Raw genomic sequence first — 71,727 nt, forward strand, 5'->3', positions numbered from 1 at the left:
ATGAAATGTTATTTGGAGAAATATTTTAAAAATGAACAACACAGGAAGCTGCCATATACAATCTGACCATTAGGTCCATCAAGCTCAATGCTGTCTACCCTGACCAGCAACAGTCCTCCAGGGTCTCAGGCAGGGGCATTCCCAATCTTATCTTGAGATATCAGGGTTAGAACCTGAGGCCTTGTAGGTGAAAGTCAGATGCTCTACCACAGAGCCACCCCTTATAAAGAGCAAAGGGAAGGGGAAGCCCAGATGCTCAAAAACAGTTCAGCATCCCTGTTAAGAATGCCATATTAGGTATTTCCTGGCATTACCACCCATGCCAGAACACTGACATTGTTGCTTCCTGATTTGTCAGGAAAGGAGCCCCCATGATCTCAGAAACATTGATGAATGTTTCATGGAGTGTAGCAGTGGTGTCTTTGGCAGGGGGAAGAGAAATGGATAACCTTGAAGATGGCTTGGCTACTCACTTTGCTTCTCATGCTGTCACTTTCCACATCAGCTAATTTTTTATTATTTGAAATTTGAACTGCACAAATGTTTTGGGAACTGCACATTCCCCACCCCCAAAGCTTTCACTTGCACATTATTTTTTACAAAAGGCCTGCTACCCACAGCCCAGTTAATGCCTTCCACAGTTGAAATGTTGACTGGTAGAAACAGTGCCCAGTGCATTTTGTTCTTTACACAGTTCCTGGGTGGGGCTTTCAGTAATGTAGACAAGTAGGAAACAGGAGCCAACTCATTCCTCTTCCCACACAGAGCATGGATAAGTGTTGGTAACACAGGTAAAGGAGACCCACACAATTCTATTTCATGGGCATCACTTCTGTTGGCAGTCGATAACCCATGACTAGTTCAGAAAGGATGAGGAATGTATTTTGACTGGAGCAGGAAGATAATCCATGTAAGAAGTGCTGTGCTAGGAAAGCAGTGGTCACAAATATGAGATTGGGCTGTTCTGGCATGCACTACTGCATATATACTACCGTATTTTTCGCTCTATAAGACGCACCAGACCACGAGACGCACCTAGTTTTTGGAGGAGGAAAACAAGAAAAAAAATATTCTGAATCTCAGAAGCCAGAACAGCAAGAGGGATTGCTGCGCAGTGAAAGTAGCAATCCCTCTTGCTGTTCTGGCTTCTGGGATAGCTGCGCAGCCTGCATTCGCTCCATAAGACGCACACACACTTCCCCTTACTTTTTGGGAGGGAAAAAGTGAGTCTTATGGAGCAAAAAATACGGTATATTAAACCATACTTACCTTAAATATGCAGCCAAGGAACCAGTGGGGGGAAAAAGAGGCAAAGGAAAGGTTGAAACTCTTTAGATTATCAATAGGAATTATTTCCCCTAGAGACAATGGGTTCTGCAGCATTTTTACAGGTGAGGGGTTACAGATAGCACTGCAGTGAAAGAGCTTTGCTGGAGACCTTGGAGAGCTGCTGCTTTTCAGGGTAGACAACACTGGACTAAATGGCCACTGGTCTGATCCTGTACAAGACAGCTTCTTGTGTTATGTTAAATGAGGTGCTCTTGCCCTCAACTGCTTTTATTGTACAGTGGTACCTCGGGACGCGGGTGGCGCTGTGGTCTAAACCACAGAGCCTAGGACTTGCCGATTAGAAGGTCGGCGGTTCGAATCCCCACTATGGGGTGACCTCCCGTTGCTCGGTCCCTGCTCGTGCCAACCTAGCAGTTTGAAAGCACGTCAAAGTGCAAGTAGATAAATAGGTACTGCTCCAGCGGGAAGGTAAACAGCGTTTCTGTGTGCTGCTCTGGTTCACCAGAAGTGGCTTAGTCATGCTGGCCACATGACCCGGAAGCTGTACACCGGCTCCCTTGGCCAATAAAGTGAGATGAGTGCTGCAACCCCAGAGTCGTCCGCGACTGGACCTAATGGTCCCTTTACCCTTTACCTTGGGTTACAGACACTTTAGGCTACAGATGCTTCAGGTTACAGACTCTGCTAACCCAGAAATAGTACCTCGGGTTAAGAACTTTAGTTCAGGATGAAAACAGAAATCATGAGGTGGCGGCGCGGCGGCAGTGGGAGGCCCCATTAGCTAAAGTGGTACCTCAGGTTAAGAACAGTTTCAGGTTAAGAACAGACCTCCAGAACGAATTAAGTTCTTAACCTGATGTACCACTGTATAGGCCAAGTGTATATTTTCTTAGCATCAACTGACAAAAGCACAAGCAAAATCATATGCAGATTTATGAAAAATAATTTTATTATGTAACACCTTGTTTTTAACAATGTTGATTTCTTTTAAAATTCAGAATACCTGCGTCATTCATGTAAAATAGTTTGATACAGTACATTGTATGGTATAATTTTTCCTCAAATTCTAAGGTTCTCCTAACACCTTAATCCTTTGCTTTAATAAGGGAGACCCTAAAGCAACGTGCGAACATATTTAAAAATAATTAAAATTTAAAATCCACTACATCAAGCCAGCTCTCAAAAAATCATGACAAAAATATCTGAATGAATGCTGCACTGCTTGTTTGTTTGCAGGGAACGTCACTCATGCTTTTTTTTTAATTCCAAGCATGCTCACAAATCAGTTAACACCAACAGGAAAAATAAAACACTGTCTATGACAATCATTTTAGTTGGTTGCTGAACCAAACAGGTTTATCTCAGTAACACACTCATTTACTATCAAATAGCAGCTTTAATACCAGTCAAGTCATAGATTTGAGAACAAAATAAACATATGCTGAAAATTAATCTTTGGGAGGCTTGTAAATCTGCTGGAAAAATGCTCATTTTTTGTGTCTTTAAAAAAATCTCTCTCTAGCAAATTTGTTGGTCATAAAACATTGATCAATGTGGAAAATGAATCAACCCACAAAAAAGTCACTAAAAGTCAATGTATATAAAAAAAATTCTCAATTGGAGCCACGGTTAGTTTGCTTTCATCTCATTAACACATACTGTATGCTTCAAATACCAGTTAAAGAGATTTTGCGTACTATTGGTCAGATAACGTTGTTAACATCAATAGAATTCACAACAACAAAAATGCTTGCCCCTAGCACATTTCACAGCTTCAACTGCTACAGACTGTCACTGAAAACAATGCATTGGTCAGTCTGAACCATGTCAAGTAAACTATGGAAGTAGCATATCCACAACACAAACTGTGCTAGTACTTTCTTTTCAAGTCTAATTCCATAATGGGTACAATCTGAGGGAGCCACTACTCCCAGCCTGTGAAAAGTAGTGGAACTTGGCTATCAGACATTTTGAAAATGTGATAGTTTACAGTACATTCTTGCAGCCCAACGCCAGGTTCCAGGCAGACAGCAGCACGGCCAGTCCTGCAGCCTTAGCAACAGTGCATTGACTTTATTTAGGTGCAGCTCAGTACCGGTGCGTCTGGTGAGAGTACTGTGGAGGCTGCTGGGAGGTAGTTGAATATCCCATGCTGCTCTGTGGCTGTGATGTGCTTGGTCCAGGGTTTGGATAGGCAGCATGGGGATTGGAACGCTGAGCAACGCATTGGAGGGGGGGGGGAGACAGAGAGAGAATATTACATATGTGGCTGGTCAAATGCTGCCATGTTTAACACGACGGAAATGACAACTATGGCAGCTATTTCTATGGCTCTAGAGATTGTTGCACTATAGATTCAACTGATGAAGCTAATTGTTAAGAGGGTAGGAAATGAAACCAGACCAACACCATTTAAACCATGGGTTGTCCATTATCTGTTTTGAAACTCAAACCACAGTTCAAGTTCTTCATATCACAGTGTGGCATGATGTATGAACTGAACTAGTTAGCAATGACACACTGTGCAGGTCTCCACTGGTGCCTTTTGACCTGAATCAGTTGCGTTTAACAAAACATATATTCAAATAGATTTTAAAAATACAACTTTTAATAGGTATGGACATAACAGCTAATATAAATGATCCACAGTGTCATAACAAAACTGAAAGCTGAAAACAGAAATACCTGATAATCTGAGGTCATGATAAGTCCACCTGAGGTAGTGGTAGGAGGAACAACTCTCACTTTTTTCAAGGGAGGCCCTTGCGTATGACTGTTGTCTTGGTTCCCTGGATGACCAGTTCCATTTGTGTGGTTATTGCCCTGCTGCTGGTTCTTCTCAATTTGTTAAAGAAAAAAATGTAAGATACAGCTCAGAGGGAGTTCATGGGTAGGAAGCATCCAGTCTTGTGTAAGGCTAAGTCAGGCACAAAGCCACTAATTACTTAATAATAATTACCGTATTTTTCGCTCTATAAGACACGCACCAGACCACAAGACGCACCTCGTTTTTGGAGGAGGAAAACAAGAAAAAAAATATTCTGAATCTCAGAAGCTAGAACAACAAGAGGGATCTCTGCGCAGCGAAAGCAGCGATCCCTCTTGCTGTTCTGGCTTCTGGGATAGCTGCGCAGCCTGCATTCGCTCCATAAGACGCACACACATTCCCCCTTACTTTTTAGGAGGGAAAAAGTGAGTCGTATAGAACAAAAAATATGGTACCTTACTATTTCCACCTAATTATGCAAACAAATTAAAATCAAATATAAACATACCATACAGCCCTATCATAACTATTTATTCAGAGGTAAGCCCAATTTATTTGCCATGTTTTCAACTATGCATTTTAGGATTATAGCCTTATTCAAAATAAGTTAACATGAAAGGAACTTGGAATCATCACTTTCTAGAGTTGCAGATAATAAAAAGACTTCAAATTAGGTACCATGAAAATGCTCAAAACCTTTTTATTCTACAAGCCATGGATCAGATCTGATTACTGATTTTTTTCTATATTATTTATGTAAACTGAAATGTGCAGAAGTTCTCAACTTCTTGCCATGTCTGATGTAGAGTTGGAATGACCCATAATTAATGTTAACTTCTAACCATATTAATTAATCTTCATCTCATCATATTATTAATTTATTTTATGCTATCATTCTTATCTTAGCAGGAAATGGTTCAAAAAAAGTAGTAGCAACAATCGGGGACATATGTGTAAAAGTATGGAATAATAAATCATGTACTCTCAGTAACTTAAATGCTTGAAATCAGATCCATTAACCCTATCAAAAATATGATTGCCTTAACAACTTGGTAATTATAAAATTGTCCAACCTGATTAACAAAATACACCTCCTAAATGTATTTCTCTCATCTTAACCTTCAAATAAATACCTACTTTGTCTCCTTTATCATCAGGCTCTTCTTCAGTTAAAAATTCTCGTTTTGGGTATGGGATTTGACAACCTGCAAACACACTGCAAACACAAAAACAAAAAGAAGCAAGCATTTCGTGTGTGTAAGCAAAGAGCATAAATCTCTACTAGAAAAAAGTGTGTCCCATAATTAATAATGGTAATAAAATAGTTTTCATCCTGGTTCAAGCTGCTTTATGTGTCACTTGCCATTTGTGATTTTAGTCTTTTAGGAAGTGACTTTAGTCTCTGAAGTGTTCTAAGTATGACAGTTTGTTCTGAAAGGCTATCAGTTTCTTCAGTAAGAGAGAATATCTCCAGCTATCAACTAAATACACTGCTTATAATGCAGAGTTTAATAATGGACTATATTACAGCCCAAGCACAAGTTTGCCTGTGCATAGACTTGTAAGCCTCCATTTTACTAAGAAGCCAAGTGACACAGTTTCCTAGCTGTTTATATCATATACCAGCAAGTCATCCCAAACACGTTTTTCTGGCTAAGACAAGCTGAAAAATGCTATGCCCCATTTCTATACAAGACTGGAAATACTAAATTCTATGATGATTCATCTCTTCTTGCTCATATGCCTTGCCCCCTAACCTATTACTTGCATAATTTTGTACCATAGTTTTATTTCCAAGTAATATTTTCCATAAAAATAAAGCTAAAGTTACTGCAAGCTGTCTTCAGTTCCATGTTTCCCAATTACATGTTGAACTTTTTGCTAAGGTATCAGTGAAGAGATTGGATATCTAACGTAAGGACAACTGCTATGGATCACCTACCTGTGACCATGTAAGCCATTATCATTTGATTTATACTCTATCTGTAGGTCTATTTAAAATCAACAGTAGCAACATGTGCAACATTAAAAAAGAACAGCAAATAAAAGCCAATCAGCAACCAGTAGCCCAGTTCACCCCCCACACATTTGCATATAATCTTTGTAGATGGGCTGTGCCAATCTTCTTTGAATGTTCAAGTTTAAATTTTCACGCTTTTCTTTTTTTACTGTATCAGCCTGCTGTTGTGACCAATGGACTACTTTAAAAGTCCTGGCAGGAAATAATGATTAATTTCATTTTGTGAACTGCCCCTGAGATCTGTTGATGAAGGATGGTATAAATCTTATTGGTATCACATTCCAAAAGCATATTCCAATCGAAAAGCTATTGGAGCACATATTAACTTAAATTCCCCAGTGGGCTATCAAGGAAGACCTATAGGAGAAACAGAAGAAATGCATAAGTGAAAAAGTGGGCTCATTAACAGAAGAGAAAAACAAAATCCAAAAAATGTCTAAGTGAAATACTGGGCTCCTAGTGAATGTCTAAGTGAATACTGGTGCCCGGGGGGGGGGGGGGGGAAGGAGGGATGTACCCCAAAAGTCTAAGAGCCATTTTTTAAAAATGAGTATTATAAATAAGAGAGTCAGGATTGTATGTTTGCCCTATCAATGTTAACTCAGGCATTTGATAGTTTCACTTTCTTATTCATTTCACCAGGGCAAATCAGACTCCTGATAGCTTAGAAAGTTAAATGCAAGTTAAAGGTTCATTTAAAAAAACAACCCAGAAAATGTAGGGGAAAGATGAAACACCACATGACAATGGATCCCATAATTGTTGAGGAATAAAGGGAGTATAAAGGGGCTCAGGTTTGCTAAAAAACAACAACCAAAAAAACACCTTAAACAAATATTTCAAATAGCTACTAAGGTCCCCATTAATTTGGGTGGGACAACCCTTTTGGGGACTTGTATGGTGATGATAAGAGATAGAAAGATGGCAGAATAAGAATCCAGAAAGATATGTATCAGAAGTAATTGATATTGCAGCGTTCTACAGTGGGTGATAGAAGAAGCAATAGTTTATACCAGTATGTGTTAGGGTGGATTTACTCGCAGCAGTGAAACTGAATTCACTAAACACCCATTCAAATCCAGTTTACTAGTAATCTCTCCCATGGAGTGTTGAGGTAAAGAGAGATAAAACATTCCTCAGAAAGGCCCAGGGACACCACGCTATTATGTTGCACATTTATGTTATTACACTAATACTCCACTCTTCCTCTGAGGAGCTCAAAACAGCTTAGAAATGGTCCTAGGCGATCTCCTATGAAGTTTACAAGGCCAGCAATAAGCTCCTTAGCTTCTGATGCAGAATACATCATACAGCTTCAGACCACTGTGCTTGTTTACTTGGTATTGTATAGAGAGTTTATTGGGTATACTGACTTACACACAATAAGTTCTGCAGCCTATTTATACCTTTCAAGTAGGTCAAGTACTTCTGATAGCCTCTTTAAAGCTCTTCAGTTAAGTATTCATATTCTGCTATGGGACTGGAATGTAAAACCCCTCTGGCTGTGTTTTGCCTTGCCTAACAAGTTGGGGCAATGAGACCCAAATATGTAATCAGTACACACTTTGAACTGGAACAAATAGAGAAATTAGTCATGAAAGATTTTATTAAAATCTGTGCATTAAAAAAAAAATCAGGTCATTAGTGATGTAGAGGTCCACCAAGAAGATCGCAGAAGACACTGAAATTGCAGTTATTTGCAGTTTTTGCAAATTTTATTCTGCTTCTACACACACACACACACACAAAAAAAAAAAAAAAAAAAAAAAAAAAACAAAAAAAACACTGGCTACCTTTAGTCTTCACAACCAAAGATTGAATGCTGTGCATATTTATCCTGTTGTTTTAAAAATGTGAGATCAAGGGTCATGGATGTGTCTTCCATACTCTACCTCCTTTCCTATCCATAATTGGTAGGGACAGAATAATTTTTGCAAAATGCTATGTTTTTGGCAGTGCTTGCACAGTTTAACTGATGGGCAATTATACCTATTGTTTTGCATACAGATCTCTACAGCTATTAGTATCTAAAGATTTTTCTAATAAGTTGAGATAGCAATTTATGATTTAAAGAAGAAAGGGATATTTCCCAAGGGCAGTTTAGGCTACACCAAACAAATCATATGATGGAAGAAAACCAAGTTTGTTCCAAAGTCAGTATGTGCCTGTGAATTTCATTTTCAGAAAGGCTGCACCCATTGCACATACATATGTGTAAAACATCAGAGAGCAAATTGGGTGCATAAATCATCAAATTAAGGTTGAAATAGTTTTACCGACTTGCCAGTGAAATATTCTTTGACACAAAAGAAATAGTCATGTCTTTCAAATACGAACTTAAAAGTCTTGCCTACATATTGAGAATACGGATGTTTAAAAAGCAAATCGTTATATTTAAAAAGAAAGAAAGTGCATAAATATGCCCTACATGCAGACTTTGGTTGTGAAGTTGGAAGGCTGTCCCCATCCTCACCATAGTCCACCCATCAAGTTTTCAAATAAATATAAACTAATTATAGAATGTCATCTATAATTTCAAGTGGACCTGCAGGCAGTTAGCAGTTGACTATGAAGATCTATAGCATGCATAATCAACCTGTCAGTGAATAACAGGATTATTGCTATGACTAATGGGATCAAAGGCTCAGGACAAGATTAATAGGAATATTACTTCAAAATGGCAAATGGCACAGTAAAGCCATTTCTTATAACTTATCAAGAAGGAGCATCTCACTTGTTATTTTCAGAACATTCCTCCATTCCACACCCACCAAGTCATGCTGTGACACTGAAAGCAATAAAGCATTTAAAGAGCTGCACAGATAGTATCTAGTAAACTGACCACTTACTCAGATGTAGGAAGTGGATCTTCTAAGAAATAAGGATCCTGCATAGCCTGTTCTGAGGTAATTCTCTTTATTGGGTCCATAGTAAGCAATTTCTGTAGCTATGCATAGTTAAAAACACAAGACATTCAGTGCTGTCAAATCAATCAAGAAAATATTTCACCACAATGTGAATATACAAAGCTTCCTTATGTGCTTATAAAGTCTAGTTAGCTCAGTGGCAGAGCTTATACTCTGCGTACAGAAGGTACTAGGTTCAATCTCCAGAATCTCCAGGCACGGCCGGGAGAGACCCCCATCTGAAAACTGGAAGAGCTGCTGACAGAATATTGAGCTAGATGGACCAATGATATGATTCAGTATAACCTGGTTCCTAATAATCTAGGCTTCCATAATCTGAGATTTAGGCTTATATTATCTATAAAATGCTACCCATGGAAAAGCTGCAGTTACAAGACTTACTTGCTCACATAAATGGGCCACAGAGCATATCACACCTATAATGCAGTAGGTTTAATTTCTACTGTGCTGTACAAACAATTCAAGGTTGTTAATGTTAGAGGCCCATCACACTATATAAGTACAACCTCTCACAGTGCTTTCCAATATACTTAACATTCTTCCCAAGTATTCTGGTAGTGAACCTAGCCCATGTGATAAAAGCACATGGTGAAATGGTTTTGGATTGCTGGGTTTAAGGCTGTGAGGGGTAAAAGAAGAAGAGGAGTTTGGATTTGATATCCCGCCTTTCACTCCCTTTAAGGAGTCTCAAAGCGGCTAACATTCTCCTTCCCCTTCCTCCCCCACAACAAACACTCTGTGAGGTGAGTGAGGCTGAGAGACTTCAAAGAAGTGTGACTGGCCCAAGGTCACCCAGCAGCTGCATGTGGAGGAGCGGAGACGCGAACCTGGTTCCCCAGATTACGAGACTATCGCTTTTAACCACTACACCACACTGGCTCTCAACCACACTGGTAGAGGATATCCTTGCTTTGTATTTTAGCAAATTTACCCCTTCCAAATTTATGCATAGTCATAAAAAATAATACCTTGCAAGTGATCAGGCTGGGTTAGAGATTTGTTCTTAGTTTTCTTTAAAAAAAATCTGGCCAGATTAAAGAAAAACACTGGCTTTAGGGCCAGCAGCTAAAAGGCAAAAAATAATTTTCTTCATCAAAATATTAACTGAATCTGGTCATCTAATACTCCAGTCGATTTATATACCTATTCACAGCCAACAGTTGTCACGTCATGCTTAACAAAAGAGGAGGAGTTGGTTTTTCAAAAATAATAACAGTAAAAACAGGGCTCCTTGTGCTCCCTGGGAAAATACTAGCATCTTTAGATCATTTCAGTCATTAGATTTGTTCTTTCATGCCCACTTTCAGAAGTCCTTATTCTTAAGGGTACTTGAGTATTCTCTAAAATAAGGCTTGCAGCTGTTTTACAATAGAAGGTGTTAAGATAGCATGTTGGATGTAACAGGATTCTGAAGCATATACAATGATAAATGGCCTTCTGGGATGAGGAAAAGCCATATCCTTAAGCTACCCTATTACATGACAAATTTGCTACTACACCCAGTCTTCAAACAACTCAACATAAGGAACAGACTGAGTATACAAACAAGAAGAACAACCTTCTCAGTGGTAGCCCCAGTCCCACATTTCCCTTCCATAGTAGGGAGGTACACAATAAATGAGCAAGATAATGGAAGGAATATTGGGTCAGAGTCAATTAAACTATTCCACTAGCAGGAACCAATACAAGGCTTTCCCATCTCCTCATGCCACATCATGCCTCCCCCTAATCTGCTCTGGAGGGTCAGGAAAACCCCCAGAACAGTGTGCACGGGAGAGAGGGGAGATTGTTTCACTGGGAAAGCAAAGCAATCTCCTTAGCACCACGTTGAATTCTACCATTAGCTATCACTTGACCACAGCTGTCTGTTGATACAACTAATAGCTAGACAAATTACCAGGTTGTCAGGACATGTTAAAAAAGGAAGAAAATCTACTGCCAGCATACGTGCTGTAGAAATGTTAAAAACTGACTTGATGCCTAGCACTTGGGAGTAGTAAACTATTACAGTAATTAGATCATAGGGTTTTACTCTGGACATGAATTGCTATGAAATATGAAATGGCACAGAAATTCAACTTTATAACCAATGCTTTTGTGAAGAGATGCAATGAAAAGCAATTTAAACAATTCAAATTAATGCTTCCAGAAACTGAAAAATTCACAAGCGAACAATTTGATACTATCCAAGTCTTACCAAGTGGAATGCTTTGCTATCTGGCTTAACTTTATGTTTTTCCATATATTTGATAAGGCTGCAGTTGGTATACCTGAAAGAAAACAGTAAGTCACAACAATGCATCAAATTGAATAGAAAAGTACAAATCTGGAGGACAGGATAAAACCAATAGGGCTTGCTAATGAACTCGGTTGTGCTGAATTGTCTGGTCCATCTGTGATTCAAAAGGGTGCCAGCACTGTAAAAGTAGCCTGAGGCCACACACTGTTTTTAATAGCAGCCACATGGAAATGACTTCCCATTATTACAGATTTGGTTAGCAACCAGTATCCCTCTTGTACAATATTAGATGCACATACTTCTAGTAGCTATGCATTTGATAATGCTTAAAACATAATATTACGAAACATAAAAAGTCAATCCTTTAAAGAATAATAGATTTTAATGCAACAAACTGTCTCTTTAGCCAAGACACTAATTTTATATGTGCTATGTTGCTTCAAATGTATCTATACAACGAGAAAATTAGCAGTTATTGCTTGTTTCAAACAGCTTCAGAAAACCAAGCAGAACACACAAGGATCCACTAAACCAAGAAGGGCCAGTACAGATCCCTTCAAACTTACTGGCCTCCACTGGGCTTTTTCACAAACAACATGGTTATCAATACAAACCTGTAGTGTGACATGAAATACCTGTTCCCAGCCAAGTTCCCTGCTGTTCTCAGAAAACTCAGAGGTGCAACTATCTTTGTGGGGAAGGGGTGGTCACCAGAGAGAGGAAAGAGGCAATTGCCAAGGAAGCCTGGTTCCTGAATGTATGAACCCCTGATGCAGTAGAAATCATCACAATTACTTAGATCTTTGCAAAACTTACGTGTTTCTTCGAAAATCTTTCATTAACGTTGAATGTTCAGGCATCTTTTTAATATCTTCCCAATCTTTATCTATGAATTGAATATTAATAGCACTCTTTCATCTTTCTCTACATAGGGAATAGGACATCATCACTTGCACATTCAAAACCATAATTCACTCTCCTCTTTATATGCCAAACTTTGCCTTCTGATCACCATTGATGAAGATGAATATGAGTGGACAAAATATCCTCTCTCAGTCGCCTCAGCAACACTAGATCAGAGTCACCAAAGAGACACCTATTTTTAATATAGACCAAATTTTGCTATGGAAGTAGGCAAAGCGGTGCACAATGAAATTAACACACTAGGTCTGAATCCCCAACATGATGCACATGGGTATCCCAGAGCCTACCTACCAAGGCCCTTTGCCCCTCCCCTCTCAATTGTTTAATTTTTAAAAAGTGAACTTTCACCTATTTGTTTTTTGGGGAGGGGCAGCTGCCTGCTTTGTGTTTTTGTCAGTTTGGGGTGGGAGTGGGGGCTCTGAGCATCACCAGCTTGTCTTCTGTGAAAAATGTATTTTGTGAGCCCACAAAATATTTAAAAATATGCCTAGTCCAAAATGTCTGAGGACTCCTGCAGTAAATACTACTATCAGGCCTCAAGATTTTGTTTCTTTTTATCAAGACAATAAGAATTTTCAAGAAATTAACAAATGGGGGGGATCAATTTCACAGTGTTCTTTGTAGGCCGTGCATAGACCTATGCACATCCACAAAAAGATCAGGCATATTGACATTTTCAAATGATTACTGTAGCTTCTTTCAAGCCTATTAGCTTTTCAGTAAATATTATGGCACAAAGAGTATGTCAGTCCTATTAAAATGGTACTGGAGATATGTATAGGCTGGAGTACATCAGTAATGAATGTATAGAATATGTACCTGCAGGAAATCCCATTACATTGAATATTCTGTCCAGCTGGTCATGATGATATGGATTACTAGTTTTTATGTCCTCTTGTCGGCAGTGGAATATTGGCTCAGATGTTAGCAGCTCTGCAAATATACACCCTATAGCCCAAATATCTTTACAAAAAAGGAGGAAGGAAAAATCAAATAGACTTTTCTGAAAGAAGAAAGCATAGTCTGAAGAACAGCAGCAGAGGTTACACATGGCCTCTCAAAGCAAGCAACTCTGTTTAAGTTATATGTACATTTTCTACAGACAATTCCATTTCCCCTATATTCCTTAAGATTTTACACATGACCCCATGCATTTAAAAATTGAACATTTTGCTGAGGTTAAAGGAATGTAGGCCAAACTAATGTTATGCTAAATGTGCAGCTTCCACAATAGCTGAATATTTAGCTCTACCTCTCGTTACACACTTGTGTCTCTGTCTCATATACCATTCAATTTTTGCCTACTTCCTCTTCTCATTACCATCAGCCAATAACCTGGAGCATGAAAGACACACATAGAACACAGGCAGCTAGATAGGCTGCTACTGTATTTAGCAAAATCAATGCATCATTAATTTTAACACTGATACTAGAGAAAAATGAGCAAAAGAAGACTATGCAAACTGCATTGTTTTCATTTTAAACCATAATTTCATATATAGCAAAGCAGGTGTCTGCATTGGTGGTAACTAGCCAGGAAGACATAAGAAGCTGCCTTGTCCTGTTGGTCCATCTTGCTCAGTATTGTCAACACCCCACTGACAGCAGGACCCCAGGATTTCAGCCAGTAGTTTCCCCAGACCTACACAAAAGTATCATGAACTGGAACTGGGGACATTTGTAATGCTAAGCAGGTGCTCTATGATTGAGCTATAGTCCCTTCCTTACAGATCTTCAGCTCATGTTGGATGGCCACTGTTAGGGATTGATTAGAAAAGGATTGAAAATAAGACGGTCAGAACTGTAATGCTTTTATTTAAATCTAAGGTCTCTTTGCATTTGGAAATTTGATGTGCACCTCTGCTTGCTCCATCTCAAAAAGGATATAACAGACTTGGAAAGGGTGTATATCACAGCAATCATGGCACCTTCCCCACAAGGAGAGGCTGAAGGTGGTGGGAGTTTAAATGGGACATACGAAAGATCATCACTGGGGAGGAATTTCTTTCTTTCATAATACTAGCACTTAAGACTCAATGAAACTGATTGTCCTCTACTGTCAGACAAAATAAAGTGCTTCACCAATATTTTGAATTCAGTCAATGAGGGCTTTTGCACAGTTACTTCTAGTATCAAGGACTTGGATAAAAGAAAGTGCTCAAAAGCACACTGAAAAAATAGGTATTTTCAATAATATTTCAACCAAACCAAACAGGTTGTTTCAAGCTCTGGGTAGAAGTCTACTAAAATCAAAGGCTTGCAGGCAGACTTGTGAAAGCTGAATGATCCCTCCAGAATTGTATAGGATATGGAGGGGTGCTGCTATCTGAGAAAAAATTGTGGAGGCACCTTGTGAGAGCATCATGCTGCTTGTGCATGCCTGGATCAAAGCCAAAACATTCCTGACACTATTCAATAATGCAAATCAGTCTTCAGAATTAAACGTTGCTGGCATTTCTTATCTAATTAGTGAAACCATCTGTAAATTCAATGTGGTCTTTGCCAGTTAAGTGCCTTGAAGTACTTAAGACTTAAGAGTGATGCACATGTTTAGGCAACCAAACATGATAGAAGACTCAGCCTTAAAAAGTAAGGTTCAGTGAATCACTTTTCTTCCACACTAGAATCACAATGCTTTCCTATATTTCCCAAATGCCAAAATGCATTGCAGGTGGTTGGGCTAGGCGACCCTTGTGATTCCGTCCAATTCTAAGATTTCAAGAGTAAACATCTTTGTAAACAAGGAAGGAAGGAAACCACACCAGGGAAAATTAGAATTTAAAATATGGAAAATCAGGTATACAGTGCATTACTTACCAATAGCTTTGGTATAATGCCTTGCTCCAAGCAGTAATTCTGGAGCTCGATACCAGAATGTTACAACTACTGGATCCAAATCAGCTAAAGGCTTCAAAGGTGAATTAAATAGTCGGGCAAAGCCCATGTCAGCTGTAAAAAGAGGGGGAAGATGCTTTAAATTTTAGCGCACAGACTGCTTACTCAGAAATGAGTGAGCTCAAATGTGACACACACTGCAAACATCCTCAGTCTAACTTTTAAAAGTTCCTTTTAAGCTTGTTTCTGAAGCATGGTACAGAAAATGAAGCATTATTAAATCATAGCTAACACACTTTTGATCATGCAGGTTCTGAATCAAGCTGATCATTCCTCAGAAAGTTGGGAAATTTGGTGTCCAGCCCAACGGAAAAACAACACGAGGATTTATATATGGGAAAACAAGGCAGGTGTATACTAGGCTGGAAAGATTTCCCGTTTTTAGAAGCCAGTCCTTTATTAACCTGACAAAAACAGTTCAGCTCTTAGGAACTAAGGCAGCTGGTACATTTCCATCTCTATTATCACAGAAAACTGATATTTGAGGCTGTTACCGATTGCAGCTGAATTGCATTTAAGCTTAGATGGGAAGAATTCCCAATTCCTGCTATATTCTATTGCCTCAATACTTTTCACCTATTAGGAAGAATTTACAAATGAAACCTGGATTGTTTGCACCCACACTCAAATAGCAGAGAAGTATTTCACTTCTGTAAGAAAAACTATTTCATACAGTTTGAGTGTAGGTGCGAACATACAGCTTGTTATTTTACAAATTTCAACAGACCTTAGGATCCGAGGTTGCAGTTGTAGACCATACAAAGAACTGAGCCAGCTTTAAGTCTGTGAAGCCTGTGTGTTTTTAAGGAGCAAGGTTCCAGATCTCATATTCACCAGAGATAAATTCATCTCCCTTTGTCCTATTAACAAGCGTGTGTGCCTATTCATAGCCCTATTTAAAACTGTATTATGCTTCATTTTAGGCATTGAAAACAATTTAACTTTTTCTGTCTTAGAAGGCAAGAAACATTTAGCTGCTGGAGGAAAAAACGCAATAGCTCCAGAAGAGAGGGGTGAGTGGGAAGTACAGTGTTTATATTCAAATACGTTTGTTGTGTGTGTGTTTTAATGCTTAAACAGTGGAAGTCCAAACATAATTTTGTTGTTGCTTCTGTTGTCAAAATAAGGCAGTGCGTCTTCAGCTTTATTATACTTTTACGAGTCCATCTTGCCATCTTGGCACTGGATAGGTTAAGTGAACTGGAGAAGTCTCTTTCACATCCATCCATGCAGTGTAACCATTTTGGAGAGCAATCAATTAGTTTGAAATGTTGTACACAGCTGTTGCATGCAAAAGTAGCAGGTAGTCCATTTCCAGTAAGGGAAAAGCTGTCTGCAGCACAAGAAGCACCACTTCAATTAACGTCAAATATGTTGGGAGGCTGACCTACATTATAGCCATGGTTTGCTTACAAAAGGACCTCAGTCTGCTAGTGTTAGTACTCTTGTATGTTCACAAACCTTTTAAAGAGTCATGTGCTCAACACTGGTCTAATTCTATTCCTTTTGAATTTCATATATAGGGCCACCAATGAGGAAAACCCCCTGCTTTTGGCAGCTGATCAATAGTCTCGAACAATCAAAAGAATGTATGGAATTCTGTGTCAATTACAAAACAATTCATCTCAGATCACAGCAGCCAAATTCTTGGGGCTGAGGTCCCTTTGCCTCCCCTAAAATATTTGAGGGAGCTGCCCCTCAAAGTTGATGGGCATTGTCATTCAAATGGTGTGTGCGCGCCACGTCATGTGATTATGTGGGGCTGGGCTTCCCTGCCCCTCCCCAATATTTTGTTCAAGTTGGCACCCCGTCTCAGATAATTAGTCAGAGGACAGGAAAATATACACCTTTAACATCTGCTGGTACAAACACTTACGTCCTTAGGATACCAACCTACTTCCGCAACATGCTGGATCATACCATTATGCAAATTTTACTGCTACATTAGAGTTTCATTTAATTATTTTTTAAAGAGCATTTTTATAGAATATGGAATCTGTGTCACAAGAAGCTCCCCCTACAAAGATTTGTCCAATGTTACCTTATCCATTAAAAATGCTGTTTTAATTTCCATCAAGCTACCCTCTCAATAGCACTTTATACAACTGTTACTAATGTTCATTTTATTATTGATATTTATATAATTCAGTACTATTGTAAAGTAACATTTTTGGAGGCAAAAGAGTCCTTCACTTTTCTCCATCCAACATTAACAAATTTTACCTCTTCATTTTATGGGGTTTTATGTGTGATCCAGAAAGTATTAACCTGGTTAGCTGCACCTTTAGAACATTCTATCTTAAATGCTACACTGGGACTTATCAAAGATATAAACATACCAATTTTTACTCTTCCTCGCTCAGGACCTTCACCCATAACTAAAATATTAGCAGGTTTCTGTGGAAAAAAAAAATACAATACATATACCAAGATAAACCTAAACATTTGTGCCTAAAATTAGCAGTTTTATTTTTCCAATTTTAAACCAAAATGCAGTGGAATGTCATTAATAGTGCCTGTGGACTATTAGTTTGCTGTAAGGTCATATGGCTGACCAAATCAATTTTCTTCCCCGTCTTACATTTTCTTCCTCTTAGAAGAGCTTCCTTTCAATAACTTTCCACACCATGCTCTTCTTTCAGATGAGCAGTGTCATTACAGAATTCACCTGGGAAAAATGTTGGCTCACTTATTTCCAGTATTAGCCAATTACAAAAAGCATTCAATGAAATATTTTGCATATCTTCCTAGATGTTACTATATGAACATTTAGATTCTACACAAAACTTTTACATTTTGCTCTTAGTGTATCAATTCAGCCACTATAAGAGTGGCTTATAAGAGTTTATTCTGAAACTACCACATCTGCGAAGGCAATGTTTATAAGAATTGCCTTTGCAGATATGGTAGTTTCAGAATCATTACATGAGAAGCAAACATTGGTACAATTGCTTCTGAAGCTATATAGAGCTACACCAAAACTATTTTTGCTGTTTTCTTATAAGGTTTATAAACCTATATAAAATAACCATTAATCATCAAAATTAGCCAAGGATGATGTGTAGAGTAGTATATATGCGGTTCAAGCCAATTTCAAGAAAAAACTACTTCTTTTGAAAAAAGGCTTGCATCAACAGCTCAAAGCACACCACTTTGGGCTATTGTTTAAGTGGGCTATTATTTAAGTATGTAGAAAAGGATTTGCTCCATCTGATCAATATTGTCATGTGAAGCAATTATGTGAACACCTATCTGTGATTTTAAGCAAGCATAAAATGTATGCCAGATAAAAGTACTTCAAGGAAGCTTTGATAGATGAATGAAAACATCTTTGATAGGAACAGATGTAATCTAGTACAATCACAGACACATAAATGTGTAAAGAACAAATTCGAAAAAGGGTATGACTCTGGACAGGTTTAAAGATGGCGACAAGGCAGTAAGTTACACTAAGATGTGTGCTCTGAGCCAGGAAAAATATATAAACTACTTGTGGCACTATCAGGCCATCAGTCACTTGTAGGGACTGGTGGAAGATACTTATGAACAAACAGAGCAGAATATGCAGAATTCTCTTTGATCTAAATGGAAAGAGATCTTATATGCTAACACACTGCGTTTTTGGCAAAGGCATTATCGAAAAAAGTGTCATCTCCGACTTTATTTATGGCTGGATGCTAGTGCGCTGCCATTATTGAATATATTAAGGGGGCTGATTTGGGGATTCTGGAAGGCTGTCATGTCTCACATAATTTCAGTATGCATTTTACCAACTCTGAGCCTTAAGAATGTAGGATTTCCTAACTGCCAGGTTTTCTAGGTAATTATTTCAGGAAGGTCAGCCTGTGCTGCAGCTCTCAATGCCACCTCTCTCCTCTGCATTGCTGCTAATGACACTTAGCATGGCTCAGGGAATGTGCTACGCAGAGAAGCAACTGTAGGCTAGATTAATCTTATTTTTCTCCCCTTTTGAGTATCACTAAATCCATGGGATCATATAGAAGTGGATTTCTCAGAATTATGGATCTGTACATATTCCAGGTTTTCAAATATTAGGGAAGAAGGGTCAAGAGCAAGTTTGCATCAAAATCTTAGCTTTTACACTATGGCAAAGCTGTATGCTTAATTCCTTGTAACAATCTAACCACCTTTTACTAAAAATATGGAATAATTACTTGGGTGGAACACAGCTTGCTTCCGTTAGAGTGCATTTACACTAGCTTACAAAATGTAATATAAGAGTCCAGAATCCAGAATCACTTGCTGTTCAATAACAGTAATCTGCCAGTGTCATCAACCTACCATGATATAAAATACAATTACAGTGGGATCTATTCTACTGCTATATTAATCAATCAGTTACTTCATATGTAAACAAAGAAACCAAAGTGCAGTCATACCTCAGGTTAAAGTTGCTTCGGGTTGAGCGTTTTCGGGTTGCGCTCTGTGGTGACCCGGAAGTAATGGAACGCGCTACTTCTGGGTTTTGCTGCTCGCGCATGCACAGACGCTCAAAATGACGTCACGCGCATGCGCAGAAGCAGTGAATCAAGACCCGCACACGTGCAGGCGCAGGTTGCGTTCTCTTCAGGATGCGAACGGGGCTCTGGAACAGATCCCGTTTGCATCCAGAGGTACCACTGTAATCAAAATCCAGCATTTCTATATACTTCTGGCTTGGAACCTCTAGTCAAGGATCCTCAGACACCCAGGGCCTCTACCCACACTAAGCTGTTTCCAGCTTCAAGCATTCAACAAGCTCTGGCTAGTAACAATTCAATCTGTCACACTGTGGCAACTTCTAGAAAAATTAAGCCTACCCAGATGCTTAGAAAGTTGATGCCATTTTAATCTGTTTTAGTAATTTTTGGATGTTTTACAGTAGGGTTGTGATTTTTCCTTGACCTTGTCGTTGTTTCTTTTGTAAAACGTTTTGAAGTGGGGAGGGGGTTACAGTCAAGAGGTATCTAAATTTTATGAAATAAACACACACGCACAACTTCAAAAAGGAAAAAGCAGTGTAAACCCAAAATGACAGTATCAGCAAAGTACTGTCTCAGAATAGAATGGTGTTTTCTTCTCAATGCAGAAACCAATAGCAGTTCATCTTTCTACTCTCTTGCTTACTACCTTCAGTACTCCTTTAGGAATTGAAGTGTGGCACTTGCAGTCTACTCCTGTTCACTGATCTAGCAAGCCGGACATGCCTTCTATGTGGATAATCCATTTCATTCTTCCGCTGCCCCAGTTCTCCATTTCTCTACCTTCCCCACCCATCAGCACTTTGTATTCTGTGACACTGTGACACTGAACGTAGTTCGCTTTCACTAGGCGGTTTGGTGGTAATTCCCCCCCCCCCATTTTGTTTTTATGCTGTAAACCTTGGAGTATATCAAGAGCCCCCCGCGCCCCGTTGTTCTGCTTTGGCTAAACAGCATGTGAGTTTGCTACACAATGACAACAGGTGTGGGATCACTTATCCCAACTTTACAAATTTGGAAAATTAGGGTGAGAGAAAATTTGACATCATAGTTTAAATTAATCCAGCACTTTAAGCAACGTAAGAACTTAGTTCACAGAAAGGAGGAGGAAGACCAACATGGCACACAGAAAGAGTAGCTATGAGGGAAATAAGCTTAATGATGGAGCAGCATGGACTAGGAACACCATAAAATAGTAAAGAGAAACTGGTGAGAACCAAGATAAAAGCTTAACTATAAAGAATGAAGATGTTAAAAGTCATTAAGTAAAAGATATATGCTACAGATAGCACCAGGCTTTCCACCAACATACAGTGTTATCAACTAATTAGAAAACACAAGTAAGTAGAATTTCTGAAGCACATTAATTGGTTTTTTTAGTTGAACATTTTAAAATATGCCTACGGAAAAAATAAAATAAAAAGGTACATGGTACAGAAATGCCGCACCTACACAAATATAAAATACACTATGTTTTGTAACCAGCTGCTTTAGCTTGGTGAGAAGTCTAACTTCTTATACTCTGAAAGCAATCACAGAGGTTGAGTTGCCAGTTTACTTACACAACTTGAAGCAACACAGAATATTAAAATCAGCATATAGTGTAACATGAAAGGCTGTCACTTTGATATGGGATTACAGATCACAGGAAATAGGTCACATGAATCTTCTAGACAATTACATTTCTAAGGACTAAAAAAATGCTATGGAAAAATAATTCCCCCCAAGTTAAACCAATGCTTCATTTTTAATAAGTATAAATAAACCAAAGAACTAACCTTTGGTTAGTTATATGGAAAACATGGGGCTAAGCCTTGAGCCAAAAGCAGCTTGGATGTATCTGATCTATTAAATGAATTTTTGTAGACGTACATTTGAGGAAAATTAATTTTTTACTCTGAGTTTAACTAGAGCTTCAGCATTTACTACAAAACCCCAAATAGTCTAAATCTAATATGATTAAAGTATAATTTAATTTTCTAGTACTTGAAAAAGTCTGAATAGCTTAGACAAATACTGTCTGACTTTCCTAGTTAAAAAATTAAGATGTGATTTCTTGTATCAAAGCCTGAGTCCCTCAATGAGCTTTGATTTGTCTGTGATACTAATGATCCTGGACCATTAAGAGAAAAACAAATTTCTAATATTATGAGCACACCCTGGATTGTTTCAGTCAAAGACCAATTATGCACTGCCCATCACACTTTAGTGCAGTTACTTTCTTGTTTGATCACAACATATTTGCCATTCGATCCAAGCCAAACAATTGTTTGCCTTGCCCTTCAAAGCAGGATTGTTTCCAGCTCTGTAGTCCAGAAAAAGCAAAGTCTGCCTAAGTTTTTTATTGAACTGGGTGGAATTCAACTTTACTGTCTTCCAATGCAAACTGTATTAAATCCCACCCAAAGTGAGCATACAACTAAGGCATCCAGATCCTAATGATTTCGACAGAACCCAGCTAATTAGAATGCTACTTAGGTGGCATGGCTGCTGAATCAGTTGAAACAACATATTCCCAGGAATGAAAACTTGTGGTATTTACATATGCTGTGGACCATCATTTCCAGTCAAGTAAATTAAGGACTATGTCTTACCCTCAGTCTTCAGAATATTTTACTGGAGATGTGGAAGTTGAAGAAGCAAAGTTAGTTTGTACCTACATACCAACTATCTATTAACTTCTGATACAGTACAATGTATATTGCAGGGCCTCTCTGCCTTTCCTACCCTGCTGGGAAGCACAGTTTCCACGTCATTTTTGATAAGCAGTCACAAAGCTCTCTGAATGAAGAAGCAGTCTCTGGCAGATTACACACACAAAGACAGCCTGATTTCTAAGAACTGCCTAATGAATTGTAGCCATAAATCTTATAGCTTGTGGAGAACATTATGTCTTGGAAAATCTAGTTCCAATACTTGGTGACTGCATAGGTTAACACAGACAGAAAGGAAAAACTTTAGATGCAATTTATGAACACCAGCAAAAATGAATATAACTAGACGGGTTCAACTACAATCTTAGGGTGGGTTCTGAAATCCAAGATTTGCTCCAAATGTGCAAAAATGTCACAGACTGCTAAGAGTCGTAAGTAGGTTTTTGCACCAATTTAAGCCTTGTTTATATGGGATTGTATGTGGGTTAAACCACAGAGCCTAGGACTTGCCGATCAGAAGGTCGGTGGTTTGAATCCCCGCGACGGGGTGAGCTCCCGTTGCTCGGTCCCTGCTCCTGCCAACCTTGCAGTTCGAAAGCACCTCAAAGTGCAAGTAGATAAATAGGTACCACTCCGGCGGGAAGGTAAACGGCGTTTCCGTGCGCTGCTCTGGTTTGCCAGAAGCGGCTTAATCATGCTGGCCACATGACCCGGAAGCTGTACACTGGCTCCCTCGGCCAATAAAGCGAGATGAGTACCACAACCCCAGAGTCGGTCACGACTGGATCTAATGGCCAGGGGTCCCTTTACCTTTACCTAAGCCTTGTTTACTATTCAAAGTTTAGAGACTGCCAATCCATGCTTGGTGTGTTACTGTGCTCTATTCTAATTTTAGAGTCTCATCTGATGATTATTTTGCAATAGGCAATGCAGCCCATTTCTTGTATCTAATTTCATCACATGGATGACATTGGTCATACAAAATGGCCAGGTATATATAAAATGAGCAAGAAGTTCCAAGCTCCAAATGCTGTTTTATGGATTTGGGACTCAGCAACAATTCTCTAAATCCCTTCTTTCAGTAACCTTTTCTTGCTCCTATGGTTGCTTTGCAGCACTTCTAAACTTCAAATGAGCAGAGGCCACCAGTACATTTCATAACAGTCCAATAGAGGTAGCTGCTAGTCTAGACCATACTCAAAACAACTGACCTACTAGGCTCTAATAAATTTACCCATCTCTTGAGACATCCACTTCTGTTTTCCACATACCGGCAAATATTTACAATGGGAAACTTTGGTTTCTGATTAATAATTTCATGCATATTAACTTCAATAGAAACAATTATCCACTTTTGGTACTGTTTGAGCAATGGCTGTGCATATACAAATAAAAGCAGCCTTGAATTTGAAACAAATAAGAAATCCTTCCTCACAAGCTGATAGGGCGTTGAACACAAAGAGGTTAATCCAGTCAACGGTAGGCTCAGAAATCAGACGGAGGAATGAAACAAGTTCTTATGTTCTCCAGGGATTCACACATAGGCACCATGGCCACAGTGGGCTGGATCAAACATACACCATCCAACTGTTTACTCCAACACCCAAGTTTGCTTGAATATTTTAGTCCACCAAGGATTAATATTATGTAGGGACAACACTGTAACCTGTTTATACTGGCACTGCCTGAAACATCTATTGGGCAAAGGAATGAAAGAATGCGGTAACAATGAAGTACCTTTCTATCCAATGAAAGGGCCTGGCGTCGAGAAAAACAAAGAAGCCCTCACCCCCACCCCAAAATATGATCTTATTAGGCTTCCGCAAGGTAAGATGATGCTCATTAGCTTAGGCAAATATACAAATTTGTGGGGGAGGGTCTTCTGTGGCGCTTAGGCAAAACAGTACCATCATGTTCAGAGGCACTCAATTTCAGACTGCCAGATGCTAAGGGCAAACATCATAGATGGCTATCTCTACCATTCTGGTTGTGAATCTTTAAGAGCTATCTGGCTAGCAATTACCATATATAGCAACAGTGATAAACTGTATCAGGAATGGGAAGCTGTGGTCCTCCAGGTGTTCTGAACTACAACACCTATTATCCTTTATCACTGACCATGTTGGCTAGGGCTGATAAGAATTAAGAGTTTAATAACATCTGGAGGGCCACAGGTTCTCAATCCCTGAACTAGACATCTCTCTGGTCTGACCCACTAAGGCAATTCTTAGATTCTTAAAAAGCTTGCACAGAAAATTAGACTTGTTAAATATTTCCCCCATAAAATCCGAGAGTTTCAAATATGCAGTCATGCTTAATTTTGCTCTTAATGTGCCCTGTTTGCTAAAGAGGCAATGTAAAAGCACCTATGGGAAGAGGCCATTTTCTTTTCCAGAAATACACATTATTCATTAGACATTTATAGTGCCAAATTACAAATTAAAACAAATCGTTAGTGCCTCGGTACCTGATATCCTCTATGAAACACTAGCACTACATATAAGTCTTATACCCATTTCTAATCCCCACTGTAGATATACTTACCAAATCCCTGTGTAACACCCAGTTAGCATGTAGGTAATGAATACCATCTAGGATTTGATATAATAGAGATTTCACCATTCCCCGAGGTAACTGAACTGGCTTCTTGTTTGCTTTAGAAGCTCTGTGAAACTTTATTATGTGCTGAAAAATAGAAAACAAGCATAGTTAATAATGACTGGTACAAATATTTTGATGCAATGCTTCAGCAAATAAAATCCTCCTGGGTTCATTAACCAGTATGGCATTTCTTGGGATTTGAACAAAATCATGTATAATTCTCCACAGAATTAACCATCCCCCATTTAGTTAAGCACTGTGTTCATGTTTAGTGCTTTAGCTTCATATTACTATTATCTTCTCATCTTAATTTTATCTATCTTGTATACCACATTGTGTTAGTATTATACTCTCCTCACGCTCACAAACCCCTTTTGCCATCTTTTGATTATTTAATAGGGTGTTTTATTATTTTTAATAAGATTTGAATAATGCTTTTTCATAATGCAATAAGCAAAGAAACTAAACAAAAACAAAGAGACCATATCTTGAAGACTTCATTCTAAAATTGTATTTCTCTATTCACACTATAAAGATGTGACTACTGTATAACCATGTTAAAGAATGAAAAACTATTCATACGGTAAAGGTCAAATATATACCTGAAACATGATTTGTTCAGGAGCTTCACAAGCAGACCTGCACACATTTATAATGCTATGAATCTATGCATTTCCACCTTATCGACTGTACAGCCATTTTTTACTCATAAACTAAAGCTTCCAGCACAATTTAAGTCTAAAAGGAAAACACTTTTAAACAATTTTTTAGTCCATCTCTTTAAAATTTCATCCATCTTGACAATCTGACCCAAGCTTACTGATAGCAATAACAATAATAAAGTCTTTAAAGTTCATTCGTCAGGGATCAAAGTTCCTTTAACTTCTTTGGATACTGCATACATATTGTTTAAGGGTCCAACATTTCTCATCTGATCCTTGAAACTAAGGTTCAAGTTAAAATCTAAGAATTATATTTTATAAGACCGACTACTGTAAAAATAGAGAAAGAGAAGTAAGACTTTATAAAGAACCACTATGAAAGAGATTAACATTTTTGTCAGGGCCTTTGTGAGGAAGAACACATACAAACCATGCAGGAGATAAAAAATAAGTGTTCTTCTCATGTTTGCATCCATACATTATGCTGGAATTGCCAAGTACCTTGCAAATATGAACAGACAGGTGTCTAAATTGTGGGATATACAACCAACATGCTCAAATCTAATTAATGCATGAAGGCCTGCCAGGCTTAGCTAGGTCATACTCCCTCAACCTTGGAAGAAAGGGCTACCAAACTCTGTTCTCTTTTTCCTTTCCACCATGCGAACCCAACCATTAAGAATGCTTAAGCTGGATGCTCCAGGCTTGGACTGTGTGGCTTTAGCAAGCCATCTTTGTGTATCAATAAAAATAATTTAGAAACCCATAGCATTTTGGAAAGTAAGTTGTGCTGCCTGTTTTTTATTGCTGCTGCATGGAAAAGAACATGAATCTGACCTTTAAGGAGTTTGTAAGTAAACCATTTTTAACTTACTATATGTGTGGTTTATTTCTATGCTAAGGGAAGTGGAGAACTTTGGAAGAAGCTTAAAAGGGGTTATTTTAAAGGTCTAACAGCCTATATTTCCACAGTTTACTTTGCTGCATGTTTTGTGATTTTAAACATCTGCTGGGGCTCTCTCACCAAAGAGTACCGTATTTTTCCATGTATAAGACGCCCCCATGTTTAAGACCAGGGGTCAGCAAACTTTTTCAGCAGAGGGCCGGCCCACTATCCCTCAGACCTTGTGGGGGTCAGACTATATTTTGGAGGGGGGGAAATGAACGAATTTCTATGCCCCACAAATAACCCAGAGATGCATTTTAAATAAAAGGACACATTCTACCCATGTAAAAATGGCAGGCAAGCCCCACAAATAACGCAGAGATACATTTGTACACGGAAAAATCCAGGGAATTCTCCTTTTATTCTTTAACAAATCACTACTAAAAACCCAACATAAATGAGGCTCCTCAAAATAAGGTCCAGCAACTGGGTCAATTAATTCCTTTGAAGGATGGTATTAGAGCTGCTCAGGACTTGCTTAAGAACCACTTTCAGGGACTAGAAGGCAGAATATTGGCCCAACCACATACATTCCCTTCTCCAAATCATCCCTCTGGCCAAACTAGTTGCTGACCCAGGCTCAAAGAACAACATCATGTAATTTTTGTGCTCATTAATGCTTGGTACCAACTTCTTTTCTTTTAGGCACAAGCAAAAACTTCACCAGGCACTGAAAAGTATTTATTGGGTCCTATTATTTTTTAAAAAGCAACAACAACAATGCCAACGGTTAATTGTGCTGTTATATGCTGATTGTTTTGTTTGCATTTATTGATGTTTATCTAAAAGATTTTAATGCAGTGTGATTCTTCATGTTCATAGTCCGTGACATTTAACTGATGCAGAATGCTTAAATATACAGTGGAAAAGAGTAGAGCTTCCCACACAGAAAACTGCCATGTTTGAAGCAATGTGTGAAGTTGCCCCAAATCAAGGACAAATGTGTATTTCAAAGAATGAAAATGAAAGGAACACTGTGTACTATGGAGTGGTTTACACATCACTTGGGTCTTTTCTTTCCTTGTAGCATGCTTCAGAGATGAGCAATCTGCTGCAGGACCAATTTATTGGTTTCCAAACAATAGTAACCATAGCCCATTACCTGCTAACAAACAGACTTCCTTACCCAAAGGTCATGTTCCGCATAGTCAAAGAGAAGCCACACTTTTCTATCGGCATGAGACAGAAACACTTTTTGCAGAGAAATTACATTTGGATGTTTCAGCTCCCGAAGCAGCTGTAAAACAAATGCTATCCATTAGGAAGGTGTTCACACACAAGCCAGAAAATAGAATCGACAATTCTTTTTATAATTTTAAGTTCTTTAAATATGCTGGTTTTTCAGAATTAATCTTTGATGCTCTTAATCCACAACAAAGAATGAATGAACAAAAGAAAAGAAAAAAGAATATGGGCTTCATTTTAATTAAAGAGGTATAAAGAGTTTATGTCTATAAAGACATAAACCAGACTACAACTAGGTCAAATGTACCTCCCTCGGGATGCAATGATGCTACTGAAATTATGCTTATACAAATCATGGCATTATGCACTAATCAACTGCAGTTTCCATATAGCATCACACAAAGCTCCTGTATAACAAATCAGACAATTGTACACACTCACTGGACTGGCAGAAACTCTCCGGGGTTTCAGACAGGGGTCTTTCCCAATCCTACCTGGAGATGCAGCGAATTGAATTGTATTTTAATATAAAGCTTTTAGATGCAATATGTACTGTATCTTCCATATATGAAAATGTATTTCAAGTGGCCATAACTGAAATTATATTCACTAATGAAAAAGGCTTAATTTACCATTAAAATTACTTACTGCTATTTCTCTGCATGCAGACATAGAAATTCCAGTACCTTCTATTTGCTTTAGAGCATAATCTTTATCATCTTTCCTGTGAAAGAGAGAACAATCTTCAAAAAGTGCACTGTAAACTCAAAAGTAGCCTTATGAGCACTATTTAGAATCAAACACACAATTAAGTGTTTCGAATGGGAACAGAAGCCAAGCAAGTATAGAAAAATATTTAGAGTTGAATTTTAAACTGAATACATGAGAGTCCAATCTGACCACAAAACCTCCCACCCCAGAAAGAAATATTTGTCCTGAAAACACTTATGCCGAATCATTCATAATTTTCTAACAAATAAAAGCGGAAAAAAGCAGTGCATAGACATGACTTTTGTGGTTGTCTATGCTTTCATCAGCAATGCAGTCTCTCATTTTCTAAGTGCTTTGACTTCATAGTTCTCTGGAGTAGCATTTAAATTGGGTTTCATAACAGAACACTCACCACACAGGTCATTCCAGGAATTTGGCTTTTGCAATGTTAAGATATTTTACAGCTTTCACAAAGTCAAAGTTTGATAAGGGAACTAACCCAGGTAAGAATGGGATAAATTTGTCTAACTGGGGTCCAGGGAACAGATCCTGCTGCATTGCTGAGACAGGGTGGGTGTGGGATCAAATGCTGAATTTATTCCCAGTCACTCAGATATAAACACATACCGTATTTTTCGCCCTATAGGACACACTTTTCCCCCTCCAAAAATTAAGGGGAAATGTGTGTGCATCCTATAGGGCGAATGCAGGCTTCAGGAAGCTATCCCCCCAGCCCGGCAAGCTCCGAGAGCGATGGCGAAGCTGCGACTTCCCCCCGTCCCCAGCCCCGCAAGCTCCCAGAGCGATGGCGAGGTTGCGCAACCTCGCCTTCGCTCCCGGACCCCCCGACCCCAGGCTAAAAACGAAGCCAGGACAGCGAACGGGATCCATCCCGCTTGCTGTCGTGGCTTCTTTGCTCTTTGGGGCTGGGGGGGGGGAATAAATTTTTCCCCCTTTATTTCCCTCCCAAAAAATAAGTGCGTCCTATGGGCCGGTGCGCCCTATAGGGCGAAAAATACAATACTTGAAATTGCCTCAGAAGTAAACAAACTGGTTCTGCAAAATTTAGTTGCATCTTTTAGAAGACATCTGAAGGCAGCCCTGTTTAGGGAAGCTTTTAATGTTTGATGTATCATTGTATTTTAATATTCTTTTGGAAGCCGCCCAGAGTGGCTGGGGAAACCCAGCCAGATGGGCGGGGTATAAATAATAAATTATTATTATTATTATTATTATTATTATTATCTTTGCTCACATTTTATGGCATATGCTTAAACTTTACCCCAATATGGCCTAGATCCAGAAATCTAATGAGTGCGACTCACAAGTCACTTTGTTGGGGGCAGGAAGTTATTTGCTCATTTTCTCTTCTTCTGTTAGCCCCCAAAGGCTGGGGGACCCTTTAGGACAGTGTGGAAGGTGACACGGGGCGCTACAGGGAAAATCAGAAACACTATCACCAGAAACAGCCCCCACTGGATCAGAAATACCTGCACAAACAGAAGGACACCTTACACTTGCAGAAAAGCAAGTCTGGATCTGACCCAATGTCTTTACACAGTGCATTTCAGCAGGTTTCCAAGGAAGCTAAAGTTAAAAATATTCAAGTTGCATTTGTTCCTATGGGAGGCAGTTAAGCATATGCTATGCAATGAAGAATTTATAAGGCTATTTTACGGGGAGCTACAAAATTCTTGTTTAACATGACAGCAGAGAACATAGGTAATGCTGAATGCAGAAGCCAAGTGAAGAATAATGGGCAGCAACATATGAACATTTCCTTCAGGCTTCATTTTGAACCTGATGTTTTTGTAGCACTTGGACATGATTTTCAAGAAGCAGTGAAGTACTGGGAGGACAAATATAATAGTCAATGGCAGTATATGGTTAAGTGTCTGGCATGAGGAGAAACATGCTAACTTTTAAGGCGCACTGTCGCCTTTTGTAGGGACTCTGAGTAGACTAAGCAAAGTAGGTGCTTCTACACTGTTGACTAAGTAACAGCTTGCACTCATAGTCATTTTTGGACTTTAGCTAGCAAAAGTATTATTATTCATTAAATGTGTATGCTGCCCTTCACCCGCAGATCTCAGGGTGGTTCACAATAGTAGGAGGCTGCGCAAACAGTTTGTTGGGTTATTGGGATCACTTCCAACCCCAAAGACTGTCAACTCATTTTCCTTCCCCTAACACAGAATCCACAATTCCCAGGATTCTAAACTGGTTGCTAGATTGCAGGCTTCATATCAAATTTCACACAAAGAACTTTAGAAGATTAGCAGCTCAAAATCTGGACAACTATAAGGAAATAATACTTAATGCCACTGGAAGACATTCAGGTTTTTAATTCTGTTGGAACATTAAACCTGGTATGGTCAACCTTAATTCCTGGAACCAAGACAGCTACAAATGAATTAAAAGAAGCTCAGGGTGTTGTATGTGGTTTCCCCATCTTAGCCTCACAGCAGCCCTGTAACTAAGCTCAAGAGACAAAGCAACGGTTAGAAGCATAGTAAACTTTATGACTCCCACACGGTAACCACTACATCATAATGGCTCTTGCCTTTGGCAGGATATTACCAATATGTTCTAATACACTGTTAATTAGAAAGTTGCATCAGCCTTGATTAAGGAAACATGCACTTTGCAATCTAATACTTAAAACCATTATCTATCTCACAAAGAGGCAATAATTCAAGATGATACTGCATCACAGTACTAAATAAAGATGTTCTCCCAGGATGTGGTCACATAGCTTGTTACCTTTCCTACCTGCCTTCATACTAACTTTATGGTATAAATGTAACTTCCTCCACGTTGCCTGTTACACAAAGCAAGCACCTGTGGTTTTAAAGCTGCCTTATTGAGAAATGAGATCAGAAATAGGGCCGTCTCTCATTTTTCTGACAGAACAGAAAAGCCACAGAAGTGTCACATTAAGTTTCTTTACTCAGTTTGCCAAAAGGCACTACAGTACCTGAAATCACACTTGAAATTTCAGATTTTGAACAAAACAAAACAAAACAAAACAAAATCCGGTCCCAGAGCACAGCCTGAAAGCACAGGAGAACTCTAGTGTTGCTGAAGTTAAGGAGGTGTCTGTCTGATCAGTGCCTCAAGAGATTGATGCCTCATGTATGCCACCTTGGGTTCCAGGTTGGAAGAAATGAGAGATACAAATGTATATTTATTAATATTAATAATTATAATTTCCTGGGTGGGATTCTGAATTTTAAATTTAATTTTAAAGAGCGTATGATGGGGTATGATGGGAAAAGCATATACAACACCCTGAGCTTCTTGGAAGAAGTGAAAGATTTAAATGTACACGATCAATAAAACCCCTGGTGTTGATTTTCTGGTCTTTGCTTAATTAATCTAGGTCTGTTGTAGCTGCTCTTAAATAATATAAGCCAGGACTTGTGATTCTTCATTCTTCCCCCGAATGGATGGTGAGAAACAGAATATTGGCCTTCTAAAACTGCCTTCTTTCTTTCTTTTAATTCGCTTGTAGATGTCTTGGTTCCTATCTTCACTGGAAGTCCATGAGTTCTAGCACTATGAGTCAAACTTTTCTTTGACTACTTTCTCCAAGATATGCAGAATTTGATAAACCTATATCATGTCACCTCTTACTCGCCTTTACTCCCGACTAAAATTGTACATAGTTCTGATCATCTCACCTCAAAAAGGATATTGTAGAGTTGGGAAAGGTTTCTTCTATGATGAAAGGTTGCAGCATCTAGCCATCCACTACAACCACAAGGTTTCATCCTAGTCAGTCATCACCAGTTCAGACCACATAAGTGTATGTGTGAAATAAGGCTTTTGCCCCAAGATGTATTATTTTATACTTGTTTACATTGAATCGCATTTGCCATTTTACTGCCGATTCACTCAATTATGAGAGAACCTGTTGAAGCTTTTCACAACTGCTTTTTGCTTAAGCCACTTTGAACAATTGGGTATCATTGGCAAATTTTGCTATGTTACTGTTCACACCAAGGCTAAATCATTTATGAACAAGTTAAAAAACAATGGTCCCAATACTAAAGCCTAGGGGACTCTATGTTCTACATCCCGTCCATTTACAGTGGTACCTCGGGTTAAGGACTTAATTTGTTCCGGAGGTCCGTTCTTAATCTGAAACTGTTCTTAACCTGAAGCACCACATTAGCTAATGGGGCCTCCTGATGCTGCCGGAGCACGATTTCTGTTCTCATCCTGAAGCAAAGTTCTTAACCCGAGGTACTATTTCTGGGTTAGCGGAGTCTGTAACCTGAAGCGTATGTAACCCGAAGTACCACTGTATTTCTACTCTTTGTTTCCTATTTCTTACCTAGTCCCAAATCCATAAGTGGACATCCTCTTACTCCATGACTTACTTAGGAGTCTTTGAGAAGGAAGAAAAAGTCTGCCTAAAAGTCATGTGGGAGCAGGAACGGGGGAGAGAAACACACAAACCTAACACTTAATTCTGGCTCTCAGACTTGCCTACATAGCACTAAACCAAGGGTGGGGAACTGGGTTCAGCCAGTGGGCCAGAGCCACAGCACCACTACTTGTCACTTTGTCAGGTAGGAAGGGCAGTCCACCAGTTGTCAGTAACAGTACATCGTATGATGTCAGGTGATTCAACTTCAAAAGGAAAAATCAAGAACTCCAGAATAAAGTTGTCAAATTCAAATACAACCACTTCCACAAGCATCAGAAGAGAAATAACTAAGTACACAATTTAGACTGCAATCTCAATTATTTGTTTTCAATTTACCTGCCATGTGCCCAACATCATATGACATCAGGTGATAAGACAGATGTGTGGTTTGGGCCAAACTATGCTGTGGACCAAATGGGGAGGTCCATTTGGCCTCATTAGGCTTGTGGGGTAGAGATTCTCAACTGTTGCACTAAAACGTGACTGAGTGATTGTTAGCAAGACTTGATTTTTTGCAACTAAACTGACATCTTCACTGTGATAGAAGTTACTGGCTAATGCTCCAATAAGCAAGTTATTTAACATAGAAGAATGCAAAGAAACTCTCAAAAACTAGAAAGTGCAACTAATCTGCATGCCATTTTGATCAAGGTAGGTGCTAACTCATAACTGAGGATTAGCTGCACTTAAAGTTTAAGGTTCTTATTTTCGTAATCTGTTGTCTTGAACAATGCACTTCAAACTATATCTATTAGTTTCATGTAAATATTAAAAAGCACACAGTGGAAAAGACAACATGAAATCCTGTATACATTTCTCAGCACCACTTTCTGGAATTGCCCTGCAAGACAAAATCAGAACCTGAAAGCCATACAAAAGTCTAGAGAGAGAAGTTCATGTTTAAGTTAACAGATGACCTCATTTATGTAAATATTAAACAAAAAGGGAGGATATTGAGAAAGACTTGCACCTGCCCTTGAAAAAAATCTTGATATTTATTAACTGCTACATAATTGTCACATTTGCAACAATTCTGAGTTCCCAGAAATACATTTTTCCTCTTTTTTCAACTCCCAGCTCTCATCTCTTTTACTGCTTAGACACAGCTGCTAGTTACTGGACATAGCAGTTCATGTGCATAAGACAAAGACTGTCTTTGTTTAGAGAACACAAATATTCATAGTTTGAGAACTATGCAAACTGTTGATCTTTCCGTTTTCAAGAGAGAATAGGTACTGTCCAAGTATGCCATAGCCTGTAGACCCACTGAAATCAATGGACTTAAACTACTTAAGTTCACTGATTTCAGTGGGTCTGCTGTTTATGGCTAAAGCTGGATAACACCCAAAAGAGGGATAGCACCAGGCTTCAGATGGCCAATGCCTCCATCCTTCTTTCTGCAGCATACTCTTTCACCCTGCTACTGCCTATTCTTCCTGCTCTCTGCCTACACCCATTTTACTTAAAGAAAGAGAATTCACTGGTGCAGTAAGCAGCAGCAATGTGGATAGCTTCTTTGCCACCTCCTCAGCACTTGACTCTGAGAAAGGAGCCAAAGGGGTTCTTCTTCAGTGACAGTGAGCCATTCTGGGTGAGGTGACCAGGAGAATACCTGTGCCACTGCTAGGGTTTGCCTCAGCAATTAATTTAAACCCCCCCTCTGGTCTTTCTAGCAGTCATGGCAAACCACAGTTGCAGCACAGGCATCGCCCAGAATTTCTGGCTCTGAGAAGGAACCCCTTGACGCCTTCTCAGAGCTCAGGCAAGGCAGCTGAGGGGGCCAGGCAGCTAACTGGCTGTTGTGGATGCAAGCAGAGTTTGAAAGCCAAGCAATGCCTCAGCAGGTCACCTGGGCCTGGCAGTAAGGCCCTTCTGAGACCTGGGACCCTCAACCAATGCCCAACCTGGCTGTCGACCACTGATACCAGGCCTGACCCAATAAGTGTAGGTTGAACTCGCTTCTTTTCAAGCTTAATTTTAACTAGGTTATTTAGAAAATAAAAATATATATTATATGCCTTAAAAAAGCAATCATTTATCATACACACTGCGTAATAAAAGGCAGGCACAAAGTAAGAGGAGATAAGATCAACAGTATGAAAGAGAAAGGGAACCATTTAGCATAGAATGGAGGAAAATAGGGTCGTGGCCAGTACACAGAATGGTAAACACCATTTGTTTAGTGTGTTGCATGGTGCTCTGTACGAGAGAGCATAACATGCAGGGAACCTAAAATAAGCAAGAAGGAATTATTTGCTGCACACAACCAAATTGTTAAGCTTACTTACTGCCAAAGTGCTGGTGACAGTCAACAACATAAACAGGATCAAAAGGACTAAAAAGGCTTTAAAGGATATTAAGTTCTATTAATGGCGATAGTATTATGGTCAGAGTACACCTGGTGCATTGCAAACCAACCTTCACCCATCATGAAAACATGCCTTGAAAAGCACTGAAGACAGTGCCTGAAATCAGGCTAGTGAACAGAACCTAGCAAATCCAATTTTGCTTGAGCTATATTAAGGTTAATAGAATTAAGAATGTATATTCTCTTACCGCTAAATGCTTCAAAATATTAAAAATATATCTGCATCATACAATTATCTGAAACTAGATCCTCCTGGATACAGTGACAAGCTTGATGGGTCCTTCATTTAAATAAGAAAGAACATTACAGTGGTACCTCTGGTTGCGAACGGGATCCATGCCGGAGGCCCGTTTGCAACATGAAAGGAACGCAACCCCCAGCAGCGCGTCTGCGCACGCGCGGGTTGCGATTCGCTGCTTCTGTGCATGACGTCATTTTGCACATCTGCGCATGTGGCGAAACCCGGAAGTAACCCTTTCCAGTACTTCCGGGCCATCGCGGGACGCAACCTGAAAAAATGTAACAAGAAGCAAACGTAACATGAGGTATGACTGTACTCTAAAGTTCCTAATCATGACCATTTTCACAGATGCTGCATAAGATAATGATCTGGAATTTGAAAATTCCGTATGAAAGATAGTAGGTCATTTATTAAGACTGAGGGCCAAACCAGGCAAGTCACCATTCACAGAATAAGCAACTGCATTAATGGCTTCTTAAAGTAATTAGCAGTGCAGGGACCCTGATCTGGATCAAGAAACTAGTGTGGGACAGGGTAGGGACACTTTAGCCCTTTGCCCCCACTTGTGATCTCAGTCTTGATCAGTCCCTGCCCTCCACAACTGCTATTTTACTTTTTAAAAGCTGGAAATTCTGTCTTGCCTGGTTTGGCCCTGACTTCTATATAATTGGTTTGTAGCTAAAATTCTGGAAGTACCTTATGCACACTCTTATTTCAGATATGCAATTAGTTGTGTACATGTGATTTAATAGTTCAAAGTCACTGATCATTTCATTCCTTAACAGCTTTTTAAAATTTATATGTTTAAGTCAAAACCCCTATATGAAGCTCAGTTTTTGTGACTGTTTTAAAGCACAAGTAACTCCATTTTAAATACAAGGTCCCAGGTTCAATCTCTGGCATATGTACCTAAAATGCCTCATGCAGCAGCTCTAGGAAAGATATTGGAGAGCCACTGTTGTAAAGGGCTAGATGGACCAATAGTTTGAGTCAATAAAATGTGTAATGTTTGGGCTTAAACTGCTAGTTGTCACAGGTGATGGATCTGCTAAATAGATCTGCTAAGCAGTTAAAAACCAAGAAGAAAGGAGTGTAAATAAACAGATGGTTTTACCCTAGGGAGACAGACCCAAGGATGTGTGATGAGTATGTTTTATTTCCAGTCACTCAATTCTTAATATTGCACTGGCTGTTTAAAAATACAGTAGAAGTGCTTATGAACTAAATCAAGTTTTTGTGTGTCTTGGGATTTTTCTTTTCTGAACCATCTGAAGTTTAACTGTCAAGACTGGATGACCAGGTAATCAATGTTCATGTTACTCGGGGGTGGCAGCAAGGGGGAACACTCACCAAGTGTTTTAGAAGGCTGTTGGTGTTGTGTCAAGTCTCAACTAAAGTTCGGAGGGTTCAAGACTTTAAAAAGGCCCCCTCCTTACTTCCCCATTCTCAATAACTTAAGCACTGGAGGTATCAGAATACACTGTCCATTCATATAACAACTAAACCAACTACAAAGCAGCAAATTTGTTGCAATGACAACTGTATCAGATTGTCACAGTTGTGTGCACTCAAAGCCATCTTACATGATCCTAAAATAGTCACAGAACCTGCTCTGAATGGGTTCACACTGCTATCCCTTAAGAATCAGGTCCACAGCTTGGGAGCGCTTCTAGATCAGGTACCACTCCTGGATTTCCAAGAATTAACATTGGCTAGGAACACTTTATACCAGCTTTGGCTAGTATGCCAATTGCACCCTCCGTTTCCTAGACAAAAAAAGATGTGCCACTAATGCTTTTAAAACATCCATATTAGAATACTGTGATTTGTTTATCTCTGAAGAGCATTTGGAAACCTAAATGATTCAAATGCATCTGTCAGAACTATAAACTGAAGTCTGTGGTATGGAGCACAGCATTCCACTATACTGCCTCATCTTCACTGACTCTTATTTGGTTTCCATTCAGAGAGCTAGCTTTGACTCTAAACATTATTGTACCTTAAGGTACAATATTAAGGTACTTCCTTCTGTGGGTACTCCTCCCACAGAAACTCCTATTCATTTAGTTCAGCATCATATCCTGTTATGTGTTCCCTTGTTATCCAAGGTGTGGTGAGTGGTTATATAAGCAAAAGTACTCCTCACTCAGGGAAATCCTTTCTAAAAGAGGGCCACTTGGTTTCTTAACTGCTTGGGCTTTAGGGGACTACAGATATTTCAGAGAGTTTTTTAAAAAAATGATAAAGTATTGCCTTGCAGCCTTTCTCAACCTGTGGGTCCCTAGATGTTGTTGAACTACAACTCCCATCACCCCTAGCTAGCAAGGCCAGAGCACAGGAATGCTGGGAGTTGTAGTCCAACAACATCTGGGGGCCCACAGGTTGAGAACTGCTGCGAGACTTGCTAGCTATTGATCCTGCTCCTTTAAATGTTTGTCTTATGTTTACTTTTTTATTCATTTTCTATCACTGTTAAGCCATCAGTGTATAGCAAGATGGGATAATTGTTAAAATGTGAAATAACTCAAGATACTGCCCTCAAGACTGCTATGGCAGGAAAAGCCACCATCTGGTGAATGCATAGAACTGGGTGTTGGAGTAGAGTGTTCCTGGGAGAAAACAGCTTTTTTGGAGCAACACTACGTTAATAAAAATATGGGAGATGTTTCAAAAGCGTTGCAAATGACACACAGCAAAACACAACTTACCCGACCTACTTCCCTTGCAGGAGCTGTATTAGCATACAAAGCTATCAGTCATGGATTCTGCACTTAAAATAACTAAGAAGTTGCTTTTGTAGTTATGACGATCCCTTTTTATTTTGATTGAACTGGAGAACACTTTCAAAAATCTAATATGCACATCATATAAAAAACACACAACCACATTATATTGGATATTTTTTGCACATTGAAACTGGCAAGTAAAAAGAGCACCACTAGAGTAACCTAAAGAAATAATTCAATATTCATACATGGAACACTAGCTACATTTAAATTACAAGCGACTCTTAAGTTATTCGGCAGTTATGCCAAAATCACATATAGTCAAAACAAAATGGGTTCAATGGCTGGTGGGATTGCCAAAGTCTTTTTTCCCAGATGCCTGCCCACTTTCTGTCCCCTTTTATTGATTTATTTTTATTTTGATGAGTACATAAAGCTGATTGCACACAAGTTAAATGTACGTAAGCTGCAAGTTACCTATAGTTTTTAAAGGAAACTGAAAGCTATTAAGTTTAGAATACAGTAGTACCTCGGGTTAAGTACTTAATTCGATCCTGAGGTCTGTACTTAACCTGAAACTGTTCTTAACCTGAAGCACCACTTTAGCTAATGGGGCCTCCTGCCGCTGCGCCGCCGGAGCACGATTTCTGTTCTCATCCTGAAGCAAAGTTCTTAACCTGAAGCCTATTTCTGGGTTAGCAGAGTCTGTAACCTGAAGCGTATGTAACCTGAAGCGTATGTAACCCGAGGTACCACTGTAATATTGAACTGAACTTAAAAATTTATTATTCACATAGAAACCAATACCAAGTAGCACACAGGATTGAGGTGTAATTTATACATTAATCACAACAGAAGATTGTTTCAAAGCATTTTGCTGATCATTGTGAGTTTCAAGGAGATGCTGAACCCCTGAAAGACCTCAACTTAGATTGGTAGGGATCACTAAAACTGCCTCCTTTCCACTTCTGCTGACTGATGCCTTCCATTAATTTCCACCAATGGACAGTCACCATTGGATGACACTGTTGACCTTTAAAGGGTAAGCTGTCTGAGCAGCAACAGGTTTGCCCTCAAGAACTGTAAATACTTTAGTGTCAGTTTTTATCAAGATTTACATCATTAGAGTAATTTGCACAAACGTGTAATATAGAATAGCAAGTTATTTTATGTATGGTGGCACATACAAAGGCATAATTGCCTTTCACAGAATCACATAACTGTTGAGCCGAAATGAACCCTAAGGGTCAACTAGTCCAGCCCCCTGCAATGCAGGAATCTCAACTAAATCATACATGACAGATAGCCACCTAGAGAATCACAGATGGGGGGAGAAGGAAACCAAGTTCGTTCAAAAGTCAATATGCTCCTGTGAATGTCATTTACAGAAATGCTCTACACATTGCATATACTCATGTGTAAATAATCAGAAAGCAAGTTGGGTTTATAAATAATCAAACTAAGGTTTAAATAGTTCTGCTGACTTGCCAGGGAAAGATTCTTCGACACAAAAGAAACAGTCATGTCTTTCAAATACAGTGGTGCCTCGCAAGATGAAAAGAATCCGTTCTGTGATTCTCTTCGTCTAGCGGTTTTTTCGTCTTGCGAAGCAAGCCCATTGAAGGATTAGCGGATTATCTGCTGATCGGATCAGCTGATAAGCGGCTTAGCGGCTTAGAAAAAGGGGGGGAGGAAAAAAAACCAGCAGGAACTCGCAAGACATTGTCGTCTTGCGAAGCAAGCCCATAGGAAATTCGTTTTGCGAAGCACCTCCGAAACGGAAAACTCTTTCGTCTAGCAAGTTTTCCGTCTTGCGAGGCATTCGTCTTGTGGGGCACCACTGTACTAATTTTAAAGTCTTACCTACATACTTGTAATAGGGAAGTTTAATAGGCAAGCCTCAAAATTTTCTAATACAGTCATACCTCGGGTTGAAGTAGCTTCGGGATGAACATTTTTGGGTTGCACTCCGCAGCGACCCAGAAGTAACGGCGCACGTTACTTCCGGGTTTCACCGCTCGCGCATGAGATCAAAATGAATCACGCGCGGAAGCGGCGAATCACGACCCGTGCACGCACGGGTTGAGTTCACTTCAGGATGCAAACGGGGCTCCGGAATGGATCCCGTTCGCATCCAGAGGTACCACTGCAATGTATTTTTAAAATAAAGTGGATGAACATGCACTACATCCAGACTTTGGTTGTGAAGTTCATAAATACCTACCTACTTCAAAGCCACCAAAATGGCTTCAGGTCCAATTTGGGAAGCATGGTATCAGCATGTGGAACCTTAAAATACCCCTTTCTACATGAAACTACATGCATCCTTATGCATAGTGAGTGACCACCACACATGAAAACCTCCCCAGATTCCAACAGTCATGTGCAAATTGCATTTACCCTGGAAATACTAAGGTATCACTTGTTACTATAGAAAGCTCATTAAAGTGCAACACCCATAACCAGTATAAGAGAAATGAAGCAGGAGCTGCAGGATAAATCTGTTGTTAAAGATTCCACAATTCATAAACATTTAGAATATAAAATGCCCAGAAGTAATAAGAAATGCAGACTACTGGTTCTTATGGTTATAAAAATGCTAGGCTAGGTAATGCAACTTAGATTACAATTAATAGGTTATCTCTTGTTAACTGTGGGAAGCAAACTCCAATTCAATTTCTTTCCCCCACAGCTCTACTAAGAAAAAGGTAAAAGATGTATTTCAAAAGAAAAAATAAGCAAACCCTCTATGATGATTGGTATGTATCCTTCACAAAAGCAGTCAGCAAGGAAGTACAAAATGGTGACAAGCAAGTAATGAAAATCAAATGCAGGTTGGCAAAAAAAACAGAAACCGGGTGGGTCTGTAGAGCAATAAGTAGAGCAATTTATTTAACTGAGAGAGCTCTGTTTCAAAAGATTACACAAGAGGATTTCTACAGCTGGATGCATGCTGGCTGTCACTTATTGTATCTAATATAATAGGATGTTTTGTAAGGTATAAGATGAGAACTGCTAAAAAACCCCCACTAAAACCACAGTTACTAAGACGGCCAGGTATAAACTCAAGAATGTGCTAATCATGGAATGAGAGACAAGAGGCATTGTTTAGGAGAAAGCCACAGACATAACTCCACAAAGATAAGCAGGAAGAGACAGATTATGTTCTAAGATTATTTAAGGATCAGTTACCCCTTGCCACATTTTAGACTCTACCTAGTCTGATTATTAGAATATCAGTGCCTCATGCCTTCCCACATGCAAAGTTGCATGTGGGAAAGCAATTCTAAAGTGGTGGGAGGGGAAGACAAAAAGCCTCTAGGACTAGGTGATAACTATTTCTTAAGTGATTAAACTGAGGTAGAAATGCTGGGACCAATGACACTGAAAATAGATAAATAAATGGAGTATGAGGGACAAAGAAGTAATTAGTAATGAAACATGAGGTGGCAGACAAAAAGATAGGGAAGGAAGAAGGGATTAAGGAGGCAAAAAGAAGAGTAAGATAATTAGAAAAGAAATGGGAAGTACAGTAATACAAAACACATGGTGTATGCACAGAGATGCAGCAGGAGTTGCCAGGGGGTAGGGGTGAAGGTGGGACTTTCTTACAAGTAAAAACTAGAGCTCAATGGCAGAGCCTGTGCCTTTCCTGCAGTTGCACTCAGGTCCGTGGCACCTCCAGTTTTAAAAAGCATCAGCTGATGGGAAACACATTTCTCTGCCAGAGAGCCTGGAGAGATGTCCACAGTCAGAGCTAACAATACATATGAAATAGTCTAATACGGCATAAAGCAGCTTCCTATATTTCCTAGGACCTAGACAGAAAAAGCAGTCTTGTGACACCCTAGTGATGGTGGGGCACTACAGTTCCCACCATCCCAGACCATTGGAAAGGTTCACAACATCTAGAGGGCCAAACATGTGCCCTTACTCTACCTTACAAGCTAATAGAGTCGCTGTGGCATGAGCTTCAGTCCAAAAAAATCCGCATATGAACCTGTTAGCCCTTAGGGCGTCGTAAGGCTCTTTAAACACACGGACACGCTTGCCGTGAACAGACTTTAGGGAACTGCCCAAGTGGGATCTCCTCCTCACAAAAGCCAAGGTGGCGCCGGGGAGGGGGGAGAGTTTCACGCAGCCCCCCATCCACCCGGAGCGCGCTCTCAGCAAAGGCAGACAGCGTGGCAGACGGAAAACCCTCAGGGGCGGCTCCGAGGAGGAGGAAAAAGACCGCGGAGGGGGTTGGGGAGAGAAAAGAAAGGGAAGAAAGAAAGGCATTTGAGGGAAACGGAAAGCAGGGACCGGGGCGGGGAAAGGGAAGAATAAGAGACACCCCCCACCTCCGTGGGCTGAGGCGACCATCATGGCAAACTGCCCACCCGCCCGGAGTCCACCCCAAGCTAAATGGGCTGCACCGTTTGACGCTCCGTTGCAGCGGAATTCCCGGGTTTCCCTTTCGCTTTACGGTCACTGCACCACTGAATTTCGGCTCTGTCTCTGTGTGCGTATATGCGAGCCGCTCGCCCGTCCACTCACCCGTCTTTCCGCTTGGCCTTGTAGACGTGCCCGTAGGTGCCCCTGCCCACCTTGCAGCCCTCGTACTCGAAGAGGTCTTCCACGCGCTCGCGCTCCCCGGTCAGCTTCACCTTGAAGTCATAGTCCATCTTCATTCAGCGCCCGCACCCGCCGCCGCCTCCTCAGACGACACCCGGCCGTGAGGAGCCCCCGCCCGCCGCCGCCACAGGCACCAGGGAGGAGGAGAGGGAGAGGGTGAGGGAGAAGGAGGAGGAGGCCCCGCCGCCGCGACGCGGACCATCCAGGTGAAGGCGAGGGAGGGGGAGGGCGGCTGCCGCGTGCGCGGGGACCAGGCGCGAGCCGGAGCCGGTGCCTTGTGTGGGGAGGCGGCGGTTGCTGCTGCGGCGGCCGCTTCCCTCAGCCGCCTGAAGAACCCAACAGGCGAGTCGCTCGCGCGCGCACCACACACACACACACACAGAATAACACACAGCCGGTATCTCGCACCTCGGAATACGGCAGCCGCGCCTGACCACGCTGCTGCAAAACAAGAGCGTCGCAAAACCTACGCGCGCGCGCTCTCCCCCCCCCCCACGTTCTCCGCCCCTTTCCTTTGGTATCTCTCTCGGTACTAGAAAGCGCACCACGTGGAATCCAACCGGCTCTCAGGCCACGCCCCCTCTTCGCACGTCTCCTCACCTCAGTTCCCTTCCCCCGGCATGCACCGCGCCTCGGCGGCCACCAGCCGAAAGGCTTGGGCAGGTGTAGCGAATAAAGACCGAAGTGGGACGGCCCCATAAGACGGCCTGCGCGATAAATGGGCATGTCGGGAGTTGTAGTCAGAAGGTCCCCGGATGTGGGCTTGGCGCGTGATGGGAATTAGAATCTTCGGGTCGTGCTTGGAACCCGGGTTTTGACGGCGGAGGCTGCAGCGTTGCATGCTGGGGGTTGTAGTCAGATGGGGGGTCACCGGATGTGGGCTTGGCGCGTGATAGGAATTTAAGTCCTCGGGGTTCGCGATTGATGCGCCATCTCCAAGGAAACGCGTTTTTGGAAGGAAGGAAAGGTTGGAGTTGGCGGACGGGCGGCAAAAGGGAGATGCCTTGAAGGAGAACTAAATGCAGCACATATGAGACTACACCAGCAGGTGCAGCAACATTTTCCAAGGTTGACCTGACAGTCTTTATTTCATAGCGTTATTATGTCACGGGGTTGCTTCGTGTTGTTGAAATGCATATTGCTTTTAAACCGGAAGACGTAATGTGTGGAGTGGGGGAAGGCAGCAAAGCCCTGACCCTCCCAGGGCCGCTCTGGGGCGGCGCAGAGCCGGTTGTGGCGAACCCGTGACCCAACTCTCTTCATCCCTGAGGCTGATGGGAGTTGGGTCCCCCGTAACAGCTGGAAGGCCCACCCTTGACGTTGACGGAGGCAGAGCTTTATTATCCCTCCTAAACGTGGACAGGATAGTAATGGTGGACTCCTAGCTCCACCCAGAGACAGTTTAAGGCCACTGCCGACCTACTTTGCATGAGAAAGCAAGCGTTATAGCAAGACTGCATGAATGCAGTCTTCCCCTAAAAGTGGGTTGGAAAGTGAGATCTTTTGCATGAAAATCTATGCTGCTCCACTGAGCTTCAGATCCGCTTCTCAGTCTGCAGCTGAATGTAGCTAAGTAGCAGGCCTTGAACCTTGTAGTGAATATTGTCCCCCACCCATCAAAATGGCACTTCTGCCATGCAGACCAGTTCACGCCATAAAATGAATTTACTGTACACAATAATTCAATATAGATCTTTTTATAATTGATTCTTGCATTTAGAAAAGTGTTACAGGGCTTTTCAGTAAGCATATCATTTCAACAGCCTACAATTGAGTCATTGTCCTTTATTATTTTAGTAGATTGGAACAGTGCTCAGATTAAATTTGTATCAGTTTAACATATCACTGCAGCAAATTCACCATTATTTGAAATCTGCTGCCCTCTTTAGCCTGTTTATATGAAGGGTGGTTTTGTGAAGTGAAGAGGGAGAGCAACCAGTTTTATTTTTCTGCAGACTAAGTAGTAATTCATCCAATGTGAACCTGAGAGGATAAAACAACTGTATGCCCAAAATGGTTTCAACTATGCATTCTCTTCTAATGCCCTAATACTGTTTTACATGATCTATTACTGTATGGGTTTGGGGGAGAGGGAATTGTTTTGATTGCTTTGAAGAGAAGGTACAGTAACGGCTTTGTGAAAGCTGGTTGCAGAGCAAACTGAGTTTGATGGAAGAATAGTAATAGATTGTGAAGTGGAGGGGACAATTGCTTAGACTAAAGCAACATAATTTATTATATTAGAGAATATACGATTGTGGAATTAAAATCTTGATGCCCAAGTAAGATATTTTTTGGTTTGTGGAAATAAACTGTGAGGCAGGAGACTATGCATAATTCTATAAAATGACTATTACTGGAATTCACTGCCCAAGACCAGGAAGATGTGAACCAGGAAGAGTCTCACAATCTATTTCTTTGCATGTTTATTGAAAAGTTAGTCCCACTGAGTTCAATGGGTCCTATACATTACATAGGTCTGCATAGTGTTGCTGTTTAGAGGTTGACATCAGTTGGAAGAAAGTGAGAAATAGGAGCTTCCTTAGGCCTAAATCCATGGGGCATTATCCAACTAACTCATTCCATCAACACAAGAATTTCTGTTTGTGCAGCAGAACTCCCCCCCCCCATCACATGTCTAGCACCATTCCCATATTTGCTCCAGATGGTTATGGAAAACCCCACAACATATTTGTGGGGCACATAGGGGCAGGAGAGGGGGGAAAGTTCTGTTGCACAAGCAAATTTTCTTGCACTGATGGAACAAGTTAGTTGGATACCACCCACAGTTATTGACGTCAGATTGAAGGACAGGTGAATAATGTGTTTCAGTGAATTTCTATGTTCATCCACTATAAAGAGTGAATTTCCCTCCACTGTCCCCATAGTCTCCCATAGAACACCTATATATGTGCACATATGAATTCCTATTGTCTAGCAGGCAGATTTCTAACTCTATACTGCTCATAGATAGGCAGATTGCTGGGGTAAATAGGTTACTATGGCTTTCATTTTGTATCTGTCACCAGGAATGATGGAAAATTACCAGTGTGCACATGTGACTGACCGTATGTGACCTGGAAAGCATAATGCACACCAAAAAAAACCCAACAGATGCATTTTGTGGTAGCAAAGTGTGTGAATCCTTTACATCAGTTTTGCTGCAAATTCTCTTTTAACTTTGGTTATACATAAAACCACTGTATAATGGGTGTAGTGAGGCAGGCCATCTCATGGCAGATTTTGGAGTTCCATTAAAAGGCAAAAAACCATCAAATATTTATCAGTACATCTCATCTTTTTCATCTCAAAAGTTTCCAGGCCTACCTATTAGGGATGGTAGCCAATGCATTTTTTTTTTCCTAAGGAGCTTGTCTTGGGAGTGTAGAAAGATGCTTTATACTCAGTCAGACCCACTGGCCAATCTAGTTCAGTACTGTGTATTCTGACTGGCAGCTTTCTATGTGTAGACCCAATGCTGTCTGCTGTACTTCCCGAGAGAGAGAGAAAGGCAACCGCTCCTCTCTGGAGCTGGTGCAACTTGCATATAACCACTCCCGTCACACCTGCAGCCACTCCTGTGGATTACTCTGTGCTGAGAAACCGGGCGCCTTCCAGATGCGTTTGGACTAAATCCCGCAGTATCCCTGACTGGCTGGGGATGTTGGGAGTTGGAAGTCCAGTAACATCTGGAGGGCAACACACTGACTACCTCTTCTTTACACTCGACGCTCTCTATTTGGGTGAAGCGCTGAATACGATCGTGCCCAGTAGCAGCCTATGCTTCAGTTGCCCTTGCTGCTGCGCCCCGCCCAGAGAGAGGGCTCAGCTGGTTGGCCGCAGAGACCCCAATGGTCTGTCCCCCAGAACTTGCTCACCCGACCCACTTTCCCCTTTTATCGCTCTTTCCTTTTTTCCCAATTTTTAAAAATTAATTTTCACAAAATTATAAACAAATAAAGCACACAAACGAACATAAATCATAACCTTATTAAAATTACACTTATTAACATTGTTAAGTGACTTCTTCGCTTCCCCTTGGTTGAATTTCCATGCATATCCTTATAACGGCTTTCCAAATCCTAATTCTTATAAACCTAACGTAGTTCATTAACATCCTTATATCTTTTCAGTTCAAAATTGTACATGTTAAACATCACTTAACTTACATAAATTTCTAAGCCAATCTGTCACCTGCAAGTTATTTCCAATTAGTTTAACCTTTTATCGCTCTTCCTGACATGCTCGGACGGCACTGCCGGCCACGCAGCTTTCCTGCGCCCCGGAGAAGCCGCCCGGAGATCGGGCAGCCGCTCTTTCCCCGCCTGCGCCAGCTCGTTTCCCACGGGATGCGCTCTTGCGCTGCCTAGAATGGGTGGGGGAGAGGCGTGATTCCGCGCCTGCGCGTTTCTTGGCGGAACTGAGAGCCGAGGCACCAGCAGCCGGCGGCCCGCTGTTGCCGGTGCACCTCGGTGCCTTGCAGTTGGCCGGGTTGTCGGTTTCTTGCTGGTAGCCGCTGCCGAGGAAAGGCGGGGCGGGCGGGGGCGCGTTTTTATTACGGGAAGCAGTCTGTTGGAGGATACTTTCCTCATAGCTGCCGGGGCCGAAGAGGGGTTTGTGTGGGCGCCGCTGCCTAGGTTTACCCTGGTCTCCCAGCAACCGGCCGTTATACCCTAGTCCGGGCCCCGGCCTAACGGGCTCCGGTGGGTGCTGCTCGGGAACCGGGGCGGACCCCGGAGCGTCTTTCCAGCAGGTGGCTGGCTGGGAGTCGCCCCCCGCCCAGGGCTCTTAAATGTGGCCGGGGCGGAGGGAGGAGCTCAGCGCCTCCGGTCAAAGCTCCAGGGAAGCTTGGCAAAGTCTGTTGGGGAGGAGGAGGGGGGGAGGGAGAGGAGCTGGCTTTAATTCAAAAGCTTTGTGGCACCTTAGCAGCTCAAGTTTATGCTGCCGTAAATGTCTGAAAGGTGCCCCGAGATCCACCATGCCGGGGTGGGAGCGTGTTTCGTGCAATAGACTAAATGCCATTACCCTGTCGAGTTTGGCTTGCCATGGTGGGTTGAAGGACGGTGGTTACATACGGACTAGCATCACTGGGCATAACCCTTATAGGATAATATGCAGGAAAGGGGTAGCAAAGTTGGAGTAAATGAGGAATTGTTTAAAAATGATATCCATGTGCATGGATATAGGTGTTTGAAAGGTCCTTTAAAAGCTGTGCTGTACTTTATGGATGACGAACCTCCAGCTTATTTCCCCCCCATGATGGGTTCCTTGCCTTTAGCTATTACGAGACTTGCAGAAATTTAAGAGTTACAAATGCTTTCATTGCACTTTCTTGCTGGACAACGTTCCATTGATGAATGTTTCTCTGTCCAGTTAAAGTCAGTGGACTTCAGAGACAGTGGACCTATAGACACTATGAGAGGGAAGCAACTGTGAAGGGGTTGGAAAGTTGATGGGTTATTTATTAAAATCCGAGCCAATGATTTTTGCTTGTTACCATAGATTGTTCTACATGTTTCTTTTACCTTCTCATACAGGATTTGCGTAACATTCACCCTGCCTGTTCAAAGAGCACTGGGAAAAAATGAAGACTGGAATTATCTGATAAGATTCTCAACATCACACCTTGCTAGAGATCTGTATCACTTCCACCTCCTAGCAGGGTTGAGGGAAAAGGAAATATTTAACGTGAGAACTTTGCTTTCACTCTTACTGTTGATTCTTCATTCAAATCCCTAGTACTTTTTTTTTTTTTTTTTTTTTGCTGTTAGATGCCTGAGTGTTAACCATCATAAGTAAGTAAAAGGTAAGCTGCCTTAATGCTGAGGCAGATCATTGGCCCATCGACTTCAGTGTTGTCTACACTGACTGATCGCAGGTCTCCAGGATTTCAGACTGGTCACTTCCAATCCTACCTAGGAGATGCTGCAGATTGAATCTAGGACCTTCTGCATTCAAAACATATGCTCTGTGATAAAGAACATTGCTTTGATCCTATCATTGTAATCAGCTCTACTCCTAACACGCTAATGAACTGCTGTCTCTGGGCAGTTATTTAGGTAGTTGAGAGTAAGTGATGACCACTTCTTAGTATAGGATTTTCACAGTTCTTAAGAGTACGTATGTGTTTGTGTATGACACCAATCTGCATGAAAGGGCACTTGGAAGAGGTCAGTCAGTCACTGGAGAACCGTATGTTAGCTGGCCTCCATTTGAAGCATGCTTAAATTTACTCTATTGCATGTTATATTTAGCGACAGAGACCCAGATGAACTAAATGCTCTTTCCTGCCATTTCCTGCATAATTTGTACCATAAATACTCGTTACATAGTGGCTGTAACCTCTTAGATACTTGAAGTAGGAACCTGACAAGATAAATGCATTGGAGTAAGAGTTAAACCCAAACTTACAAGCTGATCCTATGCTTTTCTGCTTGGAAGTAAGTTACATTGTGTTCAGTAGAACTGACTCCACACTTAATGTGCATTGAATTGCAACCTCATCCATCCTAGCAGCCAGGAATTGACTACAGTAAATAATGGTATATGATATTGAGTACACATATAAGAGCTGAATCAAACACACCAACAATTTTGGAACACACAGCCCAGATAACTTTCTTTATTTTTCTTTCCATTTTACAACAGTCTGGTGTTCCCAGAATGGACTGCTCTAGTTCTTACTCAGGGGAAGATGGTGGGCAGACCACATCTCAAAGCCACAGTGGTGAAGATGAGCGACAGTGGCAACAGGAACGCCTTAATAGAGAGGAAGCCTATTACCAATTTATTAATGAGCTCAGTGATGAAGACTACAGGTTAATGAGAGATCACAACCTTCTGGGGACTCCAGGTGAGACTTGACTTCTGGTACTTAAAATTTAATAGAATTCTTACATTTAATACAGCTTTACCGTTAACATAATACAAATTGAATACAGCTTTTTAATCCCCATTTTTGAAACACTATAATAAACTTGGTATGAAGCAATGGGTAGATAAACATATTTATGGGTAGAATTTGTTCGTGTGCTTTGGAAACATAGAAATTCTTTTTTAAAATGTGCATTGCAAGTTAGGTCCTTGTTCTTTCGTCTTTTAGCTCACAATGAAGTCTAGGTTCATGCAAAACAGAGGAAACACAAAATATTAGATTTCAGTTTCTTAAACTTGAGTCTAGAATCATTACATTTTGGTCAGTGCTAGGCACAGCAATCCAAACCCCTGATCTGCACTGTTAAATGGGTTTAGAGGAAGAGGTGTCCCACTACTGGGCTTTATTGGTGCATGGGGTCACCACTGCAGCCATACCCCCCAGCCCAATTGCTGAAAGTGTGGTGGAGTGCATACTGCTGCCTGTGAAAACCATTGTAAAGGCCCATTACATTAGATACATTATAGTGGCAGAGAAGGGCCAGCAATGGATCTGCTGAATCCAAAGCCAGGCCACTTCCTAAAGAAGGGCCTAATCAGGGTCTTTTTACTGTGCCAGCCTGAAACTACAGCAGCAAGAATGTTTAGAAAACCACCACTGCCACCTTCTGCTCTGGCCAGCACAAGTGGCAGGGCTTTGGATGTTACTCCCAGCCAGTGTTTTGGATTGCTGTATCAAAACTGCATTGTCAAAATGCAGAACCTTGTGTCTAGTACATGCTTATAATTCTGCTTCTGTAGTCTGGTCATGCCAGGTTAACTCCTATGTTGCTTTTATTAGTTAAAAATAGGAATAGCTGCTCTGTTTGCTTCTATGTCTTCAACCAGTATCTGAACCAATAAATAAACTGGTCATATTGCTATCTGTTTCAGGAGAAATAACAGCAAATGAGCTGCAGCAACGTTTGCTAGGTGCAAAGGAGCATTTGGCATCACATTCTGACAGAGAAAATAGAGACTGGGAAGGAGGTACTGTCGGAGGTAAGCTTTCATTTTAATATAGTAATCTCTTGATTAACTTCTGGCAGGTGCAGGCTCTTTAGATACCTTAGCAAAATTAGTATTTGTTAAAATCAGCAGCCAGGAAACCCTATTGCAATGACCTTGTCCAAGGAAAGGAAGGTAAACAGCTGGAGAAAGGGTAGTAGTGCAGAGCTGCTGCATGGGAGTTAAGGAAAACTAGAGCAGGATTTCTAGGCAAGAGAGTCTATGCTCTGTGGCTGCATATAGTGCACTTCACAGAGAGGTGAGGGCAGTGTTTAATATAAGGACAAGGAAAGAGACCTGCAGGAAATCAGACTTATGGCGAGTAAAGCTATCTCTGCTTTTTGTATCAAGATGTTGTTTAATCCTGTGAAAGGAGGAAACTCCACTTGATTGCTGAGAAGTGAAAGGCACAAAGGCGCTATGTTTCTGCTGAGTAGTGCAAATATTTTTGGCTACTTATTCAAGATGTAATCTGTGGCCTTTTGCTGTCATTATATGAAAACACTTTCCACCTGCAGTATTAGATAAAACTAGAATGTGCAGAGTTAGTATACCTTGTTTTAGGCACAACCAGCTTCAGCCTTTACACCCAACTTGGTTGCACAATAATTCTGATAATAAGACCAAAATTGGTTGTTCTTAAGAGTGCCCTTGAAGAAGAATTCAAATTGAAACAGGCTGGACTCACAACATTCTTCTTTGCACCTGAAAACCTTTCCTGTATTTGGTGCTTTCTCACCTTGGTTTCTTATTTTTGGCTGTTCTGGTAGGCAGGAAAGAGCACTCTGGACCCTAGCAATGAGGAGGACAGAGATAGGTGGGTGAGGAGAGAATAGAGAAGCAATTTCCTTTCTTCCTCTGCTGTGGGCTACTAACTCCAGATACTACTCTCCTCTCCTATGACCTTCCACACAGTTTTCCTATCAATTTTAATGGCTTTCCCACTTGTAACTTGTACATTTATTTGTACCAGATACCACCAGGACAACTTGGACTTCCCTGTTTTTGTCAAGGCATGGCTTGCTCTTCCAAAGCTTTTCATTTTTGCTTCCAAGACTGAGACCCAGTTGCACATGTGATTCCCACCCCCCTCAATTTCACCTAGGTTTTGAACCTAGAAACTAGTAGGTGAAATCCCACTAACATAAAACTTTAAAAGAGTTCTGCTTATTTGGAATTTCTAAAAGTGCTCATTCGCACGTTACTGAGACCACGTGTCCAAACAGTACACAATATGACTGAAATGTGCACAGTTGTGTATACAGGTGCCCGCGCACACAAACAGCTAGGTATAAATTACGTGGCTTGTTTGCTGGGTCTAAATTGTAGCATCAAAGCTATGAAAGATAATTATGTATGCCTCAAATTTCTAGGCTAGCGGAAGCAGAAAATAATTGAGTGGGGACTATAGATTCGGGATGGGAGACAGTTATTTTTTTACATGAAGGGTAGCTATAGAGGTTGTACACAGCTCTTAGATACACAAGAAGTTGTGGGGAGACTAGTGCATCAGATTAGGCTTTTGATTGACATCTTTAAGAAGCAAAGAATAGAACTCTTCAAACATAGTTGACCTCTGTACTGGGTGGTTGGCTTTTAGATTTCATAGCATTTGTAAGGGAAGCAGAATGAGAGCTCTGTATGTGATAGATGATCATATGACTGACTGTTCAGGCTAGCATGTATTCCAGGTGTCACGTGACAATTGCAGTTAGCTGCTTTGTCTAAGTGAAGCGAGTCATGAAAAATGTCTTCTTTCTTTTTTTTAAAAAAAACTACTTACAGATGCAGAAACTGTTGGGGGAAATTCAACAAACAGCTCGCTGTTAGAGTGGCTGAGCACATTCCACCGTACAGGAAATTCCAGCCATAGTGGACAGAGTGGGAACCAGACTTGGAGGGCTGTAAGCCGAGCGAACCCAAGTAGCGGGGAATTTCGGTTTAGTCTTGAAATAAATATAAATCACGAACATAACAGTGTTGACGCTCCTGGGGAAGAATTGAACGGCTACCTTCTTGGTGATTCCAATGGAAGGCAGGTAGAGAACAGGTCTCTGATAGAAGAGAGTCCCATAGCCAGCCGAACAAGGAGCAGGACATTGAGAGAGACTGTTGGTCGTGCAGTTGCCTCGTCAAGGGCTGGCAACGTTAGTGGCTCAGTGACACAAAATGCTGAAGTAGCAACTCAGTTATTCCCTGGCAGACTCAGAAACAGAAGCTCAGCAGGCCTTGCGGCACACAACAATGTCTTAGATGACAATGAACACAACATTATTAGGCAAAGGAGAATTCACAGAGTCTCGTCGGTGACTGTTCACAGAAGGAGAGCTAGAACTCGGAGGAATGCAAGGCAAAGGCCAGAAGTTTTAAGACTAAGATCAACGTTCAGTAGTCAGTTTCAGTCCCATTTGGAAAGAAGGCAACGTCTGAATGCACAGCAAATCCATAGAAGGTCTGGCCAGGCACAAACAGCCCAGCCGCCTCCTGAGCAAGGTGAGGACCAAGTGCCAACACTGGGCATAACATTGGAAGAGGAGGAATCTACCAGACCCACAACTGCACCTAGAAGACATCCTATTATTACATTAGACCTTCAGGTGAGAAGAATTCGTACTGGAGAAAATAGAGATCAAGACAGCATTGCTACTAGAACTCGTTCGAGAGCAGGCACGGCAGACAACGCAGTCAGTTTCGAAAGCGATAGGGAGGGTTTCCGTCAGACCGTTTCACGATCTGAACATGCGGGCATACGGACGTATGTTAGCACCATACGGATACCCCTGCGTAGGATATCTGAAATTGGGCTCGGGGAATCTTCATCGGCGGCTCTTAGATCAATTCTACGGCAAATTATGACTGGATTTGGAGAGCTAAGCTCCTTAATGGGCACCGAGTCAGATTCCGAAGCTCAGAGGAGTGGTCAGCACTCGGCAGACACGCAGTCAGAACAGTTTAACGTGCACACTCTAAGCAGCATTGGTGAGTTCAGTGAAGCTTCTCTTCGAAGCAGGCCTGCTGAACAAGGCAGCAGAGAATGGCATGGAGAAACCAATGTGACCCAACACCACAATCAAAGTAATGAAGCTCAAGGTAACAGACAGTTTCAAGATGCAAACAGTTTTGTTGAAAGTGGAACGCTTCCCATCCTTCGTCTTGTACCTTACCTTTTATTAGATGAAAGTACTAGTGACCACTTGAGGGGGTTAACCAAAGAACAAATTGACAATCTTTCTACTCGCAATTATGGGCATCCCGGTGCAGAAGAGGATGAAATAAGCAAGACCTGTAGTGTTTGCATTAATGAATATGTTTCGGGAAACAAGCTAAGGCAGTTGCCATGTATGCATGAGTTCCATTTTCACTGTATTGATCGCTGGCTTTCTGAGAATTCCACTTGCCCAATTTGTCGACAACCTGTAGTAGCTTAACATTACAGGCAGTGGGTAGTTCCTCAAATTTTTGAATCTGTGTACTCCATTGGGAGCCTGATGGTATTTTACTAACTTTGAATATGAGGAGTGAGTGTGTAAAACAAGTTTGAAATTGGAAGTGACCTCGCTACATGTGGCAGTGAACTTCTCTTCTTAAAAGGCAAGTGTAAGGGTGAAGATCAATCCAATAGGCCTCATGCAATTATATTTTTCTAAAATATTCCCTTATATAAAGCACTTCTGTAATATAGAAACGTAATTGTTTGTGTTAACAGTATGATCTTTATTGAGATTTCAGTTTTTGTGAAGTTGTTGAAATAATCTTTTGTTAACCATTTGCTCTATGAGCGATCCTTTTTTATGTTGCAAAAGTAACTGGAAACCTGGGCATCTGGCAGGAGGTACTTTAAATAGAGTAAGTGTTTTGATTTAAATATGCAGTGGATATTTTTATAGAATACCCTGCCCATTTGGTTTTATTAATTTTATAGGCAGTTTTTGCATGTTTTATACATGGCTTACTGTTGCCCATTAACCTTTACAGTGGATGTGGTTCTTGGGGTTGACTGAAATTTGCTTCAAAGGACTGACTTATACAGAATGTTTGTTTAGCCATGAGATTAGAGAACTATTAATTTATGTTCGCCAGTTCTACGTTGACCTCAGAACATTGCTTAACGAATACAGAAACCGTATGTTTAGGTTGCTCAACAGACATTAAGCACATTCCAATTAGTTTTTTTTCGAAAACTTTTTTTTTTAATTTGATGGTGGAAGAGTGCCATGGATAAGTAACTTGCAAGCACAATTTATGTTTCGTTTTTGTACATTTTATCATTTTGTTGTAAGACAGTCTCCTCTGCACATGTAATGGAACATGTCATTTTGGACCGTGGAGAGTTTTCTGAGAATCAGATGCCATCACTTGTTAAGGGAAATGTGTATGCTTACTACAAAAATGCAAAGGAAACTGTATACTTGGACCTTAAAGCTTATACCAATACCTGACAAAATAATAAAAGTGCAAGAACAAAACAGATGTGTGACTCATTTGCGTATCTCTTAAAAGCTGAGTGAGAAGGAAAATGGCCTCTTTTAAAAATGGAGTCTGCAATGCCTCTTTTCTTTAGCTGTAACCCTCAAACCATTCCAATTCATTGGACCTAGGTTGTAGCAGGCAGTATAAGGAACAGTGCTTCCATTTCTTAAATATTTACATGAATTCTTAGTAACACGTGCAAATATGCACACTTGTAGAGAGACATGGTTTTATCCAGCTAAATAACAGTGTGCTTGCAGAAGTCATTCAGCACACAACAGAACTTCTCCCTCCCTCATTGCAAAGCTGTAAGACACATCCCATGATGTTGGATAGGTCTCTTGGATCTTGTAAAGAAATCTTTCAGAGGAGTGGGGGAAGAAATATGAGTTGCATCAACTTGTGCAGTGTTCCCTAAAGCATTGCACTCATGGAACAACTTGAACTTACCCTCCTCCTCTTTTCTGGTGCAAGTAAGACAGCTAAGAGGTGACATGATGGAAGTGTATAAAATGATGCATGGCTCAGAGAAAGTGCACAAGGGGGGAAATTATCTCTGCATAACACTAGAACTGACTGACATCCAATGAAGCTGAAGATTCAGGAGAGAAAAGAAAGTACGTCTTTACAGAGAGCGTAGTTAAACTGGGGAATTCTCTCTTAAGAGGCAGTGGTGGCCAGCAACTTGGAGAATAGACAAATTCATAGAGTAAAAGGCTGTCAACAGCTACTAACCCTAATGAATATGTTCTACCACCACAGTCAGAGGTGATATGCTTCTATATACCAGTTGCTGGAAACCACAGGGGAGAGTGCTGCTGTGCTTGTGGGTTTCCCATGAACACACTGTGTGAACAGGATGCCATATGGGCCATTGGCCTGATCCAGCAGGACTATTCTTCTGTTATTTATGACTCTGGGATCTATGTCCTTATTTATGAAGATCTGTGTACTATTAGGTCTGCTCCATCATGAACACAAAGACACTTTCATTAGAAAGTCCCTCCTTGCAACTATTTTTACTCTAATCCATCTCTGAGCTAGATTACTGATAGCTCATCTCTTTGACCTTTACTCTGGATGCTCAGGAAGTGATTCTGCCCCATTGATTGTATGTCAAGAGTCTTGTTATCCTTACATGCCTCCAACATGGAGTGGGTGGGAGATGGTATTTTTAAATGACCCTAAAATTTCAAATGGTCATGGTGCAACTTTGGGCAAATTTAAGACTACCAATGCTGTTCTAATCCACAACTGGATTTGAGCCAATATATGTTATGGTCCTAAGCACGGGTCTTTGAAAATTGAATTGCAGTGGAGTACCATTTAATTAAGAGCCACTTTCTTTCAAATAAATACATGTAGAATCACCACCCTAAACACATGTACCAACATACTTCAAAAGAAGAGGAGGAGGAGGAGTTTGGACTTGATATCCCACCTTTCACTCCCCTTAAGGCGTCTCAAAGCGGCTAACAATCTCCTTTCCCTTCCTCCCCCCCAACAAACACTCTGTGAGGTGAGTGAGGCTGAGAGACTTCAGAGAAGTGTGACTAGCCCAAGGTCACCCAGCAGCTGCATGTGGAGGAGCGGGGAAGCGAACGCGGTTCACCAGATTACTAGTCCACTGCTCTTAACCACTACAGCACACTGGATCCCGTGCATCAGAAGTGGCATCGTTGTCATACTGGAGAGACATTACGATGGGTGCCTGTGGATTGAAATGCCTTGCTTTGTTTGCTTATTCAGGGAGTATGCCCTAGGAATGGGTTGTTATTTGCCTTAAATTTAAACCATTTGGGTTTTATGAATTTTGCATTGGGTGAACTGCAGTTATATAACCCCCTCTATTTGGGCGTAAACAAGATGTGTAGGGCCACTTCTCCTTGCCATGCATAATTTTGCAAACTTATTTATTTATTAATATTTATTAACATTTGTATACCACTTGATTGTAGAGAACCTCAAAGCAGTTTACAATAAAAATAAAACCATAAAATTATTTAAAAATTACAAACATAATTTAAAACACAGAAATTTAAAACCACAATAGAATAAACTAAAATTAAAATTCATACAAACATGCTAAACATCTGGCTAGGCTTGTCTGAGTAAGAAAGTCTTAGGAGCTGAAAAGAATACAGTGAAGGCGTCCGCCTGATATCAATAGGTAGGGAATGCCAAAGTGCCACTGCCCTAAATGATAAAGTTCTTACAGATGTGGTATGGGCATTATGTGGCACCTGTGAAAGTGCCAATAAACTTTGATCATGTCGCCTCTCACTAACCTTTTGTCTAAAATACAAAGTCCTGAATGCTGCAACCTTTCTTCACAGCGAAGTTGAGCTATATGATTGATTATTTTCGTTGCCCTTTTATGAACCATACATGGCTGGCATGCTTGAAAGTCACAGAATGTTGACTAACTATTGAGGGCAGTGGAAAACTAGGAGTGAAGCAGAATGGAGTGGCAGCTTTCTAAACCTTAGCATTTTGCAGCAGGGTGCGGTTGTCATGCCTAAATCAGAGAGATAAGCCTGTTGTGCAATGCTATTCCATGTTGCATTCAAAAATGTTGGCATTAAGCATAGAAGCACTGTTGTGGAATATGCTGCTTGAATCATTACAAGGGTGGAGGAAATGTGAATAAACCTAGATGATAATCCAAGTGCTGATCAAGAAATAATTCACATCTGATTGCTTTGAACACTGCAGAGCTAGCCATGGTGCTGAAATGCCTGTTTTCTTTGCTCCCTCGAACTCTGTATAAGCTGAAGCAGTCCAACAAACCCATTTGATAACTCACAAAGACAATTACAAGGTCACTCCACTGCTCTACTCATTATAGTCAAAGTCAAGTCAAAATCTTTACCAAAGACATTCTCATAGTTTTATACTTTTCCACATATAGCAGCTAAGTAGTGTGTTATATGCACAAGTGATTTTGAAATATACCCTTGTAGACAGAGATAGAGTTACAATTTTGAGCTTCAAAACTCATAGAATAGCCCTACGTAAGAGTCTGAGCACTGCTTCAAATTACTATTACTACTTGGCATCCGTTTGTCTTGAGAGACAATGAAGCCAAACCACTGCATCAACAGCACCAAAATAACCTCCTTAGGGCACAAGCTGCCCAGACAAGCCTCCCTCTTGGTCCAAAGGAAGACAGAACAAGAGCAATACATTCGACCTCAGCCTGGCTGTAGGAGTTGTCGGAAGGAGGCTTAACAAGGCACCATCCAGCCATTTTAGGGACTCCATTCCAGAGTTGTGTAGGGTGTACTCCTTGTCTTTTCTTCTCCCAAAGATATCCCTCACGGCAGCAGAAGTTTAGGATCAGAGTTTTCCTTATTTGTAGAGTTTCCCTTTACAGCACATGCAGAAACCACCTTTTTGACCATTGAATCCACTATTGGCCTCATCCACTCAATTTGCTGCAGCCTGTTTTCACATGGAGGGGAAGTTCCTAACTCATCAACGGCTACCCTAATCTGGTTTGGCTGGCCAGTCGAAGCCATTTCCTGGGATGTGGTAGCTGTTGCATGCTGACAGCTTCTAGGAGCCACAGGTGAGAGCCCTCTAAAGTAACTCTGCTGACTGAAATGTGCATGTTGCTTCCACACTGCATAACAGATCGTATACCTGAACAAACTAGAAGTCTGGGTCAAATAATGCAAAAGCCTTGTTTAAAAAATGGAAGAGGAAGACCGGCCAATCAGGGCTTTGTTCCAAAGCCATATTGTAAATAAATCTCTCCAATGTCCCCAAAGATGTTCTTATGGAATCTCTGGATATCTTACTGCCACTTGACATAAGTAATCATACTGTTTATGGAATACCAATACAGCTACACTTTTTAAAAGAATCAATACTGTCTTTATAGATACATCGATGTGGGAATTGAAGAGCATCTGGCTGCTGAGATTCCTAGTCTAGACAAGACTGTTTACTGGTGTTCTTCTTATTTAATGTTTATGTTAACAATCAGTTCTTTGAGTCCCAGCAAGCAGTATAGTTCCTGATGTCAATTTCATTTTACAAACAGTCCATTAGTTATTTATTGTAACTATTTATTTGTTTATTTTGTTGGCATCCATCTGTCTCAAGAGACAATGGAAGAGTGTGCCATTGGAGAGTTACAGTGCCTGCTGTGGCTGTAGAGACCAATTGCTACCACTGTAATTAACCTTTTTGGTGAAACAATAAATCTAATTTGTATCACTGCATGAGTATTTTCTTAGTTTTCCACAAACATGAAGTGGAGAGATAGCCCACTGGTCTGCAGAGGGGGGGAAACCACCTATGATCCACCCACCAGCATCCCCTCTCCCCTCCCCCGTCACAAATGATATATCAGTCCCAGGGACGCGGACTTATAAAAAATATTGGGGGGGCCCCGGGAAAGTTCATGAATAATAAATAAGCTCATGAATATGCAAATAAAGTGGCGCCGTCTCCTCGTGAGCGAATAGGGGAGAGCGTGCTGCACCTATTAATCAGCTCCGAAGGAAATTGGGTGGAGCTTTTGCTCGGGAGGGAGGGCAGGAGGCATGCAGCCCGACCCTGTGCATTTTGGGCTGGGGGAGGGGCGGCGATGGCGCTCTGCTGGAGGGGCGCCGGAGATTATTGGGGGGGCGGAGCCCCCCCAAACGAATTTTTGAGGGGGCTCGGGCCCCCTCAAGCCCCATGGAGTCGGCGCCTATGATCAGTCCCTCAGACCGCCTTGCTCCAGCAAAGGAGCAATTGGGAGCTCAATTTAAGCTCCTGGTTGTTCCCTTCTTTCCATGTGGACACCCGATGTGTCACATGGCATCAGGTGTGAGGCAGGTGGGCATGGTTTACAAGGAGAAATCACCCTTCTTGCTGATGTTGCTGACTGAACCTGGGCCCTTCTGCCTGCCAAGCAGGTGCTCTACACCTGAGCTAGAGCTCTTCCCTGCAGCTAGAAATAAAACAAAAATGCCATAAATCCCCAGCAGCAGCTACCCGTCAAGAGGAACACAGCAACTGTGCTGGCACTGTGAGTGGATGGGCTCCTGCTGACTGAAACCAGAGACAATTCACCTTTTTTGAGCATCTGGAAGCCAGAACTTTTGTGTTCTCCTTTTGTATTATGTTGTGAACCGTCCTGTGATCTTTGGAAGAAGAGCAGTGTACAGATTTAATAAATAAAATTTAAGAATGCCTCAAAAAACATTTAGTTTAGGCTCTTTACCAGCCGTAGGATTATTATTATTTATTGAATTTATATACCGCCCTATACCTGGAGGTCTCAGGGCAGTTCACACAACAAAATCAAAATATAAAAACACAGAATATATAATCAATATAAAAACAACCATCGAATAACACCCCTCCACAAAAAACCCATTTTGAAAGGGCAAAGGACGAGCCAACTCCTAGGAGCCGAGGACCCTTCAGCCCCCCCCCCCAATATTTGAGGGAGCCCCCACCCAAGTTGATGGGTAGTATTGCCATTCAAATGTGTGGGCACTGCGTCTTCTGATCTATTAGCTAGCAACATTTTATTCAGGTTGGCACCCCTGCTGGAGACAATTCGCTCTTTGACCATCTAAGGGCCAGAACTTTTGTGTTCTTTTGAATTATTTCTGTTGCGAACCGCCCTGTGACCTGTGATCTTCGGATGAAAGGCAGAGTAGGACTTTAATAAATTACACACACACACACACACACACACACACATTCACAAAACATGGTTTGGCCAGCGGCTGCTCTTCGCCAGCTCTCTGTACCTCTTGCCGGACACGACCTGCCCCCGCCGCCACTACCCGCAGCACGGGCACGACTCCCGCACCAAAGGCCACGCTTCCCACGTGCAGCGGGCGCGTTTCCCGCCAAACTCCCGGCCTCGCGCTGGAGGCTGCTTATGAGGCACGTGCGCCCTGGTGGCCGGAGCGGAGATCTTGCTCTGCAGCTGGCGGGAGGTTGCGGCGAGTCGGCGCGTGCCGCGAGGACCCCCGCCCCAGTCCTCCTCTTCCATTCGGCCAGCCCCCCTCTCTCTCTCCCCTCGCAGAGGTGGCTGGCGCTGCCCTATAACTCCCGCTCACCCCCCTCCCTCCTCGCCCTTCGCAGAGCCGCAGCGGAGAGCCGAGGCCAAAAGCGGCGCGCAGGCTGAGCAGCTCCCTCAAGGAGCGAGGCCAAAGCGCCCGCCAGCCGCAGGGGAGGCGTCGCCGCCGCCGCCGCGTGCGCGCGGGAGAGGGCTGCGCGCGCGAGGCAGCGAGCGGCTAGGAGTGGATGGCGGGGTCGTCACGGCCGCCGCCGCCTCCGCCTCTCCTGCTGCTTCTGCCGCAGCCCTAGGCGGCCGCCGGGCTCGTCTCCCGCCTCTGCCTGGGCACTGCTGAGCCGCGGCGCGCCAGGCTGCTGCAGCATGCCGAACCCCAGCGGCCTCGACAAGGCGCTGAAGATGTCCTTGCAGAGGAAAACCAGGATCCACTCGGCCACTGGTAAGGGGGGTGGTGCGGGGAGGTCGGGGGGTGCGAAGCGGAGCGGAGGGACAAGCGCCCCCGGAGCCCCCCACTCCTCCTCCGCGTCTTTATTATCCCCGCGCCGCCGCCGCTGCATCCACTGCGCAGCAGCAGCAAGCCGCCTCTCGCTTCTTCGCCGCGCGAGCTTTCCATTTCATATTTATATCGATAGAGAGAAAGCGCGAGGCTCATTCCATGCATATTTCATGGCGACCGGGTTGGGGATTCGTGACATCATTCACCTTCCTGCCCGCCTGGTTGGATGAGGTCAGGCCAGGGCATTCTTGGGGGGGACGGAATCAAAAGAGCTGCTCTTCGGAAAGGGAGATGGTATGATGGGCGGCAGAGGGAGGGGAAAGGGTCATTGCCAATCTGCTCCGGATCGATCGGTTTCCAGTTTCGCTTTTAGCGTCCTCCAGGGAGAGGGAGGGTTCTGCTCGTGGCTGGCCCTGATGCCGGATTGACCCTTGCAAACCGGCCCGGGGATTTTCGCTGCAGTGCGCGCTCGTGCGTTTTAAAACACCCGGCTCGTTTGCGCCCCCTTTTTTTTTAATGTCTTGCGCTTGCCTGCCGCTCTGGCCGGTTCGCAAATTGAATAAAATGCGAAACCTGTCAACTTGTCAGCCAGCAGCAGCAAAGCCTGCACTGACCGGCGGAGAGATTAGCATAAACCAGCATAAACCCACCAGTGCGCTGTTTTGGGCATATAACTAGTGCACCCGGTGATCCATCTCCTTCCGGATGTAAACATTAGATTCAGAGTAGGGATTTTCCTCCAGACCTGCAGCAGTGGGAAAGGTGGTTAAATTATCCTGCTCTCCTGCTCTGATCCCAGTAATTATACACATAATCTGCATTAAAACATGCACAACCTTGCACACTAAATGCAAAAATGCATATATGCAAATACAGATCATAGGTCAATGTCACATATAGTTCAGTGGTCACATATGCACATATAGATCAATGATGGCCTAATTTCGTGTGTGTGTGTGTGTGTGTGTGTGTTTATCATGGTCTGTATCCTAAATTGTGTGTGTATGCGCACACAACACCATTGCTCTCTATATCAGGCAGTTGATGACCAGGCATTTGATGACGTTCACGCTCCTTCATCCAGACTACAACCCGTGCATCCTGTGACTGCTGCCTTACTAATAAGTCCAAATTCAGTTCTCTACATTTTTGTACCAGTTTGCAATTTATTTATTTATTTATTTCAGCAAAGGCCTCATGAAAATTCACCATCATATTAATGTGATTTTTTCCTGATATGCAAGTCTTAGCGGTATGCAATTTTTTTCCAATGTGCACAGTTTTGCAAAGCAATTCTCCCCAATGTAATGCACTTTTAAATGTTACTTTCACAGATAGATAGATAGATAGATAGATAGATAGATAGATAGATAGATAGTATGCATTGCTTGGCTGGAGAACTGCAATTGCAAAATCCGGAGAAGTGTGGATTTTGAAGGGTGGTTGTGTTTTGGTTCATATGTTGTTCTGGAAAGTGAAAATTAGGTAGGTTTGCCTTTCAGTGCAAGCTGAATCAAGTTTCTCTCTCATTCCCAGTAGTCTCTCTGTGAACATTCTACTCCTGCATGTGAATATCTGAGGACTTGGTGAAGAGATATGGAAGCTCATCTAACAAAACTTGCTCCTTCCTTCCTTTCCATCTTTCTCCTGGATGGTTTTGATTTTACTTTAGAGCAGCTCTGATTTTGATCTAAACCATGGCAGTGTGCATGTGTGTGTGTTTATCCTTTTCCCGGGTCCTGTGCGTTCTCCACCCTGGACCACAGGTTCTCCATCTTTGGCTTGGGTGGTGCTGGACATCTCTGTCCTGCCATGCTATGCTGCAGCTCCCCGTTCCCCCAGCAACTGCTGCCTGAAGCAGCCACCTCACTCTGCCTAACTGTAGGGCTGGCCCTAGGTTGCTTTGGTGCATTTTGGGGTTGGGAGGCAGCAAATTCAGATGCCTCCCCACCCACATAATGAACACAGAACACAATCTTTTGGGCGGTTATCATATATGAGGTCAATGGAAATGGACATGAGATGCAAGAGCCCATTAATATTCTTGTGCAGCTCCTATTCATTTCGCAGAGATCTTTGGAGAAGAATTTTCCAACATGCCCCATGTTAGCTGAAACTGGCCTGTTTCTGTTTCTGAAACTGGTCTGTTTCGTGGCATCCAAAAGATGCCAACAGAAGGGGTCATCTCACCTTGCCTTGTGGTAAGACTCCCTTTGCCAGTACTCCCACCACAGTTTAAGAAATTACAACTTAAGTGGAAATGCCAGGGTAATACTAAGGGTGTGGAACATCAGACTCGGGGGCCAAATGTACCCCTCCAACCTTCTCCATATGGCCCTCAGACCTCTCTCCAGGCCATACCCCTAACCGGCTCTGCTTCACACCCCACATGTTTTTGCCTGGCTGGAATATGTCCCTGAAACCTTGAAAATGCCTCTTGCTTGTCTGGATGGAGACTAGACAGCTGTGTGTGTGTGTAGGAACCGCATCATGTACTAAAGTAGAGCTTCCATTGGTTGCCTCTGGTCCCATCCACCACTGGCATGTGGCCCCTATAAAGTTGCCCCAAAAGCGAATGTGGCCCTCAGCCTGAAAAAAGATTTACCACCCATGGATTATACCTTGGATTTTATATGCATCAAGTATGTGTTCTGCCACTGACTTTTGTTCCTCTTATGCTTTCGAACTTTACTCATCTAGCTTGCATCTTGTCCCCATGTCACATTTCAGGAGCTTATGTGTAGCACCCAAAATTTATTGGCAGTGGAGGTGTTGCAGGCAGGAGATTAGAGAGAAGATATGAGGTTCACAGGAGGTGTGCTCCTCTCTAGGGTTGACGCAAGGAAGCATAGTGAATCAGCCTGGGTTTGTTTAATGCATGCATTTGGGAGAGTTTTCTCATGAAATATATTTCAGGGAAGCACAGTCTTCTAAGGGCATCTGTTCACTACTTGCATCTGCAAAGTCATTTGAAAAGCACTGCTGTACCTGCATTGAAACTTGCTGTTGCGTCGGGTCAGTGCCCATACTGTTTAGTATCTGTTCTGGGGAATGACAGAAATTTCTCTCCTCCCTAGTTCCGGAATTTGGCTGTGTCCATGAAACCTATGTTGGGCTACATGCCTTTTAATGTTTCTGACTTGTTCCTTAGCTGTTCCTTGCAATTCTCTGATGAAACTCCTAGGTACTTGTTCAGACAGTGGACTAATGTATAGAGTACTCCCTTATACTAAAATTACACCACTGGTCTTTCCTACCCAGTATTCTTTAGCCTGCCTGGCAGCTGCTAAAGGGATTTCTCACTAAAGTTTGAACCTAGCGTTTGAAACAATGAATGCCCTCTACCACTGAGATTTAGTCCTTGCTTCTACAGTGGTGCAGTTTAGGCTGGATTTGGAATCAAAATCTGGCCCCACAAGCCCAGCCCCATTGGCAGATGGCCACCCAGAGAGCAGCAGGTGATGCGGGGGGGGGGGGGAATCTACTGGGGCTGGCGTCAATTGCCAATGCAATTGCCAATTTTCTTTTTTTTTAAATACATTTTATACCAGGGGAAAGACTAACCAGGCGTGTACATGGTTACATATCAGATGCTCATCATCTTACTATTTTTACTTTAAAAACATACCCTTTTCTAAAACACAATGCTGCGTATTCCCAAGTTAATGTGTTTAACACAGGCTTCCTCAGCCTCGGCCCTCCAGATGTTTTGAGACTACAATTCCCATGATCCCTGACCACTGGTCCTGCTAGCTAGGGATCATGGGAGTTCTAGGCCAAAAACATCTGGAGGGCCGAGGCTGAGGAAGCCTGGTTTAACAGGGACAAAGCTCTCGTTTTATTCCTGTAATCATGACAATGCTGTGTTGTAAAATGTGAAAGATCTGAGGCAGCTGGTCACTTCTTCGTAGGCCACTGCCGCTCGCTTCCATGGTTCCACTGTTGCCTTCAGGGTCATTTGGCAGCCTTCTGGAATGTGTGGGGGCCCAAACCTATGCCCTGATGGCATGTCTGATACATTACTTAATTCTGCTGACTCTTCCTCTTTCAATTGCTATATTTTTGGTGATTGCGGTTTTTAATTTTTTTATCTCTGCTGGCTTCCTTGAGCGTTTCAGTTTTCAAAGCAGAAATGTTTCAGATAAGCAGATTTCAGACCAGAGCTGGCCCAACAATAGAGACAGGCTAGGCAACTGCCTAGGTTGCAAAAATTTCAGAGGTGCTTAGGAGTACATTCAGGTGGAGGGAATATTGTGTAAGCTAGCATTTCTGTCCCATTTTCTGATGTCCCTTTCACATGGCAGTACCTGCTGTGTTATGAACAGAGGCTTTCTGGCTGACGTTCTGGCAGGTTGCAGCACTGAATATCATTCACATCAGTAGGTGTGGTGTGACACAGCAATGAACATCATTGCACAACATTGCTACTCTCCCACCTTGCCTCACATGTATACTCCCCCCCCGGTGATTCCCCCATGAACCATTACATGTTATGGGCCAGATTCAACTAAGTAGGTGCACTAGCTGGAACCAGCAGTTGTGTCATGGGCCAGGAGTCGGCTTTACCTGCTGAGCAGCAACCTGAAGGAGCAGAAGGCAAAGTCACTCCACCTGCTGATGATCAGGAGCCTTCTTGCTCCTGGTGAGAACCAGCTGGCTCCAGCCTTCTTAAGCAGGGTTTCCAGCCTCAGTCAGTTGCTGGAAACAACATTTGTGATTCCTGACCAAACCTTGCTGCTTCTTGCTTCTCGTGACCTTGGACCCTCGGCTTTCTTGACCCCTGGATTGTCTGACTAGGTGAACTGAGATATTCCTGACTTTAGGACTGAACTGGACCTTGTATATGAACTCTGCCTCCAGGCAAGTACCCCCCCCCCCCGAAACTTGCCTGGTTGGCTGGTTTCTTCCTCCATTGAGCTCTGCTGTGGCTGGCAGCACAGGACTATGACCAGTTGTGCGTGTGCACCACAGTTGTGCATCAGGACGTTCCCCCTCTCCTCCCCTCGGGCACCCCACCCACCCAAATCAGCTCTGGGGGCTCTGGATAACCCCCAGAAGAGTGCAGAGGCCAAAGATAGGATCGTTCCATTGGGAAAGCTGAAATATTTGCACTGATGGAACAATTGGAAGAGTGTGCTGTTGAATTCCTCCCTTTGTATGCATTTTGTACATGCTGTAAAATATGCATTTGAGTTCAAGTGCACCCCCCCCCAATATACACCTTTTCTATATGTGGGTTTTTTGTGTTTTTGTTTTTTACACACAATCCTTATTTATGTACATGCTTTCGGGGACTGAAATTTCATGGCAGATCACAGGATGTGCACAATCTGACTGATAGTTGCAGTCCCAACATCAAATTGATTTAGTCCACTTTGAAAAGTGTACCAAATTCCACCTCCATCCCTCACGCTGGTCAGTATTTCCCAAAGCTGGTGCCCTCCAGATGTTGCTGGAGTCTCTCTCCCATCAGCCCTGCCCATTGTCCATGCTGGCTCAGGTTGGTGGCAGTTGGAGTCTGTCAACATCTAGAGGGTCCCAGGTTTCCTATCTATGCTTTAGTGCCACCAAATGACCATAATAAGAGGCCGCACATTGATTTAAATTTAACTTATTCTCTAAGATGCTTACAACTCTTTTTTGTTGAAGCCACAGAGAGCAGTGGCATGCATCCTTTCCTTCCTGGCTCTTTTAAGTTGTCTAAAAATAAGCTGTTGTCAATATCACACTAGGTGGTTGCAAAGTGCATTTCCTCCTCTCCCCCCCCCACCCCAAAAAAACATCACTTGAGGCTTGCAAAAAATTAGAGGTCAGATGTTGACACCATTAATATTGATTCAAATAAATAAATGCTGTTCCAGTCCTTTGTGATCTCCATCCAGGGGATGTCAAAATATTGTTGTATCAAAGCAGTAATTACAGTATCCCTTTTCAAAGTTTGCAAAATTGAGCTATAAATGCTAGGCGACCTGATGGTGCAAAGCCATTATCCTTATTTAGCTAATGGGAAATTTTTGCTGTCTGTACTTCCCAGTATAGTGCTAGTCTTCTAACTTTGTGGGCTTGTGTGCGCAAGGGAAAAGTTACCTGGGCTGGCGAAAGGCATGTGGTCCCATAGAAGCCACTTGGGCCTCCAGTGACAATCTAGGAGCATCATGTGGCTTCCAGGGTGTCCATGAACCCCCCCCCCCATTGGTCTGATTTCATTTTTTCTTTGACACAACAGAATGAGTTGTTTTTCCAAGTCTTTACATTGTTGTGCCAGCTGTCGCTCCACACAGTAATGGATGTGCCATTCAGGAGGTAGGGGGTGCACTTCCCAGCTACAAAACAGAACTCATCACGGTTGGGAAAATGTGTTTTCCCCTCTATGGATGCATTATTTGGGGAGTTACATTTGCATTCTTCTTTGCAACAGCTCAGCACCAACTCTGCAGTAGAATTTGTGTCTCAAAGGCCCCTACTGCCAATCCAGATGAAGTCCACTGCACTTAAGTTTCATTTAATCAATAGGACAAATGAATCAATGGGAGAAGTTAGTCATTACTAACTTAACATCCCGTTTATTTCATTTTGACTTAAGTTTAAACACATTTACTTTCCTTGAATCAGGGCCATAGCATTCTTTTGGAACACCAGTTTGATATCTCAGTAGAAATAAATTCTACCTTCCAAATGTGTTGCTTTTGTGAACAATGTAAAATTCACAGCTTGATAGTTCCTACATAGCAGCAAATCATGATTTGCAAAGCATGATCATTCTATCCAGCAAACCATGGCTGCTGAACAGCTGTTTGAGCAAACTATGGTTTGGGTGTTAAATCTAAACCAATGGTTACCATGGCCCTGAGTGTCTATTGTTTGGGAAGAAAGCCACACAAACCATGGCTTACCTCTACGTGAGACGCATTTGAAAACCCTACTTTAAACCTTGGTTAGCACAAACAGGTCCTGTGTCACCATGTAGCATTGCTGTATAGCTTCTGGAGCCCTAGGGCTCTAGCAAGGCTCATTCCTGAGGCCTTCCCTGGATTTATCTGCCACTGATAACAAGCAGCAGCCAACTGGATTAGGGAGCCACCATTTAATTTCACACAATACCCCCATGCTTTGTCTCTTCAGGGCATTATGGGAAATTTAAATGGAGGTGCAGGAACCACCATTTACATTTCTGATGTTGCCTTGGAGTAACACTAAATTGTGGACATTGCAGGACTTTTAAATGGTGTGCTACCAGTCTCTGTTGTTGCCAGGTGGTGCCAGTGAGGCAGTGATGGAGGAAAGGGCCCTAGATGGCATATTTGATAAGCTCCTCCTGTTAAACCTGGAGTCATATTTGGGCACAAGCCATGACTTATTGCTACATTTGAATTGAACCCATGATGTGATTTTCAGAATTGGTCAAAATGGTGGGCCACAGCCTCAGTTAAGTGCGGAAGTGTACTGGGATGGTTTCATGAAGGCTTGGAAGTGATTTCCTTGAACAATGTGGCTCTTGGGTTGAACTTGGGAAATCAATATGAAAAACTGTAAACAGCCTGGGGATAACAGACTTGTCACTCCATGTTCGGTGAGGATTTTGCCTTCTAGTGGTAGGGAATCAACCCACGTTAGTCTCTCATGTTTAGCAGAATAGACATGAGTTTGGGTGATTTGTCATGATTTGTCAGCATAGAGAGCGAAATGCCCATATACTGTCTCTAACCCGATTCAAACAGCTGTAATAATACAATACGTGCAAGATAATGGGCCAGATTGAAATACCAGTTTCATTAGCGGAAGACCCTGCAAGGACTCCTGCTAGTGCAATGGGGCTTCCCCTCTCTCTGCCTCTTATGCTTACTCTGAAGGGTAGGGTGATCCCACAGAACAGTGTCCAGGGGGATGAGAGATTGTTCAAGCATTTCTGCTTGCCTAGCAGAACAATCTCCTTAGCACTACATAGGATTTCACCCAATGGGTTGTAGTCAACAAACTTTTACTCAGAGTAGGCCCTCTGCCATTAACAGTGATTTTAATTTCAGTGGATCAACTCTGAATCAGAAATAACACACCTATATAAAGAGTATATTATGCTGCCGGTTCAAGTGTTCATATTATGAATCTATGAAAAGGGTAACAGATTGAGGATAATGAGTTCCTCAAATGATAACGCTTACTTCTTACAAGGTATCACCTCAAATGTCTGGTGCCAATTAGATGGAGAGATTCAATGCCACCTTTTTAGTCTGGTGTGTGCGTGGCTTAGTATAATACTGCACTGTTCTGCAATAGTGATGCGCAGATCAAACAATATCAAAGGTCTGTTTTTACTTTCATGAACACCTGCTTGATTTTTAGCATCCTTTTGGTAGTCACTGATTCTTCCCTCCCCCGCCCCCCCTGCCTCAGACTGCAGTTGGAGGGTTGTGTATAAAGTACTATCCTCTTTATAGGTTGAAAAAACCCTTTAATAGGAAGACTAGACTGCAACCAAGTATTGCTACTTGCAAACAGCCTTTTTGGTACATTTGAGTTTTAAAACATGCAACATCCCACCTGCAGTTGGGTGTGGCAAAGCCCCATCAGAGTCTTATTCTGAATGGCTAGTTTGTCTCCTAAGAGCTGATGCATGGGGAATTCAACACCGCATGGTGTTATGGTGCAGGCTGCCTCCTGTTTTGAATGCTCTGCCCCAAATGCTATTCAGAATGCCTCAGGGAAGTTTCTAGCAGTGTGTCTGGACCGGAATGCAAATGCACTGTGATCAAAACGAATGCTGGTGCCGTCGCAAGACTTGACTAACTGCAGATGCCATAAAGGCTACTATGCTTCCTGCAGGGATTGGCTGCATGATCACGTTCCCATGGATAACTCTGTTGTGTAGCAAATCCAAAAGACTTGAAGTCACTCCCCATCAGCATAACCCCAGCCTGCTTTCTGCAAGGAGCAGCTGTGCAATGGGATTTCATGTGGGAAATTTGGTCACATAGCTGATCCAGCAGGGTTTCCAACTACCCCATACCTAATGCCAATTATAACATTAGGTGTGAGGCTGGTGGACATGGTTTGGGGAAAGTGGCTCTGTGGGCCAGATTTGGGCTGCAACAATTGACTTGGCTACAAACAAACAGTTGCATAACACTGGCTGCTGGTCTTTTGCCTGGCATTAAGTGTTATCATCTCTAGGGAACAGATAATGGAAACAAGGATATGGTGGTAGATTCAAAACCAAGGATATTTGATTCCCCCTCTCTCACCTTCTCAGTCATCAGTCACCACCAATTCCTGGGCTCTGAGCTGTCTCCCCCTGTGGGTTCCCTTCCACCACCTCTCTTCTGCATCCAGCCAGTCCATGCCCTTGAGATCCTGGCCCTTATTAGCAGGAGTCAATGTGTACACAGAAGGCATCACGAAAAGGGCAGCATGTAAGAGCTGAGTGGTTTGCAGCAGCATATTCATTTTAAAAGACCTCCCTGGATGTCATTGCTTCAGCATCAATATGAGCAGCGTTCCTCTCTGGCCTCTGTTATGAATGAGGTTTGCTTTCCTTTTGTTTGGCATATATTTGACTTCTGAGTCTGTCTGCATTTGCTCTGTGACCTAGACCTTTCCCTGCTGAGCTTTTGGGAGGGATTGCAAGCGGTATTATTAAAAGCTTCATACTGATAGTTCTTAACCTTAACCTACCCTTCTACAGAAGGTGGAAACCAGGTTTCCTGCGGTTCCAGCACCTTTTACAAAACGTTTCCACCATGATTTACTGGGGCAGTTGCACATTTGATACCTAGAAACCGTGCAATGCAGCCCCCTGCCCAAGAAAGTGGCCATCTGCCTCCACTTCCTGGTCAGCTATTACAATCCAGGCTGCAGCTTGCCATAAGCAGAGACACCCAAGGCTGGCTCCAGGTTAGAACAGCCTCCTGGCAAAGTGGTACCCAGTGGTCTCTACAGAGAAGACTAAGCTGCTCTCAGTTGCAGTTGAGTTTGCCCACTTGATTGTACCTGGTCTTCTTGTGGGCCCAACTCTGCTTTGGTTGTCACTTCAGGGGTGACAGTCTGGATGCCCAGTTGCAGCCCATGTGACTGGGTCACATGCAGCTTCCAACCTGCAACTTGATTTGCACCCTATCGCTCTTTAGTGG

At 42.0% G+C, this 71,727-nt stretch overlaps 3 protein-coding genes across 13 annotated transcripts in view; 2 read left to right on the forward strand and 1 right to left on the reverse strand.

The window, feature by feature from the left end:
- Positions 1 to 2,215: 2,215 nt before the first annotated feature.
- On the reverse strand, positions 2,216 to 43,120 carry CDK8 (cyclin dependent kinase 8). Of its 4 annotated transcripts, none has more exons than XM_081197976.1 (13): positions 43,098 to 43,120; positions 28,240 to 28,315; positions 27,533 to 27,643; positions 24,742 to 24,882; positions 17,402 to 17,459; positions 14,985 to 15,116; positions 12,987 to 13,130; positions 12,060 to 12,129; positions 11,202 to 11,274; positions 8,927 to 9,024; positions 5,195 to 5,273; positions 3,976 to 4,128; positions 2,216 to 3,504 (listed from the first exon to the last, which is right to left on the reverse strand). In XM_081197976.1, exons 2-13 carry the CDS (start codon positions 28,261 to 28,263, stop codon positions 3,379 to 3,381), a joined length of 1,209 nt encoding a protein of 402 aa, XP_081054102.1. In that variant the 5' UTR covers positions 28,264 to 28,315; positions 43,098 to 43,120; the 3' UTR covers positions 2,216 to 3,378. The 4 variants fall into 4 exon arrangements, with proteins under 4 accessions (XP_081054102.1, XP_081054101.1, XP_081054100.1 ...); XM_081197975.1 differs by lacking the exon at positions 43,098 to 43,120 and adding an exon at positions 42,612 to 43,091 and having other exon boundaries at positions 3,976 to 4,125; XM_081197974.1 differs by lacking the exon at positions 43,098 to 43,120 and adding an exon at positions 42,612 to 43,091.
- Positions 43,121 to 43,410: 290 nt separating this feature from the next.
- On the forward strand, positions 43,411 to 55,075 carry RNF6 (ring finger protein 6). 4 transcript variants are annotated; one of them, XM_081197937.1, is made up of 5 exons: positions 43,411 to 43,757; positions 48,227 to 48,377; positions 49,338 to 49,542; positions 50,496 to 50,603; positions 52,395 to 55,075. In XM_081197937.1, exons 1-5 carry the CDS (start codon positions 43,720 to 43,722, stop codon positions 54,035 to 54,037), a joined length of 2,145 nt encoding a protein of 714 aa, XP_081054063.1. In that variant the 5' UTR covers positions 43,411 to 43,719; the 3' UTR covers positions 54,038 to 55,075. The 4 variants fall into 4 exon arrangements, with proteins under 4 accessions (XP_081054063.1, XP_081054065.1, XP_081054064.1 ...); XM_081197939.1 differs by having other exon boundaries at positions 43,415 to 43,737; XM_081197938.1 differs by lacking the exon at positions 43,411 to 43,757 and adding an exon at positions 47,063 to 47,198.
- A 6,248-nt stretch (positions 55,076 to 61,323) lies between these two features.
- The window catches only part of ATP8A2 (ATPase phospholipid transporting 8A2), a 341,618-nt gene continuing 331,214 nt past the window's right edge, over positions 61,324 to 71,727 (forward strand). For all 5 annotated transcript variants that reach the window (XM_081197884.1, XM_081197885.1, XM_081197886.1 and 2 more), the window contains exon 1: positions 61,324 to 61,546. In XM_081197884.1, the coding sequence (XP_081054010.1) occupies positions 61,471 to 61,546 (76 nt within the window). In that variant the 5' untranslated portion in view covers positions 61,324 to 61,470. The remainder of the gene's footprint in view (positions 61,547 to 71,727) is intronic.

The sequence above is a fragment of the Podarcis bocagei genome, assembly GCF_964188305.1.
Source record: "Podarcis bocagei genome assembly, chromosome: 6".
Taxonomy (NCBI): Eukaryota; Metazoa; Chordata; class Lepidosauria; order Squamata; family Lacertidae; genus Podarcis; species Podarcis bocagei.

Excerpts from the sequence above, each read along its gene's own strand:
- CDK8 (XM_081197974.1), bottom strand. The coding sequence starts at position 42,745 with ATGAAGATGGACTATGACTTCAAGGTGAAGCTGACCGGGGAGCGCGAG. Across the intron at positions 28,316-42,611 it reads AAGGCCAAGCGGAAAGACGG|GAAAGATGATAAAGATTATG; the intron begins GTGAGTGGACGG and ends TCTCTTTCACAG. Across the intron at positions 11,275-12,059 it reads AAAGATTTTCGAAGAAACAC|GTATACCAACTGCAGCCTTA; the intron begins GTAAGTTTTGCA and ends GTTTTCTTTCAG.
- RNF6 (XM_081197937.1), top strand. The coding sequence starts at position 43,720 with ATGAGACTACACCAGCAGGTGCAGCAACATTTTCCAAG. Across the intron at positions 48,378-49,337 it reads GGGAAAAGGAAATATTTAAC|TCTGGTGTTCCCAGAATGGA; the intron begins GTGAGAACTTTG and ends ATTTTACAACAG. Across the intron at positions 50,604-52,394 it reads GGAAGGAGGTACTGTCGGAG|ATGCAGAAACTGTTGGGGGA; the intron begins GTAAGCTTTCAT and ends AACTACTTACAG.